Source organism: Alnus glutinosa, chromosome 4 (assembly GCF_958979055.1).
Source record: "Alnus glutinosa chromosome 4, dhAlnGlut1.1, whole genome shotgun sequence".
Lineage (NCBI taxonomy): Eukaryota > Viridiplantae > Streptophyta > Magnoliopsida > Fagales > Betulaceae > Alnus > Alnus glutinosa.
Window position 1 is genome coordinate 13,297,692 of NC_084889.1, and position 72,089 is coordinate 13,369,780.

A 72,089-nucleotide genomic window follows, 5' to 3' on the forward strand; every position below is an offset into this window, starting at 1 on the left:
AAAAAAAAAAAGAAAGAAAGAAAAAAAGAAAAAAGAAAAATAGGTCCTAACTTCACAAATATGTCACTCTCCACCTTCTGTCATCTATATATTAAATCATCATTTCTTTCAAAACTTTTAGCTAATAGAAATAGGTGAATTTAATATTTTAAGTAATATTCAAACACTCAAATTTATGTGTGAGCTTAAGCTTTTCCTTAATAAATAAGGCCCAACACATAAAATATTTAATTAAAATAAAAGATGAATGATAGAAATAAGGTTCTACCTAAGAACCTATAACATTCTAATTAACATGAACAACCAAAAGAAAAGGGGATAAAATTGTGATAGAATCAATCAACTAAGACTCACTTCCTTGAAACGCTCAGTTCTCTCTCATCTTTTGTCTCTGAAAACCCAACAACCCTAGCTCTCATGGGCGAAAGCAACTCTGCTTCCCTCCTCCTCTTCTCTTTTCTTTCCCTCTTTCCCCTTAGCAGTTCCTTCCGCCTCTTATGAGGTAAACTTTCCACCTAACCATCTACTGCATCAAAGGATATGGAAGGGAAGCCAACAACTCCTTTTCCACCCCTTTTTGGAATCTTCTGCCTCTTTTTAAGTGTCTATCCTGCTAGAGTTTTTTCTAGCAAAATTTATGTTTGTTCAATACCCTGTTTTCTCACAACAGATGATACCGGTTTGCTCCTTCTTCATCCACCATGTTTCTTTTTGGCTTGATTGTTAGTTTGGAATCTTTGGATATAGATCTTCGATCTTCAGTCATCTATTGCCAAACACACGCCTCTCCAGTGGGATCACTGGCGTTTTCTATATATATCGATGGCCACCGCGACCTCAGCTGCCCACCACGCAACGGCGCATGGCCTTCATGAGCCCGGGAGTTTGTCTTCATTTCCGGCATGTGATGGCCATGTGTTTTCCCTTCATCCCTTCCCCACCCTGGTTTTAGGTGGTTTACAGTGAGCCCTAGTGATTTACGCTAGAGAGAGGCTTCCCTGTAGTGGTGCGTGATCTTCACGCGCTGCCACTGGTGGCTCGTGATTTTCACGCACCAGTGGCTCCCAGTTCCTTCCATCATCCGGTTTTCTATTGTTTTATTATCTGCTGTTTTTTTTAGTTACTTAGGTTTTTGTTTTTCTATTTGGGAAATTACTGTGCTTGAATTTGTGTTGGTTATTCTCTTTACTGTAGTCTTATGTCTGGACTTTAATAGTGTTGTTACTGTTTTAGCCATCTTTTGATAGTTGTTGCAGGTCTCAAGTGGGAATGTAGTTGAGCTTGTCTTGAGTTGTTTTCCTTTCACTTTTTTAACCGCCTTGAGCGGGCATTTGAAAGGACCGTCTCATTTATTTGTCTCATTTCCTACTTATTGTTTATATCTCTGCACTGTTTTAGTTTGGTTTGGGTCTAATATTGGGGAGCCCACCATTTTTTCATTAATATGATTACTCACTTTCTCTTCCTTTCGAATCAGAAGTGGGAGGGATCTTTCATTGTAACTCCTTTCTTTATTCAATTAGAGAGAGAGAAAAAGAAAAAGAAAAAAAAAAAAAAATCCACCAAATTCAAAGTTATGTAACAAGTCATTACGTAATTTACGTGGAGACTAAAAGAAAGCTAATTAACCTAACTAGCAGAATTAATTAGCTTTAGCGTGCCGTGATGTACGTATCATTAGTAATTTAGTAATTAATGGAGTGGTTAATTTCCTAATGTCCTATCCAATTTGATTCGTTCTTGTTTGTTTCGATGGTGAATAAGTGTCAAATATGATTTAGAAAGGGTTTATTTTTATCTGTCTCGAAACTGATGAGTGTGTTTTCTGTAGAGATGCCAAACGCTGCCTATTTTTCTATTCTATCTTTTGTCATTTCACGCCACTCGATTCAAATTGTGGGACGACGCGCGTCTCTCCAGCACGATGGTTTAGATATTATTAATTTACACCCTCCCACAATAAATAAATAAATAAACGGTCTAGATAGCGACGTACCTCAATGAAACTTCACCATTAATATATAATCTTAAATAAATTAAACCCTTAATTAATCACGCCCAATTATTTGACTAGCTAGAACTCGAATCTCACATAATGAATCAATCAAACAACCCTTACATGCATAAATAAGCCTCATAAAATCTCAATATGGACATAGAAAATTTGAAAAAATTGTTTGTTGATCGCCAGATTTCTTCAATCTGATATCAATGTTAGATAATGCATTTAATAGGATCTTTATTTGATTTGATTAATTGTGCGAAATGGATGGCGCTATTTAAGGCTATAATTGATTTTGAGCTCATATATATATTCCACGTGTTGCAAATTTCTTATGGTTTTATGGTAAAATAATGATGGAAACCATGAGTAGCCAGTTTGAAATTAAGCGGATCATGCCTTCCATGCATGCCTTTTTTTAAGCGATAAATGTTTATGAAAGGTACCTAAATAATACACTCAACTCTAACGTCCGTACTTGTATCAAAAATATAAAAAACAGATGACACCATTTGAACTTGTAAGTCTGTTATTAATTGATACAAATGAACCTTAATTAGGTAGAACTCACTCTTGAAAGTCAGTTTTGCAAGGGAAATGCATCCAATATCTTATCTACACATGATTAAGACTAGACTTGACCCATATGGGACATAAGGAACATAACGACATACAATTACCCTCCACAGTCGATCAATGTCCAAAGCGTCTCACTCTATTGACATTGATCCGATCGTAGTCATTTTTCTTTGATAGCTCTACTCATTTCTCAGTATTCAATGACTTAATATTATGTTTATACATAGTACCAATGCATTTTAATCTGGCTTATAGGTCGCCTTGAACGTGACTCGACCAAAGAGTCACAACCCATTCAATCCCGTACTTGAGCTGCATGGATTCGATCCCATACTCGATGTGATGACTGACTAGCTTTAATTAATACCAAATTATACAAAACCAAGAGTGTCCAAGAACTTTTATATATTGGACACAAGAATCATAACGCTATATATTGTAACTTAACGGTATCTGTATTTCTAGCGTATTCATAGCATGCATGTCTAAATTAAGTTTGATTCACCCATGGTGTAAGACTTGTTTTATATATGGGCTAATTAAGGGGTTTGCCAAAAAGAAAATAAAACTGTGACCCTGAACTTTTTAGGGTTATTCCATTCCAGCGAGAAAAATTATTTTGTACATTTTTTAAATGAGTAACTATCAATAGAAATTCTATATAAATAGTTATTATCATTAATGATGGCACAACCAAATTATATGGAATAACTATTTTATTTTTGGGTATATTCCTACTTACCAAACAAGACCTAAAGAATACTCTAGACCACCCCGAACCACGAGGACTCGGCAAGGCAGTCACATGGGACGCATAAATGTTGATGCCAATGGGTGTTTTTAATTCTAAATGTCTTTGGTGGGTCAAATTTTCTTTCTAGAACATGTAACATGTACATTAAATTAAGCTCTTTGATCCGAGGGGCGTTAAACATTGACTGACGGTTGGATCGATCTGGTCATTGACAAACAAATCGATCGAACACTGTATAAAAGAATCAATCATGTCGAATTGCATATCATGCTCCCGGCCAATTAAGCGAAAGAAAGAGGGAGACAACAATTGTGTTTGTTTGTGTTTGTCTGAGTGCAAATGGGGAAAAGTCCTGGTTGTTCTAAAGATCAGGGACTCAACAGGGGGGCTTGGACTGTTTTTGAGGACCAGAAACTCAAAGATTACATCAAAACCCATGGGGAAGGAAAGTGGGGAAAAATTCCAAAGGAAGCTGGTAAGTGAGAGTTTTCTTTTATGAAACAAATTGGGCTTCTTTTGGTTTATCCAGTACATGAAGATCGATCATAGTTACTCATTTGTTCAGGTCTAAAAAGATGTGGAAAGAGTTGCAGACTAAGGTGGTTGAATTACCTCAGACCTGATATTAAAAGGGGTAATATTACCCTCGACGAAGAGGATCTCATCATTAGGCTTCACAAGCTGCTAGGCAACAGGTCTTAATTTTGCCTTTTGTTTTCCGCAGCCGTTATATATATCCTCTTTCTCCCTGTCCCTCTCATCCCTCAAGAATTTAGAAAAATATATACTATATAGGACCAAAACTTATTTTTAGCTGCCCGCGAGGTCACCTCAAATGTTGAACTCGTTTGGTTAATATCATGAGATCAAATGTTTGACTCCTCACTCAACCAATATACGGTTCTTGCCAACGGAATTGTATATCCGAGGTTTATCCAACCAGAATAAGTTACCTACCTTAAAGGGGTTTCACGTAAAAAATAATAGTAATAATAATAATGCTAGCTTGATTATTTGTGCATTCTGCAAAAGATAAATTTTTCTGTATTGGTGGTTTGTAGATGGTCTCTAATAGCTGGAAGACTTCCAGGGCGAACAGACAATGAAATCAAGAACTATTGGAACACAACTTTGGGAAAGAAGGTGAAAGTAGAAAAGTCAAAGCATTCCAACAATAACATCAAAAAGAACACCAAGACCAATCCTTCAAAGTGCAGTAAGGTTGTAGTTGCCCCAAAGCCGCTGGAAGTCGAAAATCCAGACACTAGTGATCCACCAGCAACGTCTGTAGACAGAAACTTGTTAAATAATGTGGCGGTCACTTCTGAGGAAGATGATTTCGGCAGCTTTGCAATGGACTTTGATATGGGGGAGCTATTGATGTCTGACATATCAGATTCGGAGTTTTGGAAGCTATGTCATCAGTTTGACAATGGCATTGAGGAAGGAGGTAACAGTGGTGGCGCCAAGAACCTTTCGTTCTCAGAGGAAACAACGCTGAAGGAATGGATGACAGATGGTTGTAATTACCACCACCATAGATCATAAGCTTCCATTCTCGAAACTCAAGCTCATTGAGTTCGTCATAATCTAACATATGCATTATTATTTTTTCTCAATTTCTTAGTTTTTGTTTTGTCCTCTAGTCACTGATTATAAGCCAACTGTTTCCATCTCTCATCTTGCTGCGAATAATCTGGTCGAACTTGACATCCTAGAGTTATTGGTTTCTTGTTATGTAATCAGCACTAAAGCCATTTAAAATAAAAGCATGTCGTAGTTGAAGATCTATGAATTTATTTTTTTCTTTACTTAAAATTTACTTTTCCTTTTCGTTTATTCTGTGAAGAGTTTTAAATTATATAAGTTGGGGTTAGTGGTTTCCAGTTGACATTAGATAAGACTATATATATGCATGCAATAAAATATTTCAAAACATACATGACCTACTCTTGGATGTTTCCAATTAGTCGTACTTTTTATGTCTTATATTTGTTAGCGGGGTGGGTCAGCCATGTACAATCCCAAAAGCAGATTTGAAAAGTGGTCGCTAACTTTATATACACTATTTCTTAAAAAAATAAAAATAAAATAAATAAAATAAAATTTATGTACACTATCATCAGAAATTTAGCTTTCAATCATGATCAAAAGTCACATCTAAAGTTCAAAAGTTATCGCAGTTATTTTATAGAAAAAACGACAACTTCAGCGTCGTCGTTGATATAATATGCCATTATTAGCAAATTCGGTTTTGAATTAAAAGTCTAAAAATTTTCACTAATAACATTTAGTGAGAACTTATCCTCACTGGCTAATAAGTCGTCGCCAATTGTTCTACTGAAAAATTTTGTACTATCTTTGATAACTTTGTACTATATTCTCAGTATAATAAAATATAGGGTAAATGTATCATAAATTCTTGAGTCAACGCGTTATTTGAAATCACTCTCTTATTTTTTTAAAATTATGTTAGGTTTTTAGTATTGACAAATTCCATGTCAAAACTTATTTGGTTGTAAGTTTTAGTCTACAGGTTAAGTCGGTGAGGAATTTTATCCAAGAGTGAATCTAACTCAAATTGAAAGACCTAAAAGATGTGGTTAAGTCTAATCAACCAAAGAAATGAACAAATTGAAATTTCATTAAGTGGAGTTAAAATCGGATTTATCAATTTCAGATTGAACATGTTTCCGTATTGTCATCATAACTTTCAGCTCAAGTATCAAATTGCAGTGAAATCAGCAATGTTAGAAAGCTAACACAAAAGGAAACAAATATCTTGGAAATAGATTTTCTCTAATTCAGATGTTTACTATACCAAAATCGTCCCACAATATAAGACTGAGAATCTAGGCTAATTTTTCTAGAATCCTATTCCAACTTGAACTGGATTTTCCTCACAGGTCTATTTAAAGAGACTTTTAGGCATGACTTTATTAAGGATCTTACACTATAATTTAGTGTGCTAAGAGAGGGTTTTAGACCTGTAGTCATTGTTTAACCATCAACCTTGAACAATTGAAGCCAACTGGAGTTTCCGTTAAGGAGATCAAGAAGAACTCTCCAAAGGTTTTGGGTGAGAAGCAAACAAGTAGGTCACTTGTTGTAATTCAAGAGTGTGACGACTGCAAAGGTTTTGTGAGTATTAACATCTTGTAATTTGCGTATTCTTCGTTATTGAATTGATTTCTTGGGTTGACTACCTCGAAATGGTTTTTCTCTTTGATTTCAAAGAGTTTCCACTTCATCACCAAATATCTGTGTCTATTGCTTTACTGCTTTTCATATTTTGGTGATTGTTTGGTTTGTAGTTGATTAAATTTTTAATTTCGCATTATATTATCATACACCTATTCAACCACCCTTCTACGTGTTATTTGGAGTTTGATTTATATTTTCAAATTCACTTTCACTACTTACGCTTTTCGTAGATTTGAAAAAGTTCCCTCTGTAAGGTTTTTGTCCAATTTTTTGACATCTGTTAGTGTCACGTTAGCCTGTTTGCCACATCGCCTTCTAATAATATATTTTTAATGTTTTATAAATTAAAATCTAATATATATATATATATATATATATATATATATATATATATATATATATATATATATATATATATATATATATATATATATATATATATATATATATATATATATATATATATATATATATATATATATATAATAACAACCACCCAAAAGGCATCCCCACCACTAGCCACTCCAACGGTGGTGGTGCCCCTTTGGGGATGGCCTGTAGGCCACCACCTTTGTATATCTAAAAAATAACAACCACCCAAAGGGCATCCCCACCATTGGTCACTTCAATAGTGGTGGTACCCCCTTGGGAGTGGCCCGTAGGCCACTCCAAAGGTGGTTGGCGGTGGCCAGTGGCCACCACATGGACAGCCGAGCCACCCCTTGCATTTCTCTCTTTCTCTCTCTCTCTCAGCCAACCACCCAAAGGGCATCCCCATCACTGGCCACTCCAACGGTGGTGGTGCCCTTTTGGGGGTGGCCCGTAGGCCACCACCTTTGTATATCTAAAAAATAACAACCACCCAAAGGGCATCCCCGCCACTGGTCACTCCAACGGTGGTGGTGCCTCCTTGGGGGTGGCCTACGGTTGGTGGTGGCCAGTGGCCACCACATGGACAGCCGAGCCACCCCTTGCATTTCTCTCTCTCTCTCTCTCTCTCTCTCTCTCGGCTTTTAGAGCAGCAGAGCTGGATTGGCTAGAGAATCTGTCTGATATTTACATTCAGTTGAAGCAAAAAAAAAAGACTGTGATATTACCCTTTATGTTGTTTGGGATTAAAAAATAGAATACGAGATAAAGGAACACTTAGGAGAAGTGATTTGAATGAAAAAAAAAAAATTGTACAAATTGGAGTTTTACCCCTGATATCCTGTATTAATCACAAAGTTTTGATGTATTGTTGATAGCTTTTATTTGTATGGTTTGTAGATGGTTGGATAGGTTGGTTGATTGTAAATTTTGATTGTATTGTAGTTAGTTTCAGTTGTATATGTTGATTTTATCAAATTTGGTTGTATTGTTGGTTCTTTGGAGTTCTAGCTTTAATGCTAAAGTGTTGTGTAACTTTGTTGTGTAAATGAAAGTTCATTCATAAAAAAAATAAATAAAAAAATAAAAAAAAATAATAATTTTCAAATGTCTTAATTAGTCATCCCTTCAACTAAATGATAAGATTAACACAAATGTTATATATCGCACTTTTAACTCATTTTACTGATGTGGCACTATCAATCAACAATCATTATGTCAAAAAACAAAAAAAGGGGATCCTTACTAGCTTCACTAAAGGGAGCATTCCTCGTGAGCTTTGTGGCAGCCCATTGCATCACATTCAAAAAGTACGGCATCACCTTTTCACCCGCCGAGACCTTGGCTGGTTGGCCCTACTTAAGAGATCTTCAACCTCAACTTTGGACCTCAATGACCTAGCTTCGGCTCAGCTAGATGGTTCCAAAGGTAAGTCTGTATTAATTTTTTTTAATAAGCTCATTCCATGTTCAAAAAATTATTTAATGTTTTGGGGATTTAGATAGTTGTGTACTTAGGTCTATGGTTTAAGATTTGAAGAATACTACAAAGGTCAAGTAAATCAGCTGATGTTCGAACATGGTCAGCTGATGATCAAGGCAAGGATGTCCAATATCCCTCGTACTCTATTTGGATAAAAAATGACCAATGTTTTTTGAGCTAAATCAAACGTGCCTCTCATTGAGTTAGTTCTTTCCACTGTCTAAGGCCTCCATACTTCCTAGCAAGTATAGACCACCTTGGCCAATCAACTTGTATCCCAATCTACATCTCGAATATCACATCTGAAGTGCCAACTCCGAAGTTTGCATCAAGGATCCAAGTTATGCACAAAATATATAATTGAAGACTCCTAATTCTTGGGCCAGCCATCTTGTTGTAATTGGAAAACCAACTGATGATGAAGACTTAGTCTCCTTCATCATTAACGGGCTTAATCAAACTTTCAACTCCGTTAGGTTCTAAAAATTGGCTACATTCTCTATGCAAAATCATATGTTATTTCCATTTCATTACCTTGTGTATGTGCAAAATCTTATGTTATTTCCATTATGTGCACTATCTTCTCCCGTGAATAGCCCATCACAACGGACAAGTGACAGGAAGCCATAGATATTTCTTGGCCTGGTCTCATGCATAGCCCATCATAATGTCGTCACAACACTACCTGTACGGAACTTGCCAAATGTCAAAGACTTAGCAAGGGAACCCTAGTCACGCATCACGATGTGAATGGTCCACGTCATGATGCAAAGGCAAAAATCTAAAGACTTTATATTTGATATCTGTTCTCATTTAGAGCATCTTTTTTCCCATTGCTATCAATTGACCTTTTGGACAATTTTCGGAGAGGGGGATGATGAGATCCTTCGTTGTAGGATCTTTCTACATGAAAGCTTCCATTCACATTTGTAAACCCCAATGAAGATTTGTAAAAGCTTGAAGCTTTTCTACCACTTGAGGTTTTGTTTTTGAGATTTTTTAATACACACCAAATACATTCTTTGTCCATCAAAGGGTTGATGAGTGCCAAATATTATATATTTATACCTCTTAATTTGCATATGTTAAACCTTTAGTTTTGTTATTTTCTGATTTTTTTTTTTTTTTTTTTTTTTTTGTTAGTTTTGGTATTTTAGTGTTTTGCAGGTCATTGAGAGATAACAGCTGAAGGTCAAGATCGAAATTGAGTGCATGGCAAACACATTTTCAATGGCTTGGATTAAAAACACGAGAGAAAGTCGTTCCAGTAGAGAAACATGTGACGTGCGCAAAACCAAAGACCCTAGGAGAGTTAGTGTTTATATTAGTTAGTTTTTTTTTTTTTTTTTTTTTTTTTGGTAAGAAGCAAGTCTAGCAGCGCCATAGAGAGAAAGAATCTTTTTGTCTTGAAGACTTGTTCATGCAGCACCCAGGGAGAATTTTTTTCTTGAACGAAATGAGGTCGTGCGGCACCAGTTCTTGAGTTTTTCTTTCACACGTTTTTTTTCTTACGTGTACACACGTTTTCTTTTTAGGAAAGTGCAGCATGACACACATCTTTCTCAAGACCTAGCAGTATATATATGTTTTTATTCTCTTGTAAACATAACACAAGGGAAGTCGCAATGAGAATATGTTTTATTTTCAGACCTAAAGTTGTAGCTGTTGAGGAAAATATCGGCCTTCTCGGTAGTCAGGCCCATTGGGTCCACCCGACCAGGTCCAAATATTAAAGAGAGCATAATCCACCCGAGCCCGTTAAGACCACTTGGGCCCAATCTGTTACAACTGCCCCGAATTGCCGACCCAAATACTAGTTGATATCCACGTCCTCGTACATCTCGACAGTACTCGGAATCTAAGGGACACGACGCACGACATGAAACTTGATTGTGCATCAGAGGTAAGCGGAACCCGAAATATCCGTTCATCCGGGGCCACGTCTCCTCCAACCGCCTCGTGCATGAATTGAGAGGTTAATTGAACTACTCTTCAACCTCTATAAATACTAGAACCCTCTCAGATATTAAGGTACATGCTAATCAATCTTTCTGGCATTATTCTGCACATTTATTCTCAGAACCATACACTCACTTAATCATCGGAGCGGGGTTGTCGGAACCCCCCGACGCAGCCTTCTTTTTCAGGTGGACCAGGAGCATACAAGACAAATATCTGATCGACACGTCACCTACCGAAAACTGTTTTAACAGTAGCTGTTCGTGATTTTCTTTGTGTACCTTCTTTCTTTTGTAAGTCATTCACAATTTTTATGTTTTTAATAAAAGTTAAAATGTTCAACTAAGGTTGAAGATGAAACCTTGCCATTGATTACACTCACATTCTTGTTATTTTATTTATACAATTCTAATGTTTATCAAAATATTGTTTAAGTCCAATTCAAGTAATTGATTTATATCTTTTGAATGTCTGATGATTATTTATTAAAAATTGAATATTTGATGTGTTTCAACCGATTGATATATCAAATCATTCGATTGAAAGAAGACATCCATTGTGATATGTTTATCAAAAGAATATAGAATTACCAACCCTTGAAAGGCAAATCAAAGATTGTTCAACTAAGCAAATTCTCTCCCCACCTTAGACTAGGGGTGTACAACAGGTTGCGGTCTCGGTTGCGGTTGTAGTTATTTTCTTATAACCACAACCGCAACTGGGGTACTTGGTAATATCCATTTAAATAATCGCAACAGGTCTACCAATTGCGGTTATTACGAACCGCGGGTTATCCGGTTATTAAAAACCAGTTATTAACTGGGTAGTCAGTTTTCATACATTGTTGCTAAAAGAATTAGGAGCAGGGCTCCACGACTGTGCCCCCTACGTGTGGAAAAATTATTTGGATGAGGTTTTAAGCGCCTTAGTTTCCCTTTCTTTCCTCTTGTGTGTTTTTTTTTTTTCCTTTAAATTTCTCTAGAGTATAACTGGAACTCTCTTTCAAGTCAAACTAGGCTCAAACCATTCAGATAAACTTACTAAAGCCACAACTCTATTACAGAAACTCAAATCTTACAAAGTCCTAATCAACTAAAACTCAATGCGTTTAACAACACCTAAAGATATCACATCTATCATGCTTATCTAGATGTAACAATCTTTATCAACAATGAGATAATTCTGGGCTTAATCATTGAGAGAGAATTAGGTCAAAAACTTAGAATTAGGTTATATATTTTTAATTATTTACATTTTAATTTTTTTTTAATATATATATAAACCGGTTACGCTGTTATTAACCAGTTTCCTAAAACCCTATAACTGGTAACTACAACCGGGGTACCCGGTTATCCGATTGCAATTATTTCCAATTTTTTGGTTTTTTGATTATCTGGTTAGCAGTTATTATCAGTTACCGGTTATTAGCGGTAATAACTGCACGTCTTGTGCACTCTACCCTAGATAACCAAAGGAATCAACCAGCTTTGGTCAGTTTGTTTCTCCACAATAGCAATCCTCTCATTCAAATGACTTTCCTTTTTAGCCACTAGCTCAGGCTCCTTGCCAAATGTGTTACACAATGAGCCACCAGGCTTTTGACTTGTAATGTCCCGAGAAATTAATAAATTGATAATTAATTTCATGGTTCGCCTCCCAATCCCATTTGACAATGAATAAAACTCATGGATCTCTACTCCTCAGTAGAAACATAAAATATTTTATCAACATTAATTACAACCAGAACATCTACCAAGAGTCATTATGTAACTAAAAATACAATGCAAATCATCGATATAAAATATCCAAACTTAAATCTTTAAATGTATAATGGAGCCTCAAATGCTAAGCCAACAACATCACCCAAGAGTAGTAATTTCCAAGAGTGATCTTCGACATCCTGCAATCAGTCCTCAAGTATAACCAAATTGATATCGCAGGGCCAAATAGCTGCATCAGCCTCAAGGTCCATCTCAAGTCCAACATCTAAAGGTGGTCCAACTATAAAACAATGCACATTTCATAGGTGGAAAAAATACAAGCGTAAGTCCACAACTTAGTGAGTAATAATACATATACTCATTTATTTATAAATCACATGCAGGAATGCAAGGTTACAGTTTATCATTTTACAACGTTATCATGAATACAATTAGATATAATATATGTTGTCATAAGAGAATCATGTTATATCTTAACACCATATGATTTATCCAAAATATTAACCTCTTCTCGGCAGGGTTGGCGCTATCTCGAAGGATTTTTGATATTCTATGGTACCTTCCATCATTAGCAACCCGACCAAGTCTGAGCTATCGTGGCCCATGCCACTAGTGACATCCGTCTATAATGACCACCACTCAAGCATGATTGCGTCGGTCATAAAACAACTATTGGATCACTACAAAAAAACAGTTAATTAGCGACGTTTAATTAGTGACATTTAATGGTCTTAAAAAGTCTCGAATTAACTAGCAACATTTGTTTTACGCCGTGATACTTTAGTCAAGAAAGTTAATTCGCGACGCTTCTGGGCGAAGCGTCGCGAATTAGCGGTGCTTAGGATGCAAACGACGCTAACATTTTAGAGTCGCTTCCATAACTTACAAGCATCGCTAATTAAGTGTCGCCAGTTTGCGACACTTACACAAATGACGCTAATCTGGTAAAAAAATGTCAACCAAAATTTGGTGTTTCCATTTAAAAGGTTTGATCACACTTGATACATCACATGCAATATTGTGGTTTTTTTTTTTTTTTTTTTTTTTTTTTTTTTTTTTTTTTCTCTTTTCATATAAATGATTACTTAGAGCATTTATCGGCCACAAACAAGTAGATAATTGTTAAAAAAGCAAAGCAATACATATATAGTGAAAAGTACCTTAATTAAGACAGTAACAGGAACACATGAAAAGTACCTTAATTAAGATATTTTAATTGTCATATAACTACAATTCAAATAGCAACATGTGAAAGAGTAAAAAGTAGTTGCAATGTTAAGAACAGCTGGTCAAGTATTTTTCACCTGGTATGTGTCATTAGGAAAATGTGCATCTGTTGGAAGCAACTCATTGATAAATTCAAGCAACAATGAGAAATGCGTGTTACTCCATCCACCCATACACTTCAAATTGTAAAGATGTACAATAGCCCTCAATTTGCTATGTTTTATATTCGTATGGAGTGGCTTATCGTCCTCTTTAAGCAAAGTGTAGAACTTGTGTTTTCATCATAGTCTGCAATATCTTCCTCTACAGCTTCGGCTTCGACACCCACGTCAAATCCACCATAATGTAGTTGATCATTGTGCATGGCAAAAACATCTCTAAGCATGGCTTGCATTCCACTGGACTTGTCATGTGTTGGCTTCCTATCGTTGGGACCTGTAGTGGACCCTTCGAATATTGGGTACCTATTGATGGAAGCAGGGGTGGAGGGAGGGGGGGAGGGGGTCGAGAGGGGTCAAATGCCCCCCCTCAACTCCCAAAAATTTCCTTTACTCCTGTAGAAAATCTTCTAAATGTGCTAGTTGCCTACCCTTAGCCACTCATCAGGGGCAATTGACATTACCCTCAGGCATTCTGCCACCTACTCATAGGCAAACAACTGAAGCGGCGAAGCCTTGATTATTTTCTACACAGTTTCAGCTTTCAAGCTTTTAGGTTAGACAAGGGAAAGACGACCTTTACTATTTCTTTAAAACACAACGTTTCAATAAGTTTTGTTGTTAGACAGTTAACCACACGATCGTTTAACTCCCATCATTTATCACACTTGTTTTTTATCGCGTTGTGGGCCTTTGTTTTTCAACGGGTCACTAGCATCAGACTTTCTTTTTTCTTCTTCTTTGTGGCTTGTGGCGTAAGATTTTTTTTTTCGAGGGAGTGAGACTTGATTTGGTTTGAAAGTCACCAAACCAACTTCAAATATATATATATATATATATATATATATATATATATATATATATATATATATATATATATATATATATATATATATATATATATATATATATATATATATGTTGATCTATTTAAGTAGCCGACGAATCCACTTGGCTCTTAACCTTAATAAAAATAAAAAATAAAAAAATAAAATAAAAACCGGCCACTTATTGTAATTATAATAGTTTTTGTTACATATTTTAATTATATAAAAATTTATAATTGTAGTTAACTAAGATTGTGAAGAATAATAATGATTTCATTGAGCTCTAATCAAATTTTAAATGAGCTTGTGTCGAGGTAAATTTAGCGCATATTTGTCGGTAGATCATTGCTTAAGAAAAAAAAATCTATTATCATTCTAATGATAGAGACCAAATTGAAAAGTTGCACAATAAATTGTATATTACATTATAATGTTTTAAATAATAATTAAATTTTGTTGAAGTATTTATTTATTTCGTTAATTATATATATTTTAATATTTTCATCAATTTTTTGTTCAATTTTAGTTTTATATATATATATAAAAATAAATAAAAAATCTTCACCCTCCTGAACTAAAATCCTGGCTCTGCCACTAGACGGAAGGATTAATTTGTTCCCCATGCATTACCCACTCGGTGTAACCCTCCAAAATCCCTACTCTCGATGTCAAATGGTCGAATACAACATCTTCTCGCAATGTCATGCCCAAACAACACTTCTTACATGGGCACATGATGAACCCTTTAGTTTTGGAGTCGACAGCTGAAAATATCATAAATTCTTTAACTCCATCCATTTACTCTATTGATCCTCTCCATTTTCTCATCCAACTCTTGTCCATGGCTTCACTACATTGTAAATATATACGCAATTGTAAAAGCAGCTTAACTTACTAACCCACAGAGTTCTAGGTATGCTTTATAATTTATTATAAATGCTCAACAGGAAACAATAAACTATTAATCATCCCAAAGGCATATTTCAATGAACAAGTATTAAAACACAACAATAGATACTCTATTAGTATTTGTTGTCAAAGACAGATACCAACTAAATCCAAATGGTTTCTTCATAAAGCGCCTAGTCCAATTGATGGTTATACATCCAGAAGTTATGGTTTCTGGACTCGTCCTTGTAAATGTCAACAATTGCCTAATCAAAAGCGAAAAGGCTGTTTACTTCTAAGCAGCAATTTATCAAACACTGTAAAGTCCTTTTGAGGCTCCACAACCTCGAAATCTGGGAAAAAACCTATCATTGGTCCTAACCCTAAGCTAAACATGCTCTAAATCCTATCTAAGCTCAAAATAGGCTATCTACCCGTCTGTCAAACATTCAGACAAAAGGGTTGAACATTTTTCTAGTGCAGGGTTAAGCGTTCGGTGTTGGGGCAGAATCCTACTTCCAAACCTAAAAGCCACAAAACCATTTCTAAGCAAAGTCCTAAGGTCTTAACATGATCCCTAACGGAGTCATAAGCCTCAATAACACCTTCATGCAGAACTTGATTCGTCAAACACTAATCTAGTATTAAAACCAAAAGCCAAGTAGAGACACAAAACCATAAGCTAGGGTAAGAAAACAAACTAAACAGCATAGCAACAACTTAAGAAACGAGTTGGGCTAAAAATGTTACCTCCTTAAAAGTACAAGAACCAAGATAGATCCTTTTCTCTCTCCAAAACTCTCTCTCAATCTCATCACTCTAGGATCACACTAAATGAAGGGGCGAAAATGAGGTAAAGGGGGGTGAGGGTGGGGGTTATTTGTAGGCCTAGGGCATTTGAAGATAAGGATGAGCTATTTGTACACATTTTTGCCAATCATCGAATGTTCGGTCACTTTTGTCGAACGTTTGGTGCACTATTTTACCCAACATTTTTAGGTCAGATTGAAAGTTTGGTGGTCCTTGGTTAAAAGTTCGATGTACGTTCAGACATAAAGATGATGCCTAAATAGTAACATACATCAAGTTGTCCAACATTTTTGTTGACTAAGGATTGGAACTGTTGGTGTACTATGATATCAAATGTTTGGTAACCTTGGCCGAATGTTTGACTAGGACAAAAAATAAAACATTACTTCTTTATCTAACCCTAACCCTTTATTAACACTGATTAAGGCTTATTTAACCCTAATTAGTGTTCAGGGTGTTACATGACTACTTCCACATAATGGACCACTCATATCATGGAAGGCATCCTAAAGCTTAGATGACTGCCATGGTGGCGCTGGTCAATAGCTCTCTCGAAGATCATCAATGGTTTGCTTATAGTGGAGCCAACTCTCTCATTACTAGTGAGCTGGAAAATCTGACCATCCAGAAGCTGGCTTTCTAGGGGCATGAGTCCATAGCAGTTGGCAATGGTGGAGAAATTGCAATTGAGAACATTGGTTCAGCTATCCTACACCCTTCCCATTTTGAATTTCACCTTTTAAATATTTTACATTTTCCACAAGCTACAACTAACTTACTTTCTATCCAAAAATTCTGTCAAGACAATGATTGTTAGTTTTTACTCACCTCGTCTCATTTCTTTGTGAAGTATCTTCTGACACATGCAATTCTTCTTGCATAATGGAGTGAAAATGGGTTGTATCTATAACGACTCACACCCAACGACACAATATTGTCTGCTTTTGGCTCTACCGAACCAGACTTCTCAGGAGGTCACCCATTCTGGTACTGCTCTTGCAAAAGCACGCTTAACTATGGAGTTTTGTTATGTTCATGGCCATCACGACTTTAAAACTCGTTATGTCAAGAATGATGCAATATACATATAAGCACATTCTCATTCCCATACCTAGGGGATGTGAGACGTCATGGTATCCTTTACGGTTTAAGAGAGCTTTATCAAAATTCAAACCACTTTTTACTATACTGTTAAGACTAAGAACTTCTTTGTCTGTGTGGTATTATAGGCTAGGTCACTCCTCTTTCAATAATGTTTCTCGTGTAATAAAGGCACATGGTTTGCCTACTTCCAATGAGAATTCCAATAAAAATGCCTTTTGTAATTCATGTCAATTAGGCGACTAGAAGACTTCATTTTTTTGCATCCACTCACATTGCATCAATTAGTGGCAACAAATATTACTTCATTTTTGTGGATGACTTCACTCATTACTTATGGGGGTAATTACCTTTTCCTCCCATGAACTACCAAAAAATGCGCGATGCCCCCATGAACTACCAACTCGACCAAAAAAGAGCATCCAACTATCAACTTTACACATTTTGCCCCATTTCGTCAGTCAGACCCTTTAACATGGACGGAATATGCCGATTTTGGACATTAATTTTGATTAAAAGACAACAATGCCCTCAATTGATAAAAAAAAAAAAAAAATTGGTTTATTAATTTGGTTTAAATTTATTAATAAAAAATATTAAAACTAATATATATATATTAAAAAAAAGAGCATAAAAAAGAAAAAAAAAAAAAAAAAAAAAAAAAAAAAAAAAAAAGAAAAAGAAAAAAAGAATAGGGGGTGGCTCGCAGGCCACCCCTCCTTTTTTTTTTTTTTTTTTTAAGTTGAGGGCATTTAGGTCATTTTTTAAATTGAATGAGGGTATTTAAGTATTTTCACGAGTTAGGCTAGCAGAAAGGTGCAAAACATGTAACTGTGGTAGTTAAATGCTCTTTTTTGATCGAGTTGGTAGTTCATGGGGGCATCGCGCATTTTTTGGTAGTTCATGGGGGGAAAAGGTAATTACCCCTTACTTATGGTTCTACCCTTTACAAAACAAATTTGAAACATATGAATCATTTGCTAAATTTAAAACCCTTGCTGAAACTCCATTCTACGGCAAAGTTAAAAAGTTTAAATCCAATGGTGGGGCTGAATTCACCTCCCTTTGGTTTCAACAACTTTTGTCGCAAAATTGTATTATACATAGAAAATATTTTTCCCATACCTCTCAGAAAATGGGATTGGATGAGAGGAAGCTTCGACATATCCTTGAAACAGGTTTTACCCTCCTTGCTATCTTAGGCTTATGTAATAGATATTGGATAGATGCCTTCCTCACAGCTGTGTACATCATCAATAGATTACAAATTCCCGTGCTCAATCATTCCTCCCATTATGAAAAATTGCTCAATAGGATGCCTAACTACTTTCTTCTCAAAGTATTCGGGTGTAACTGCTTTCCATTACTCAGGCCATACACCAACCATAAATTGGAGTATTGATCCAAAGCTTGTATCTTTTTGGGGTATGGTCAAGTTGCATATAGATGCCTTGATCCCTTCACTGATAGGGTATATCGCTCTAGCCATGTAGTTTTTTATGAGCACTCTTTCCCTTCGAAAGATCATGCCATATTGAAGTTGCCTTCAGAATTATACATCCTTTGATGCTCCATTCATGATCTCGCCGAGTCTTACTTTATCTACTTCTCTTCCAACTCCTATTTCTTCTACTACTCATGATGATATTTCTACCCCTTTTGCTATTTCTGAACCTTAGATTGCTAACCCCTTACCATCTCAGTTATCAAATGCTCCTCTCAATTTGACCGAGCTCGTGTTTGCACCTACACTACAAAAAAAAAAAAAGGACCAATTCTAGACGATTTTAAAAACCATCTAGAATTGAATTTTTCCTAGCGCTTTTAATTAAAAAATTTACAGACAGTTTTCTGAAAACAGTTTGTAAAAAAAGAAATCACGACGGTTTCTTTTAAAACTGTCGTGAAATTTGTTGACGGTTTGGACCAAACAGTTTGTAAATGTAAATTTCCAGACAGTTTGGTCCTAAACCACCTGTAAATTCACTCAAATTCCTTCTTAAAAAAAAAAAAAATCAAATTCAAATTCAGCGTGAATGAAATGCTTTAGCCATTTTCTTTCTTCCCCAAAAGCTTTTACCCCAAATCTTTCCCTCCTTCCTCTCTCCATCTCCACCCTCAACCCCACCGACCGCCACCCATGAGCCCGCCACTGTAGACCACCAGCTACCACTGCCACTAGTACGTCTAGCTACATTTCCGGATCTTCGACCAAAACGTACCATGCATTTTTCTTCTCCTGTTCGAGCCAAAGGTCTTGGGCAGATCTTTCAGACGAGATGAAAGTCTTGGAATGTTAGGCCGTTGGTTCGGCGACGGCACTTCGCGAAAGTGGAGGAGCGGTGGGGCAATCTACACCTATTCGGCAACAAAGACGAAGAAGAAGGCCCAGATTAAAGAGCTACCCGAGCTCTGTTAAAAGGGTAGTGAAAGGACTTGAAGTACGACCAGGCCTTGAGGTCTTCGAAGGTTTTGATTGGATAGGAGATCGGCACGGAAGGCTGCGTTTGATCAAAGGGTGGAGGAGGAGGTTCGGGTGCAGAGGATTGGAGCTCTGATTTCGAGGTGACCTTTGATATTATGAGGAAGAGAAATAGGTTTTGAAGCTTTCTCTGGATCTCTCTGAGGAGGTTTATCATTGTATGTGCAATAGGTATTACCTGACGAACAAAAGAATGTGTATGCGTGAGTGTGTGTGCAGTAGAGTCTGTAGTACAGTGTTCTTTTTTCGCTGAGATTTAGTACAGTGTTCAGTTAAAGGTAGAAGACGTTGATGCGAAGGAAGCTTGTGGGAGATAGACGTTATAGATATGAAGTATTGGGATTCCAAGAAGAAGGAAGCGTGAATGGGTGAGCACGGTAGATTAAGCTTGAGCGCAAAAGAATAATAAAAAAAAAAGTCTCAATTATTAATGATATTAATATAAAAAAAAAAGTAATTATTAATTTTGGACGATTTGGGCAAAATTGTCTAGAATTAATTCTAGACGGTTTTGCCCAAACGGTTAGGAATTAAATTTCCTGACGCTAGATTCCAAACGGTTTCAAACCGTCAGGAATTGATTCCTGACGGTTTTTCACTAGTTTTGGACGGTTCAAAACCGTCTAGAAATAGGGGAACTTTTGTGGTGCTAGTTCACCTACCTCTGGAGAATCCTCTCTTGTTTCGGGTACACGTCCCTCTGCTATTGCTCCCAGATCTGAGATCATTGCCCTTCCTAGCCATTCCATGGTGACCAGGTCTCGCACTGGTTCACTCAAATGAAAGACTTTTGCTAATTAAAAATTCTTTTATACAACTGAACACTCTCCTCCTACAGCATTCCTTACCATCCTTTGTGCCACTAAACCTACGTGTTTCTCTAAAGCAATCACTAATCCTCTATGGAAAGCACCTATGACTCAAGAGTATGAGGCCTTAATTACGAATGGCCCTTGGACTCTCTATCCCAGACCATTGGAGCAAAATTTAATCAGAAACAAGTGGGTCTATAAAATCAAACTAAAGGCTGATGGCACCATTGATAGGTTCAAGGCTTGGTTCAACGCTAGGTTGGTGACTACATGGACTCTTTTAGTCCTGTTATTAAGCCCTCCACTATATGAATAGTTTGGGCTATGGCAGTGCACTTTAATTGGCCCATATGGCAGTCGGATGTATCCAATTCCTTCTTATACAATTCTTTCTTGGAAGAGAATTATATGGAACAACTTCAAGGGTTTGTAAATAAGGAGCACCATGATTTCATTTGTAAACTTCATAAGTTCATTTATGGACTTCAACAAGCTTCTAGAGCTTGGTTCAATTGCCTCTCAACTATATTGTTGGAACTTGGTTTTATAGTCTCTCTGGTGGACTCTTCCTTGTTCAATTTTATTAAGGGTATATTAAGGTGTTTATGTTTGAATATGTCCATATATAACATTGTGGTTACCAGGACTCACTTATATGTTATTACTGCTCTCATTGCTTTGCTGCAAAAAAAGGTTTCCACAGAAAGACTTGGACAGCCTCGAGTTCTTCCTTGGTTTTTAGGTTACACAGGTTCCCTCCACTTGTGTCAAGCCAAGTACATTAAGGATTTATTGCATCGCACTCGCATGTTTGGTGCCAAGCTTGCTTCCTCCCCATGCCCCACAAGTTACAAATTGTCCAAATATGGTGGGGATTCATTACCAGATTTAACTGAAGATCGCCAACTTGTTGGGTCACTTTTGTACGATACTCTCACTAGGCCTAAGATTGCCGTCTTAGTGAATTAGTTGTGCAAAACAGATGCCCTCTCCATCTACTACTCACTAGTCAGCAGCCAAATGAGTTCTCATGTATCTGAAAAATACCATTGATCATTGTAACACCGTGGTTTCATATTGGGAAGATGAGTAGCCCATATAGAATGGGTGGTTTATAAAGATAGCCATGAATGCTAAGTCCCACATTGCCTAATTATTAAGTGAAACTTGACTTTATAAGGGATTCTAGGAAAGTTCTAAATTGACTAGACATTTAGGGGTGATAGCGCAGATGTGACTAGTGTTTTTCCTTGTGTCATTACAAATGGTATTAGAGCTGCCTAGTAATGCCAGGCCATGTGGTACATGAGCGCTTCATGACGTGGCCCTGACGATGACGTCAGGAGTTTAAGATGGGGAGTTTGTAACACCCCGATCTCATATTGGGAAGATGAGTAGCCCATATAGAGTGGGTGGTTTATAAAGATAGTTATGAGTGCTAAGTCTCACATTCCCTAGTTATTAGGTGAAACTTGACTTTATAAGGGATTTTAGAAAAGTTTCAAATTGACTAATCATTTTGGAGTGATAGCGCAAATGTGGCTAGCGTTTTTCCTTGGGTCATTACAAATGGTATCAAAGCCACATAGTAATGTTAGGCCATGTGGTACAGGAGCGTTTCATGACGTGGCCCTGACGAGGACGTCAGGAGTTTAAGAGGAGGAGTTTGTAACACCTCGATCCTATATTGGGAAGATGAGTAGCCTATATAGAGTGGGTGGTTTATAAAAATAGTCATGAGTGCTAAGTCCCACATTGCCTAGTTATTAAGTGAAATGGCTTTATTAGAGATTTTAGGAAAGTTTCAAATTGACTAGTCATTTTGGGGTGATAGTGCATATGTAACTTGCACTTTTCCTTAGATCGTTACAAATGGTATCGGAGCCACCTAGTAATGGCAGGCCATGTGGTATTGGAGCACGACATGACGTAACTCTGACGAGGACGTCTGGAGTTTAAGTGGGGGAGTTTGGAACACCCGAGCCCCATATTGGGAAAATGAGTAACCCACATAGAGTGGGTGGTTTATAAAGATACTCATGGGTGCTAAGTCCCACATTGCCTAGTTATTAGGTGAAACTTGACTTTATAAGAGATTCTAGGAAAGTTCCAAATTGACTAGTCATTTTGGGGTGATAGCCCAAATGTGGCTAGCGCTTTTCATTGGGTAATTACAAATGATATCAGAGCCACCTAGTAATGTTAGGCCATGTGGTACAGGAGTGCTTCATGCCGTGGCCCTGACGAGAACGTCAGGAGTTTAAGAGAGGGAGTTTGTAACACCCTGGTCCGATATTGGGAAGATGAGTAGCCCATATAGAGTGGGTGATTTATAAAGATAGTCATGAGTGCTAAGTCCCACAATTGCCTAGTTATTAGGTAAAACTTGACTTTACAAAGGATTATAAGAAAGCTCCAAATTGACTAATCATTTTGGGGTGATAGCACAGATGTGGCTAACGCTTTTCTTTGAGTCATTACAATTATGGTGTCCTATACACACCTGGTAATCTTCAATTGCACGCCTTTTGTGACTCCGATTGGGCTAACAACCCTGATGGTAGGCGTTCCACTTCAGGGTTTGGAGTCTACCTTATTCATTGTTTGGTGCCTTGGACTGCCAAGAAACATGCAGTTGTATCTCGATCAAATATCGAGGCTAAGAATCACGCAATGGCTCTCACAATAGCTGAGTTGTTTTGGCTACATATGTTTTCAAGGAGCTTGGCATTTCTCTCATGTTGGCTCCTAGCTATATTATGGTGTGACAACCTAATTGCATTAGCACTAGCTTCCAACCCATTATTCAACGCTTGCACTAAGCACATTGAAGTTGATTGCCGCTTCACCCATGAAAATGTAATTAGTGGGGATATCTTAATTAAGTTCATTTCCACTCTAGATTAGCTTCCTGATATATTTATCAAGGGTATGTACGTCATCGATCTTTTCTCTATTCTCAACTCCAAGCTAATGGTGACCAATTCCCCGTTAGCATGATGGAGGATGTTAGTGTACATGACTCGGCAGCCACCTTAGTCGCAAATATGGAATCCCCTCATCAAGGCTCAATCGCATCTCATCAAGATCAATACTCTAGCTCGACATATATGCTTAAGGATACTGCTGAAATCAGGGAATTGCAATCAATAGATCGAGAATGTTCAAGAAGCCTTGCTTAATACTCTGACTGTTTAACAAGACTTGCATTAGAGAACTATACGAGACTTTGTGCTTATGTTATCTGCAGATATTTTTCAATTTGTTTCCTAATGTGTAAATGATTTGTATCCCAATAGAATAGGTAGGGACATATTTCTTTTCATGATTTTATTTTGTCCTCAGTGTACATGATTATAAATAAAGATCTTTGGGTTTGTTTTGGTTAGGTACGGTCTGACCAAAACCATTTCCTCACAAACTTTTTTAATTATATATATATATATATATATATATATATATATATATATATGTACATGAGAAAATTACAATTTAGCCTTTCAAATTGTCAGTTGTTTTACAAGTAGCTTCACGAACTACCAATGCTTGGACTCTGGTCCCCAAACTACCAAAACATTTCAAAAAGGCCAATTTTGTCGAAATATGCCTATAATACCTCTGTCACGTGTTATTTTTCAATTAAAAAATCATAAAAATTAAATTTAAAAAACTAAAAATTAAAAATAATAATAATAATAATAATAATTTTTTTTAATTTTTTTTTTGAAAAAGAAAAAGAAAAAGAAAATGGGTCTTTGGGGGTGGCCATGGCTGCCAAAAAAAAATAAAAATAAAAATATAGTTTTTTTTAGCTTTTTAATTTTTAATTTTAGTTTTTTATTTTCAAAAAATTTATTTTTTTAATTGAAAAATGACACGTGACAGGGGTATTATAGGCATATTTCGACAAAATGGATATTTTTGAAACATTTTGGTAATTTGGGGGCAATCTAAGTGTTGGTAGTTTGTTGGGTTACTTGCAAAACGATTTGAAGGACTAAATTGTAATTTACATATATATATATATATATATATATATATATATATATATATATATATATATATATATATATATATATATATATATATATATATAAGCGAGCAAACAAGTTAGGCCGAGTTTCTACGAATATGTCTCGTTCGAAAATATTTGACCGTAATTTAGAGTTCATGAACAGCTCATATATTACATGAACCGAGCTTATATGAGTCACTCCTAATTGGGGTCGGGAAGGAATTAAGATAACGTTTGGTATGCGAAATGGCTATTCTAATAAGAAAATGAATGTCTTTCATTAAAAATAGAACAAAATAGAATGAAATAGCTTTAGAAAAATCATTCTCATTGCCCACGAAGAAATGCCTATACTATGTGGTAGAACCTTAACATAAAATATTTATATACTTTAACATTAAGATTATTTTATTCAACTTTTACCCGTTTCTAATAAATACTATTCCTTAAATTTTTCTAATGCACTAGTCATTTCATGTGGCATATACCAAACTTATTTGTAAGAGTACTAGCAGCAGATTCCCAACTATTTTCCCTATATTTAGGGAACAAAACTACTTTTTGCTTCCCTATAAAAAAATTACCCCACAATAGATTCCCTTACATTTCCCTATATCAATTAAATATTTTTTTTTTACTCTTATTTTATTCTTTTTCTCTCTTTCCTACTTTTTATCTCTTCCCTATATCAATTAATTATACTTCTTTTATATTAAAATAACACATAGGGAATAAATAGTAGACATGTATACATTGAGAATCACTATTCATTCCCAACCCCCTCATCTAAATATAAGGCATCTGCTGTGGGGTTTTTTTGATGTTTTTCATGAAATTTTTCTTAAATATAGGAAAGGGAACCAATATAAAGTAACTGCTACTAGTGTTCTAAGCTGATTTATAACCCTACTTCCAAAGGGGCCAACGGGCAGAAGAATTTGAAAACACGTGTACGAACAGATATTGACAGCATTTTGCTTGGTGCCCAAGAACATCATTGCAGGATGGACAAACGCTTTCAGGGGCAGCCGAATTTGACCTGTGCGGACAGATATTGACAGCAATTTGCTTGGTGCCCACGAACTCATCGCGTCATATGGACAAAGGCTTCCCGGCCAGGGCCGCAGAATTTGACCTGTAGGGACTGATAGTGACAGCAGTGTGCTTGGTAGTGCTTCACGATGGTCAAGCTACAGCCCGTGACATTGAAAGCCAAGGGTTCCTCGTGATGTAGCTTGGGAGCCAAGCCTTTCTTTTTGCCTCTGTTAAGTCCATCTTGGGGAGAAAGTCTCTAGATTACTTTAGCTTTAATTTGGTCTTATTATGAATTAGATTGTTGTTTTAGAATAATAAATTTACTCAAATCAAACGACTGCCTTGGATTATACTTTAACATACAATTATATATATATAAGAAAAAAAGAAAAAAGAAAAAAAGAAAAAAAGAAAGAGAATATTTACCTTTTTCTCCATAAATTGTTGGCCATCGTCAATATGTCATCAGGCGTGCGAGCTACCCCGAAACTTGGGGTGGTCTACGTGCCACCCCTCCTGTGGCCACCCTCCTCCCCCCGAAGGGTGGCCGTCACTCCCTTTCTTCTCCTATTTTTGTTTTGTTTTTTTTTTTTTTGTTTTTAATATATATATAATATGTTTTTTATTAAATTATTGTTTGACGGCATTTTTTTCTTTAAACAAAATTTAACGTCTAAAAATAACATATTCCATTGGATTTAACGAGATTCACTAAAGGAATGGGATCTTAAACTTAAAATTTACATAAAATACCCTCAAAATTAAACAAATAATAATAATAATAATAAAGCAAAGAAATGGATGGTTGAGGGGAGGGGAGGGGAGGGGAGGGGGGGGGGGGGGGGGGGTGATGTGCGAGCCACCCCGAAACTTGGGGTGGCCTATGCGCCACCCCTCCCGCGGCCACCCTCCTCCCCCTAAAGGGTGGTAGTCACTCTCTTTCTTTTCCTATTTTTATTTTGTTTTGTTTATATATATGTTAGGCTTAATATTTTTTTATTAAATTACTGTTAGAGGGCATTTTTGTCTTTAAACAAAATTTAATGTCTAAAAATAACATATTTCATTTGATTTAACGAGATTCACTAAAGGAATGAGATCTTAAAATCAAAATTTACATAAAATACCATCAAAATTAAACAAATAATAATAATAATAATAATAAAAACAAAGAAATGGATGGTTGAGGGGAGGGGCGGGGGGGTGATGTGCGAGCCACCCCAGAACTTGGGGTGGCCCATGCGCCACCCCTCTTGTGGCTACCCTCCTCCCCCTAAAGGGTGGTAGTCACTCCATTTCTTTTCCTATTTTTGTTTTGTTTTTTAATATATATATATATATATATGTTTGGTTTAACATTTTTTTTATTAAATTACTTCTTGAGGGTATTTTTGTCTTTAAACAAAATTTAACATCTAAAAATAACGTATTCCATTCGATTTAACGAGATTTTCTGAAGCAATGAAATTTTTGTATATGTTAATAGTAGTTCGATGCTCTCATTTGGTGAGAGTATCAATTCGTGGTAGCATATTAATAATGACAAGTAATTCATAGGAAAAAAATAATTACCCTTAAAAAGAAAATTGTATTTTCATTTATTTATTTTTATTTTTAAATAACACTAATGATACATGTAAGATAGGAGATAGTGGCTGCTAGATTTGATGTTCCAGATCATTAAGTTTTTGGATATATATAGATCGTGAATCATTAATAAACTATTCACATATAGCAATTATGATACTTTTAAAAACCGAAATGACCAGTTGATATTGACGTAAAATACATATACTAAAAAAAGTCCTTTAAACCAACTTATAAAGAGCATGCCACTTTTGAAAGCTCAAAGTACTTATTTGTGTAAAAGCAAAAGTAGAGCTCTTTTATATATATATATATATATATATATATATTAGCAAGTCGTTCGAAGACGTACGCCACTATAATATAATAGCGAGTCATTTAAACATACATGTTATTATGTTGGGCCTTGATTGATCTACAATCATACCTCAAGTTTAGCACAACTTCAAGGTAAATTAGGGTGGGTCTACACAATGAATTTCACCCCAATATATCTTGGAGTTATGTAATAGTTGGATGGGAGTAATAATTTTAACATTTTCCTATTATATTTATTGGTGTGTCACCAAATCTTAAATACTGAAGTATTGATCAAATGATCGTGTAAAAAGGTCACTAAAGACACGTCATTAATTAGTATTTAGTGACATTTTAGAAATCTTAATAGGTCGCTAAAAGTCAATCACAATAATTATGTATTTTTGTATTTCATATATTTAAACACACAAGAAGTCCTATCCATTAGAATAAGATAAATTTTTAATTCATTGAAAAAAGAAAGTGAAAAAAAATGATATCAGCTCCAAAATTTTAATGATCATAAAAGTTTGAGGGTAGATGAAGGGTTCCAATCAATCAGCGAAAAAAAAGAAATAAAAAAAGAAAATAATGAGAGCTAGGCTAGGTTCCGAGCGTGGCAAAGTCATGACATTAACCCTTATAAGTATCCACGGACACAGCTTTAGTAAACGCACAAGCGTTCGTTTCTAACTTCTGAGCTAAGAAGATGGAAGATTACGTTTTGAAAATGAATCTAGCAATCCCGTCTGCTTTGCTAATTCTCTGCGCTGTTATCAGAGTTGTTTATATCATTTGGTGGAGACCCAAAAGCCTCGAGAAGGAATTGAGGCAGCAGGGAATCAGAGGCACTTCTTACAAGCTTTTGCATGGTGACATGAAAGAGATGAAGAAGTCCACCATTGAAGCATTGTCCAAACCGATGACGACCCTAAACCACAAGATCGCACCACGTGTCCTACCATTCTTTCATGAAGTGTTTCAAAAATATGGTAAGCAAAGCAAGCAAGTTTCCTCTCTCTCTCTCTCTCTCTCTCTTGGAGCAAATTCATGCATGCAAATCATTTTTTTTTGTTTTGTCTTTCAAAAGAGAAGAAACTGATTCATCAGTGAATTGAATGTCGTTTTAGGAAAAGTTTCTCTGGGTTGGATGGAAACAAGGCCAAGACTAGTAATCGCGGACCCAGAGTTAATCAGGCTGATATTAACAGATAAGAATGGTGACTTCGTAAGCCCGCCACTGAACCCTCTAGTGAATATCCTACAACAGGGAGTGTCGACCTTGGAAGGAGAACACTGGGCAAAGCGCAGAAGGCTCATCACGCCTGCTTTCCACCTTGAGAAGCTGAAGGTAATTATTACTGTTAAATATGCTATAGAACTCCTGCAGGTGAAAATCCGGCCCAAATATTGGTTCTTTTGATGATTATTTATAATAAGTGATAAATTTAATCGGTATTTTAACTCTCTTTTATGTGTGGGTTCAAACTTATTCTTAATAGGTGACGCTGAACACATGAACTATTTAATTAAAATATAAGGATAAATTATAGAGTTAAAATTCGTATATATTCAGAATCTTTGCCTCTAATTTTACCATGTTAAATGACCGTTTATTCTAAAAACTTAAGTTTATACAAAAATTTAAATTTAATTATTTAATTAATACTTTAACAAATATATTTTTTAAAGCAATGCTTTTCAAGAGTTCTTAAAACTTTTAACAATGATTTTTAATAAATTATTTTATATTTGGTATTTAGCATACAATTTTGTGACATATTATGAATTCAGGAAAATTATATTAGGATCATTTAAAAGTACCGGGGAATGTTGAAATGACAAATTTTATTCATTTAATTAAAAACAATCATTAAGATTTTAAAATTAGCTTAGCAAATCTGTAAGATCCAACATAAGATCCAACATATATACTCACTCACTTGAATTTGTACTAATAATTGCCCTAAACAGAGAATGGTGCCAGCATTTTCAACAAGCTGTTCTGGCCTGATTGACCGATGGAAGAAAACGATTGGTCCTGTAGGATCGAGTGAAATAGAAGTAGCATCGGAATTCCAAAATCTTGCCGGCGATGTTATTGCTCGAACAGCCTTTGGAAGCAGCTACGAAGAGGGAAAAATGATATTTGAACTTCAAAAAGAGCAAGGTGCATTGGTGCTTGAAGCCTATACCAACATTTACATCCCAGGTTTCAGGTACGTACGCATTTAATCTCAATTATTGAACTCATCATTCGCATAGTTGGGACCATTTTAAAGGTCTACATCTTGATGTGTCACAAATAGTTTCTTATAACTTAATTTGGGGCATTTGCTGTTGACACAAATATTTGTTTATCAATTTTTGAAATTGATTTGTGTTGAATGCCCAATACCAACTGGGCCGTATTAGTGGTCCAACAGTGAACAGCTCAGGGAATACATAAGCACCAAAAAGGACCTGTTTTTGTTTTAAAAAAAAAATTATTTACTTTGTTGTTTGGATAAGTACAATCAGGACTAATAATTTTTTATACAAATCACATATTCAATGCGAAATTAATGAATTATGGTTTGTATAATCAGATTTGGGTTGACTTGAATTGAAATGTTTAATGAATGTGTGTGTATATATATATATATTTGCACTTTAAGAAAAAACCCTACAATGCTAAAATTCATATAAATTAATTTCTATCAAAATTAAATTTTAAAATTCATAAGTTCATATAAAGTAAATTTTTCATTTAAATCATATATATAAGTCAAAATGGGTAGTGTCGGGTCAACCCAATATGACCTATTTATTCAACAAATTAGCAGGTCGTGTTTTATTATCCGCTAATTTAATTGAGAGGTGTTAAGGTTAAGGGATTTGACCCGTTTAACTAAATGAGTTGAGTTCAAATTAACTCATATTGAGTTGCTTCATGAATCGACCCGACACACCAACCCTAAGTACAAGGCAAGATTTGATTTAATCACGGAAGACGACGTCAAACAACTTTTTTTTTTAAAAATCTTTCTTTGCACTGGTATTCGTTCGTGTAATTCTAAAATAAAAATGGAGTAGCTATTAGCTATAGTTCAAATGCTTATTTGTGCAGATTCCTACCCACTAAGAAGAACAAAAGGAGATATAGTATAGATAACGAGATCAAATCAATATTACGGAATATGATCGGCACGAAAGAGCAGGCCATGCGAAACGGAGAGTTTGGCGACAACGATTTACTGGGCCTACTATTGCAATGCAAGGAACAATCTGATAGTGGTATGACAATGGATGATGTAATAGAGGAGTGCAAGCTGTTCTACTTCGCCGGCCAAGAGACCACCGCCAGCTTGCTCACATGGACGATGATTGTTTTGTCTATGCATCCCGATTGGCAACAAAAGGCAAGAGACGAAGTGCTTCACATCTCTGCCAAGAGACCACTTGATTTCGAAGCTATTAATCAACTCAAGATTGTAAGCTCCTTTGTCTATCTCGCGTAATTTAGGGTCCGTTTTGGTTTCCGATTTTAAAAGGTTGATATTTGCTTTTTGTATGCTGGCTGACGCAGTTTAGTTGCAGGTATCAATGATATTGTATGAAGTGTTGCGTTTATACCCACCTCTGACATGTCTGTACCGACATACTCGGCGAAGAACCAATGTAGGAGGCCTATCCATTCCGACCGGGGTTGACTTGGCGTTGCCGATATTGTTCCTACATGATGATCCAGATTATTGGGGCGAAGATGTTGAGACATTCAATCCTGAGAGATTTTCTGAAGGAGTTCGGAAAGCTTTAAAGGATCAAAATGCGTTCTATCCCTTTGGTTGGGGGCCTAGAATATGTCTTGGCCAAACTTTCACCATGATTGAAGCAAAGATGGCTCTCGCAATGATTCTTCGGGATTTTTCCTTTCAACTCTCGCCGTCTTATACTCATGCTCCTCGTACTCTCATTAGTGTTCAGCCACAATATGGAGCCCCAATCATGGTGCACCGAATCTAAGATGCCTGCCTGCCATTAAGGAGTCAGAAGGATGGAGAATTATCTTTTATTTTAGTGTTTCTACTGTTTACGTTTGTGTTTTGTTTCATGTTTACGTTCTGTTTTAATATTCAGTCGCGTCTGTTGGTTGTGTTCTATTAGGATTCAATAAGTTGGTAAATCATATATATAAGGTGATGTAATGTGAAGCTTATTATGATTTTCTTTCGTTTTTTTTTTTTTTAATTTCATTCAACAACTAAAGGAGCAAGATTACAACTGAAGCATGAACGCAAACCAGAGCAGCAAAGGCCCTGTTACAAAGACTCAGGCAAAACAACACTTAGAAAAGGCCGGGGCAAAACTGGTATCAAACCGGCATGCATGTTTACATTGAGTTTCCAGTTTTGACTAAGGCTAAGATTTTTCCTAGTTTTCTTGAAACTTCCTTTTCCTGATATCTTGGATCGAACTTCACCGAAAATCAACTTTAAAATCTGCTCCTCTGTATTTGGTTGGCCATGATGCTTTATTTCATTCCTAGCTCTCCAAATCCCATAAACTGTGGAGCTCAACACTAATCTACAAAGAACATCCTTCTTGGATTTCGATTTCCAATTTCTCGTATGACAACGCTTTTTAGAGAGGCCAGGACATTGCAATTTGGGTGTAAATTTGCTGATCCAAGGAAAATCCCTAAACTAATTTTGAACTTTGTCACCTATAGACAACTTTAATCCATTCCAAAGAAAAGATATATCCTTTTATTAAAAAAAAAAAAAAAAAAAAACAGAAACTTGGACTATATGTCGTTTTATCAAAGAAAAGATAATGAAAACTCACTTATCATATAAAAACTCAAACCAACTTTCGTCCATTTCAAGGAATTTGCCCATCCACTCCAGATCTAGAGGTCCCTCAATGGAGCTATAACAGAAGTCACCCTCGTTGAAGCTGGCCTTTGAGTTCTCTTCTACCTTGGAGTTGGAGGTACCTTCTTCACTTTTATTGACTATATTGTCCATCTCCATTGCCTTTGCTTCTTCAGGCTGAGACTGTACTATGCAACCTCTATTTTGTCTCCCCTTCTCCTTCTTCTTCTTGCTCAAATGAGAATTCCAATAATTTTTTATCTCATTATCAGTTCGACCTGGTAGTCTTCCAGCAATCAAAGACCACCTAAATAATCATCAAAATAATTGAGCTGTAAAACCCTGTAGCCACATATATCTCCAACATATACACATATATTTTGGGTCCGTTTACTAACTCTTTCCTCTATCATTTTTCATTTCTACCAAAAATAAATAAATAAATAAAACATTAACAAACAACCTTCCTCAAAAAAATTTAAAACTTCGTTTGTCTTTATGTCACATCAAAAACTTTTCCAATCAAATTAAACACAAAAACCGCTTCTAATTTCTTAAAGATGGTTATCAAACACCATACAGATGAAGAACAAGCTTACCTGTTTCCTAGGAGTTTATGAAGCCTAAGTATTAAGTCCTCTTCTTGGTCAGATATATTTCCCCTCTTAATATTGGGTCTAAGATAATTCATCCATCTCAACCTGCAACTCTTCCCACATCGATTTAGACCTACAACAATGTGGAACTCATCCTCCAATAAAACAATAACTGGAAGAATAATAAAAAAAAAGAGTAAACGAAAATGGAGGAGATCAAAAGAAACATAATAATCTAGGAGTTGGGATATTAATTGGAGTTTTTTTTATTTCAAAATTTTGGAATATTTTATATGTTTACCTGCTTTAACTGCAACTTTCTTCCATCTCTTTGGTCCATGGATTTCAATGACTTGTGCCAGTTTTTTGTCCTCTTCAGCTGTCCATGCTCCTCTGTTAGCATCTTTGTTGGTGAAACGACTGCTCAAAGGATCCATTGTCGTTTCTTCTATGTTCAAACAAGACAAGCTACCAAATTTATACTTTGAGAGATATATACAGAGGGAGGCCCTCTTAGGGCTTGCAACGTCTACCTATCATTCAGAAGAATGTAGCTACCTTTCTTCGAGAAGAATTTGAACCCCAACTAACCATTTATAAACGAGAGTGAGATTTGGAGCCTTGAGTAATTTCATACAAGATATCTGTGTTCTTTGATGATTGAAGGATGAGGATATCTAGTATGTGAAATGTCTGTAAGTTGAATAAAAAATGAAAAAGTACACAGATCAATGGCTATCGTTGATTCGTTATCCGTTTAAGCTCCTTTATATGCTGTAAACAAGCTTATTTACATGTGGGAACTAGTATGGAATGATGACAATAAAGATGAAGAACTTGATGACAACAAGAGAGTCAAAAAATATAGATCAAAATAGCAGTCAAATTCATCATAACATAATATGACATGTAGAGCATCATATCGGGAATCACAAAGTACACACGAAAGTAGGAAGTGCAAAAATAATTGCAGTTATTGGTTAGATTCCTCGGTCAGAGGAAGATGGATGATGTCTCTTCCCTTTGCAGTTATTGGTTGAATAATTGCAGTTATTGCTTCCTTGTCACTGAGAATTCTGAGCCTCATTATGGTTTTTTTCTTTCTTTCTTCTTGTATAGGGCATAACTTGTTAATAATGAAGCTTTGAAGCAGACTGCCCAGCCCCACACCTTTTGAATTTAATTTGTCAGGCTTCGAAGACCCACTTCGAACCTGTCATGGACTAAAAGCCTGGGGCCCAAATGAGCACATGGAGTTCAACTGCTGGACACATGAATATTGTACAAAACTCTGACCCAATGATTAAAAAATCCATATAACATACATGGTTCTCATAATGTTGTTTTTGGTTTTCGACACCTCTTTTACGAATTTCTATTCCTGCCACATCAAAAAGTTGCAGCTCTCTACCTTACTTCCTTAAACCTCAGAATTAATCACTTTTAACCCAAAAATAAAAGATTCCATGGTTCTCTGAAAAATACTAAAATTGTAGCGCTATAATTAAAGTGTTGCGTTGTTTTTAACCCCAAGGGCCGCGTTGGCTCAAGTAAGTACAGGATTTGGTCTTGGCAGCATCTCTATTAGGTCTAAGATTCGAATCTCCTTTGCTGTAAACTATTCCTTAGAGTTACACCCACCAATAAAGCCAGAGTTTTATCCGATCCATATAGAAGGGGGATCGCTTTACTGGGCTCAGGATTTGCCCAACAGCTAAGTGTGGATATACGAAGCGGCTCTAACTTGAAAGGGTTCATTGTAAAAAAAAAATAAAAAAATTAGTGTTGTATTTGAGATTTGACCGTTCCCCTCCCCATGTTTTTAACACGACTGGCTTGTAGTTTTAAAATGATAGGCATAATGTTAGTTGCGTCTGACAAGCTAGCATTATGCCTCACAAATTCAGAATTTGAGGAATGGCTTGTAGCTTTGAAATTGATAGGCATAATGCATGTTAGTTACGTCTAGCAAGCATTATGCTGACATATTTAGAATTTAAGGAATAACCCCTGGGACATTCCTTTGGTTGTTCCTCTTTCCTATCAATGGGTGTGAGGCTATATATAGCTCCCCCCATTGGATGGTTCAAGGCATCAGCATCAAAACTTATGGAACTACTATCTCTGCAAGTTGATTTGTTGCATCTTTTGAGAACGCCAGTGTTAATCAGTCTATATTGGACAAAGAAGCTCTAGTCCCAGAAAATGGATAGGATAAGGTTGCCCAATAATTAACTAAGCACCAACTTATGTACCCCATAATATTAAATAGGATTAAGCAAGTCTTAATTGGAAATTAAGACTTTTTACTTTTACTTTCTGCATTGACCGAACGTTCACCGCGAGCACCGAACGATCGAGCTCGAACAATCATTTTTCCCCCACGAACGATCAATTTTCCCATAGCAAACGATTGATTTTCCATTCACGAATGATCTTTTTCCCATTACGAATGTTCGGGACATGGTGTACAATGTATCAAAAGGTACATCTCATGCCTTCAGCGTGTACGATATATCGTAAATCGAATGATTGTTTCATACGACAAATGTTCATAATAGTACACAAACGTTCGAGCTCAACTACCGAACGTTCAACAGGTGGCAAATAAGCTCATTCTTATCTCCTATGATTTCATCCCTATAAGTACCCCACCATCCCTTCGATCGGTTTATTTTGTGTAATCCAATCCTTTGAGCCGTTTTCCTATAGTGAGAGTGTGAGAGAGTGTTTGACTTATGGTATTTTTCTCAAATTTCGAGATTGTGGAGCCTCAATAAGACTTTACGGAAAAGCCGTACAATACAAGTGACTAAAAACTCAAATGGATATTTGTTATTACTTTTCCTGCTTAGCATGATTATTTTGTGTACCAAACATGCATGTTTACAAACTCACATGAAATATACTTTTGATTATTGTGAACTCTATTTTGTAAAAATTAGTGATTAATTACAATATAATGAAAACAATGAGTTTATGAAAAGCATGCAATTAAAGATGGTGAATATTAAATTGTATCGTATGACATGGTACACCGTCTCATGCGGGATAACGACCATGGGCTTACTATTATATGGATTATTCTTTATGGTCAAAAGTTTATGTTATGTATAATGAGCCTTAGATCTAATGATTATTTTGTGACAGACGCAGCATGCTTGAATGAGAGTCAAGGTTACGGACGTTATTAGCAGTGTGTGCCACCCAAGGTCGGACTCAGTCAGCCTTTTAATGATGGACGATAGCATACATATCCGGGGCACTAGTGTTGTATCACAGGTCCCTTGAGACAACACCAACCCTGTCAGGAATGGGTTTATATCCTGGGCAGACCATATAAAGTTGAAATATGACACGATTCTCTTATTATAGTATATATTATATCTATATTGCATCCATGATGACATTGTCAAATGATAAACTATAACATTGCATTTTTGTATGTGATTTATAAATAACTGAGTTCCCTACATGATAACTTGTCACCATGAGCATTATTACTCACTAAGTCATAGACTTACGCTTGTATCTTTTCCACCTATGAAATATGTGTTATTTTATAGTTAGACTACATTTAGATGTTGGATTCTAGATGGACCTTGAGGCTGATGCAACCGTTTGGCGTGTTGACATCGATCCGGTTATAGGCTTGATGACTGATTGCAAGATTTTAAAGGCCTCTCATGCTAGTTAATACTTTTGGGTGATGTTGTAGGCTTATTATTTGAGGTCATATTGTATATAAAATGTTTATTTTTGATTTTTTTGATATCAATGATATGTATAGAATGATTTCAGTTAATGTAATGACTCTTGGTAGATGTTCTAGTTGTAATTAATGTTGAGAGAATATCTTATATTTTCGTTGTGTAGTATTTTCCTTTTTAGGAGTAGAGATCCCTGAGTCTTATTCTTAGTAGAATGGCACTAAGAGACGAACCGTGAAATTAATTACTAGTTAATTAATTTTCAGGGCATTATAGATGGTATCAGAGTCTTATACTCTCATAACTATAGGAACTGATATGTAGGTGTTAAGAGATGATCTAACAGAACATAAGATGGAATAATTGTACAATGAATACAGAGTCTTGACAAGAAGGATTTTGAGGATTTTGGGATAGGAAATGGTATTACAGTAAGGATTGAGATCATTAAGTTATTATTGCCATAAGAATTAGGAATGATCTGAACTAAGATAGTTAGATACAAGTGCTAGGCATAGATCTACGCTGAGATATAGGATTAATTGGTATTAGGATATAAGCTTAGTAAGGACCGGTTTTTAATAGGGTTTAAAGTCTTAAGCAAAACTCGACATGTGTTCTAGAGCAAGGATTGACAATCTTTGTGACTGCAGTTATGGCAACGTGACCAAAACAAGATGGCATAGACAAGGGACCCTCCCAGCTCGATGAAAGGACGAGAACTGTCTTGGACGGCACCCAGGCATTGGAGAAAGTGGCAAGCCTTCTTGTGAAGGCTTTTGTCAACGCTTGAGGAGAAAGGAATTCGAGTGGAAGGAAAGGTTGCATATTTAAGGAATTTGATGAGCATCCATTCCCTGTCTTTAACGAGAACTTGAACCCTGAGTGCGCTTATGAACTTGGAGGAGCTACTACGATCTATGCACTGTACTGAAGAACAAAGAGTCAAGTACGAGGCCTACAAATTTTATGGGAAAGCGAGACAATGGTGGTACGAAAAAAGGGATTCGCTAATAATGGAATTAGGAAGCGAGGAGGCTATTACTTGGACCCAAATAAAGGAAGAATTCTACTGGAATTACTCCCCTAGCCTGAGGAAGATCATTTGTCAAGAGTTGTGATTTGGAATGGAGCAGATGTGTTGGTATAGGAAACACGACAAACTACGTTTTGGGAAATGCAGATTACGAACGAATTGGTGCTAACGATGTGGCAAGGTGGGACATTTCGTGCAAAACTGCAACCAGGCAAACAGGGACGGTACTGGTTTACCTAGATGGAAATAATGGAAGAGCACAAGAAAAGTGTGACCATTATATTTGAATTTCTTAGGGCATGTGGATTTCACTTTGGTTTGGAGTTAAAGGTTGGACTACTTTATGTATGCTTAGTCAACAGCAAGTTTCATTTTGTTATGCACTACCACATAATTTGGGGTTTCGGACTTGAAAGTGTAATGTTAGCCAAGGACTTTATTAATGCATGATTAAAATTACATTAAGTTGGATGTGCTAAGATTCAAGATTTTGTTAATTGACCATTTTAAGAATGTCAAGGCATGAGAGTCCTAATGACATAGTATAGCGAAGTGACTTAATGAATAAATGGATTGTGTGCATGGCTTGAGGAATAAGAAGGACAATTTGATATTGGATTCTAGAATATGATCGAGGTCAAGGGCAATTGGTGAATCGTTTAGCTTTGGATTATATGATTATGCATTATGAGGTAAAGAACGTTTAGATAATTAATGTTTCAATACATTTAAATTAATGGACTGAAGAGCTCTTGGATGAAGGAATTGTTCATTGAGGACATTGACTCATAAGATAATGATTTTTTCTAGATATTGGGAGAATGGATTATGATGGCAGAAAAGATTAAGTGAATAAACATAGTGGTGACGAGTGTCATTGCAAGAACATGCAGCATCAAAGATGTAAGCGCCTTGACCGCTACTAAAAAGAACGAGATCACTATGGATTTTGTAATGGGATTATTCGGTAATGGGATTATTCGGTAATGTGATTATTCGGGTATCATCTAGAGATGACACTATTTGGATAGTAGTGATCGATTGAGAAGGAATGCGCACTTCATTTCAATGAAGGATAAACTGGTAGGATTGTATGTCTAAGATCTGGTACAACTTTCAAAGCATCGAATGTCGTTGTGGCAGAACGTGATTTGTTATTAAAGATTTTGACAGAGCTTACAGTAAGAGGGAAATTTGGATAATTGGAAGACATACTGCGAGCTTATATGTTGGACTTAGGGGAAGTTGGATTCAGTGTTTGCCGCAAAGTGGGATTGCTTACCATTAGCCATAGGTTTCTTTTTCTTTTCTTTTTTTTTTTTTATTTTAGAAAAAAATAATAATAATTAGAGTGAACTTGAGCTTATAAATTTATTTAGTTTTTAGAAAAAAATAATTTCTTTTATAAAAATCTTGAAAAAAATTAATGTGGGGATTAGATTAGAAATTGTTCACTTGGACCTTCCCTTAACATGAAATTGTTCACTTGGACCTTCCCTTAACATGTTTACCACCTACGGCCCATAACTTCCTTAATAGGCCTAAACGTGCATGTTATATAATTAACGAACTCAAGCCTAATGACATACTTAAAACATTACTTAGGCTTATTACTTAGTAAAAATTGGATCAAATACTTTTTCCAAACACTTTCTGGACGGAAAGTTTCAGAACCAAATTAATTAATGTCCATTCTTAGAACATTTTCCTAGAAATTGATTTGCCTTTGAACAATTATTCTAACTCTAGTTGTTAGGTTATGATTTAATGTCGTTATGTTACACAAAAGCATCATTATCAAAGCTTTCTTTTTTCTTTTTTCTTTTTTGGTATTTTTCTGAATTAGCTTTCTCTTCTTAAAGCCACGTGAGTCACTTAGTTACTGTTATGGGCTTTTCTGTCCTTTTCTTAAAGTCTCTTGGGAGTGACTTGAAGTCACAAATCTTTTATTTTAAAATTTGCCATTTTTCAAAGCAATTACAAACTTTCTGCTGCCAAACTCAAAAGGCAACATATTTTTAAGCCTCTTTTAATAAAATTGTCAAAGCAATTAGAGGCTTTAGAGCCATTTGTCTCTTTTAGGTGCTTAAAAGTTAAAACCCCGGCTTATGATCAACCACCCAATTTTTTAATTAGAAAAAATATAATAATAAAAAAAACCAAACATACTTTTCTTGAACTATTTTTTAATAAATTGAGAGTTTTATTGTGGAAAGACAGTGTACGTCTAAAATAGATTTAGAGACTCCGCGACAAGAGCTTCTCTTTCTTAAAATTCTTCAAGCATGTAGTTAAAATTTTATATTGATTACTTTTTAAATAAATAAAATCACTATAAAGTTAGAAAATCTGAACCCTATGAAGATTTGAACCCATGCCCATAGTGTCACTCGATTTAATTAAAGAAACAATTGAACTATGAATTTCATTTGAAATAATAAAAAGGAAATTAATCTTTTACTAACTCATCTATGGGCTTTAGATCCATTTTACTAAGCTTCCTTAGGCCCAACTAATATGGCCGGTACATTTAACCCAATCACTATGCATGGCTAACCTACAGGCTAAGCTAGAATCAAGGTAGAGGATGTTATAGAGATCCTATATGCCAACATTAGTTTTTATTTTCCAAAATGGTGTTGTTTCACAATAAGGGTAAATTTGTAACTTCAAAATAACTAACAAGCACTTGCCACTCACATGCTTGGTTTTTTTATCTAAAAGAACGACTAAATCTGACACAAGGTTAACTCGTAACATTTTGGTAGTTTATAGGTCTGAGTTGCAATGTGTCATAACGTAGAGGTCAAAGTGCAAATCGCATGTAAGTTTTGGGGGCGGGGCAGGGGTAAAGTGTAACCCTTTAGTTTGTATCGCTAAAATATTTATTGGCACCAATATTATGCTTATTAGCAATGAATATATTTTCATTGTTAATAATATTTATTTCTTTTATTTATTGGAGACAAAAATGCTACTTCATCGCTAATAATTTTCAAACTAAAAGGTACTTCATAAGCTATTAGTTTAAGGGGCTTTTTTATATTTTTTCCTATAAACTAAATAATGTTTATAGTTAATCTAATTATAGGTACTTCATTGTGGGCCGTTACGGATTTTGTCTATGACTCCATGATATTTTTTATTTCTTGGTATATCCCTGACTTATAGATCTGATATGTATCATTTGATGACTTAGAGATGATATATTGTCTAGCTATGACAGGATAATGGGTGTTTGACATATTTATGAAGTAATTTTATAATGTTTAAGTTATATTGTGGTTTAGTAGGTACTCTAGTTATTATTTATAGAAATTAAGTTTTGTCTAATGTGGTTGTCAAAGAGAGGGGGAAAAAAAATTGGAAAATTACATTTAAGCCTCTTAAACTACCAACCATTTTAGAAGTAGTCCACAAACTACCAAGCCCTTGCACTCTGGCCCCCCAAACTACTAAAAGGTGACCCATTTTGTCGAAATATTTCTATAATACCCTTGCCACGTGTCATTTTTACAATTAAAAAATAATTAAATTTAATTAAATTTAAAAACTAAAAAAAACTAAAAAGAAAATAAAATAAATATCCGGTGGCCAAGGGTGTGGCTATGAGCAAAATGAGGTTAGCCGAAACAACCCATAAGAGCCTTAAGGGTAGCTCGGTCACCCCCGTTTGGCCTAGGGATTGGCCGAGGCCAAAGGGTTAGGGTTTGGCCTTAGGGTGGCCGAACCCATCCCTAGGCCAAATGGGGGTGGCTGACCACCCACAAGGCTCTTGGGGGTGGTTTCGGCCATCACCATTTTGCTCTTTGGAGGTAGCCGAACTAGCGTCAAGGACCATGGAGGTGGGTCAGCCACCCCTAAACTACCCTTCAACCACCCCCATTGGCCAAAATGGGGGTGGCCCATATTTTTTTTTAATTGTTTTTAGTCTTTTTTTAGTTTTTTTTTTTTTAATATTTTTTATTTTTAAATTTCATTTTATTATTTTTTAATTGAAAAAATGACATGTAACAAAGGTATTATAGGAATATTTCGACAAAATTGGTCATTTTAAAACATATTGGTAGTTTGCGGGGCCGGATTGCGAGGGTTGATAGTTTAGGGGCCTACTTCCAAAACTGCTGGTAGTTTGGGGAGCTTAAATGTAATTTTTTCAAAAAAATATATACCTCTTCTCTGCATAGTTACTTGATGTTTGAGGAGTTGTGGTAGCCATTTAGATCATTTACCTATTGAATGAGTCTGTAGATGTTGTCAATGACACTTCAAGGCTATTTACTAGTTAAATGCTTTAGGAACGTCATAAGATGTGGGGTCAAAAGATGAAAAAGATGAGAGCCGGACAATGGCAGGATATGGCAGTTAGAGATGATGGCTAGACAAAGGCCAAAATGGCCCAAAATACATGGTTGATAATAGCCCAAAAAAATCCAACTATGGTCTATTGTATTGGGCCAATTATGGGCCAAAGATAGGGCATCTTGGGCCACAAGACAAGGTTGAATTGGCTGAAAAATACTTTTAGATTGGACCAAAAGACTAGGTTATTAAGTTCGGGTCGGGTCAGTATTCGAAATCTGATGGATGTCGCATGCACTGCATGTGAGTGCATGAGACATGAACGTTGGAGAGGGCATGTGGCTGATAGGTGGGCACTTGGAGAGAATGTGGACACGCATGGGCAGTGCATGATGGCGTGTGGAGACTACTAGTGGCGCATGGAGGCGTGTGTACACCAATTGTAAACCCATTGTACACCCAACATGTTTTGTGTTTTTTTTTTCTTTCAAAAAGAGGCCATGTACAATGGGTGTAAAAAGATCATAAGCCTTATGTAAATATGCCTTTGAACTTTGGATTTATGTACTCACACACTTGATAGAATGCTCTGAAGGTAGCAATCCAAAACAAATAGTAGTCGAGCGGCTTTGAGGAATGTTGGGAGGGGATGCATTTCTATGAAGAATGCCGAAAAAGGAAGTAGAATGTTAGAGCCCATAGGAAAGCAGCTTTGAGACCATGGTAAATATTTTAATATGGAAAAATCTCTAGATATAATAACGATCAAACACAAATGGTAAATATTTTAATGTGGAAAAATCTATTAACCTAATGTGACATCATATATTTTAACAAAAGAGAGGCATTGAGAGCTTGTGAATGGTAGCTCTGTCCGATGCATGGAAGCTAGGTGACAAAGAATGTTGAGATCGTGTTGTGACGCCAAACGGTAGATCGTTGTGCTTTATAAGTCCTAGCTCACTTTTGTTCTTTTGTTCCCAATCAAGCGTCGAAATTTCTTGGATTCCTATTCTCAAGTTTGATCGCCTTGTCTCGCTTTAAACTCCATTTTCATAGTGGGTTTCGCACTGCAATTTTGAAGATTAAGAGCGTGATTTCAAATTAAATTGTATTAATGTTTGGAAGTGAATTTTTAAAAAATTGCGATTTAAAAACGTAAGAAAATATGTGCTTTTGAATGATACGAAAAATGGTGCATTTCTGAAAACGCACGATTTTAAACTGCAAAACTACAAGTTTAGCAAATGTTTAACTAGTCCTTGCACTCTTCCAAGCTCTACGGTCTCGTTTGGTTTGCAGAATGAGTATTTCATTGGAATGGGGAATAGTTATTATTGGGAATAAAAGAGAGTGGAATAGAATAGCTATTCCTAGTCCTTAGTTTGGTGACAACACATATACTTTAATTGGAATCGAATCAAAATTATTAAAAAAAATAAAACCTACCAAACAATGTAATAACTATTTCATTTCAAAAGTCTATTCCACGAACAAAGCGAGGCTTACATTTTAATTTTAAGGATGTCGGTTGGTGGTAGACGACGACTGAAAGAATAGCGGCAAAATGCGATGGTGGCAAGCGATGGTTAGGCGAATTCAAATGGCATTAGGAGTTTGTTTTTAGTATTTTTAATTATTGATTAGGTTTTCAGTGGGATTGATGAATTGACAATTTTTTGTGCATAATGATTGACTGATGACATGTCAGATTTTTGGCCGTCTATAAGCAGATAATGGTCAAGATTGGTCAAATTATAGCCCCTTTAATACGTATAGGATATATGGGGTATCTCAATCCGTTGAAAAAAGAGTGAGAATTCCTAGAAGAATCCTTGGCAAATCTAGCACAGGATTTAACCAAAACCTATGGAGAACAGAAGCAGACCAGTTACGAATCTAGGAGACTACGATAGAAAATTAGGCGTCAAGATTTCAATTGAATTTAATAATTGGAAATAAAGAAAGATGACGTCTTTGTATTCTAATGTCCCTCATTCAAGCACTCGATCAGCCAAGGAATTCAAATATTTAAATTTCAAATATATTATCAAGATAAACATCAAAACAAATTTAGGATCAAATCTCACCTAGACATTCAAGAGATGCTTAATAAAAAAGATAATGAAAGTCACAAATGAGCTAATTAGTAATTATTGAAAATGAAATGCTTGTCTATTGAAATTGATGTTCATCAATAAGTATGATTTAGAAAAGAACAAAAACCACCCTATTAATGGATGTGATTCAAGAAAAATAACTGGTCTATGTTGTTGCAATTAGTTTTCTTGATAATGTGAGATTCTTAGACCGTAGAAAATGTGTGATTTGCTCTAATAGAAAACACCACCACTAGTTAAGAAGACATGCAACATGGAGGTAGGCGTGAAAAAAATGTAAAACAACTTCTTAATTAAAGAACTTAGAGGTATGTTTCACCGTCCAGACGGAACTTAAGTGACGTCCGGACGTAGTGCCACGTAGAGATGGCAAAAACACGCTAGCCCAGACAAGAAGAATGAACGTCCGGACGAATTAACCGTATCGTCGGACAACCAGAATAACTGTCCAGACATACAGGAGCACCGTCCGGACGTCCCGAAACACCGTCCGGGCACTTCACACAAAAGAATCTGAAAAAGAGCAGAAAAATATTTCCCAAATAATTTCCAAAGCATGCATGTATATAACACTGATATCTTAGTTCAATTAGCATTTAAAAAAAAATCCCAAGATATAATTGAGAGTTATGTTTTAATCACCACAAGAATTTCCCTGCAAAAGGACATTTTTCAATAGAAAACTTAACTCATGCAATGCATGTGTGTGTGAAGGCTTTCTCAATAAGATATGAAGTATACTGATCTGACTTAACTCACCCGAATTTTTCAAAGAAGAGAGAAAATCAATGATAGATCAGTCAAAAGTCAAACCTTATAATGCTAGGGCCTAGTTACCTTCATCTGATACACTCCCCCTAAGCTGCACCACTTTTCTTTTACTCTGTCCTTTAGTGACCGTCTATTTCAGCAATGATGTGGTCACTGACTGTTTCTTTAGGGACAAGATCTAGAACAGATTTAGCATACGCAGTGGATCTTTTTATTTATCCATTTTATTTAGTTTTGAATGCATTTTATCACTTGGTGCTGCAACCTAGAGAGAATGCCAGAATTTATGGGTTCTAGGTTCAATTAGCAGTTAGTCAATCTGACCATCTTGGAAAAAAAAAATGTCTCTCATATAAAAAAATCCAGAAGCTAAAAGTCAGAGGAGAGACAAACATACCTTAAAGGAGCCTTGGATAGTGCACATTTTTCATCGTAAGAGAAAAACAACTATCTAGTATGGATGCCACTGGGAAACTTTGCAGATATCAAGGAAAAACTCTCAGTTATATAAAGGCAAATGAATAAATGCTTCAAAAACTGAGACATCAGTTAAACATACATAAGATATCTGGAAGTTATAAAAAAAAAAAAAAACAATAAACCTCTGCATCCTTTTAACCCTTTTTTTTTATTATTTTATTAAAAAAACATAAACAACAAACATGCTTTCAAAATAAAGAGAGTAGTGTTGACCAAGCATGTAAAGTAGAAACAAACCTAACCTCGGGGAGACAGGTTTGATAGTACCGAGATAGAAAAGCAGCCGCTTGACTTGCTTTTATCATCCCTAGAATGTACCAGTAGAAAATTCTCAAAGCAACCAAGAGAAAATCTAGGGATAGAAAATGTGGTTCCTCAAACAGAATGCAGGGAAAAAGTAGGATATAGAAGATATGACAATCAATGCAATGCAAACATACTTGGTATGCACTAGGATTTAGGAACCAAAATCCTAGGCATGGTAAGACTGAACCTATAATAGGTGAGTTCACTCCCCCTCAAGGGGTGAATGGTCTCATCCAGTTTGACCCAACCCTGGTGTACGCGTGGTAGATGTGATCGAGTATTGCTCATACTGTCCATTCCCCTCAGCATCCCTTGTAACAATCTCAGTAACCTTCCATAGGCATGGTTGCTATCGGACTTTTGCAGCTTTTTCTTGTAGTGCCTTGATGTGTTCTTCGGAACAGACCGCTGTTGTTGCCGCTGATGCCATGGAACCTGATGTCCCGCCGAAGGTAGAGTACCTGATGTGGTCTTAGTAGACAACTTCCTTTGTGCCTTCTTCTTCTGAACTTGGAGCTGTGGAGATTTGGGTTGGATGTGACCGGTGATGCCGCAGTGATGACTGGTAGGCAGGCTTCTTTTGTTGGAATGCTGCTTGACTTTCTCTGCAGGAATATGGTTAGCATTCTTACAAACAATATTGCCCTTACCTTTTATATGTCTCCTATGCGGTAGGACATATTTTGATGAGGAAGAATCTTCAATTTCACTTTTCCTCATAGCATCTTGCTTAATCCAAGACCCGTGGGATTTCAACAAACAACAATTTGGCTTAATATGACCAATCTTCCCACAATTATGACACTTAGGAATAAACTTACCATGTATTCCTGATTCCTTGGAATTAGGCATCACATGATTAGTTAAGCAAGAATTATCTAAACAAGCTGTATCTTCTATCGCATGCTTAATATTAAAAAAATCTAATTCAAAATCAGAAGCATGTGAAGTAGAAGTACTTAAATCATTAACATTTAAATCAGGCTTGTTAGAAATATCTGTATGAATACAAAGCATGCTTTTCAACTTATTACTAGAGAATTTTTTCAAGAGATCCTCTGATTCTTTTAATTTATTCTCTAGTGCATCAACAATATCAAAAATCATGGTATTCTCAGATTTCAAAAAGTCAATCAAAACATGTGATTCAGATAATTGTAAAAACAAAGACTATTTTTCTTGCTTAATCTTCTTGAGTTCTCTATTAGATTTCTTAAAGAGTTTACCTATCAAAATGATATCTTTAGAGAAATCATAAAAATCGTCTTCAGAGAACTCAGGAAGATTTATGTTAGAAGAAGTCATGGATCACACTCAAGAAATAAATCTAAAACACAAGTGTAACCTGCTCTGATACCAATTGAAAATAATTATTGACTTCTAATTTAACCAAGTGTGTGTGTTTGTGAGCAAACAAATATCTTAAATGCGGAATTTAAATAAGACAAGATATTTGTTACGAAGTGGAAACTCTGTGAAGAGAAAAGCCACTCCGAGGCAGCCAAACCCAAGAAATCCACTATCCAAAAACAAAGCTAGTTACAAGACACTCGTACTCACATACCCTTATGCAGTAGTCATATCTCTAACTCTGACGTGTAACCCAACACGAATGCTTCCCAACCAGATCTTCCACCTGAAAGCGTTTTTGATGGATTTCTTTACCTTAGGGCTAACCCCTAAGATAGACTTCACACGAACAACTGAGCACACACCAGCAACGGCTTGAGAGCTAGCGGATCTTCAATTCTCCCTAAACACCATCTCAAAGCACTATGAAATTCACTGTCGAATTTTGTACAAAACACTAGCCTAGAGCCCCCTATTTATAGGCTTAAAGAGACCTCAAAAACTACTGAGATTCAGACTCTGGCTGGCGAGCGTCCGGACGGAAGTTAGCCACGTCCGGACGGTTTTCTGGGATATCCTTTCAGAAACAGTGTAATTCTATCTTTATCAGGTTTACGTCCGGACGGCTTGACCGAGCGTCCAGAGGGTCTTCCCTAAAATCCTTTCCGTGTTCGAACGGAACTCTAGAATATTCTGAAATACTAGACATCGTCCGGACGTGTTGCCACGTCGTCCGGACGGCTTGCAAAGACTTTCCAAACAGTGTCAATTTCTGAAATCCAACTCCTTGTTGAATACTGATTGACCTGGCGTCCAGACGGTGTTGGTCTGACGTCCGGACGGCTTCATCGTTATCTGCTGGACACTGAGGAGCGTCCGAACACCTTCAAAGGCCTGTCCGGATGGTTGCACAGGAATCGATTGTTTTTGTCTTTGATTTGATCATTGTCTGAATACATGAAGATTTTGAATTGAAAACCGACCATCCTGTTAAAACGCAACCATTACATAAAGTGTTTTTGTTTTATCTTGAATGTAGCCAATATAAAATACTAACATGGCCTTTGTGGTATTGTAGGCCAATTTCAGCCCATTGTTGGCTATCATTTTGGCCTATAGTTGGCCTAGTTTTTAGCATTTGTGGTATTGTTAAACCTCATGCCCTGTTTTTAGCCCATAGTTGGCTTTGATTTTGGCCCATAGTGGCCTATTGATATTTAAGGTGCTTCTCCACCATTGCTGACTTCCTCCAATCATCGCCGTCGACTATCATCGATTGTTGTCATCTCCAAACAAAGAAGAAGAATTTATTGCAAACTCAAACTTCCAGAATCCTTACACCTTGAGTTTTAGGGGGGGGGGGGGGGGATGTTAAAGAATATATTTCCTATATATAGGAAATATATTATATTGATATTTGATATTTGATATTTTATATTACGGTACTTTCCTTTATAGGATTTGATTGTAATCAGATTTGATGGTAATCAAATCAAATTGATTTTATTACCATACTTGTCTACCCAAATTCTCTTATAAATAGGAGTCTAATGTATTGTAAAAATATCAAGGAATAAAAGCATAATGTAGCCCTTTGGGCTTTATCCAGTGAACGTAGGTCATAGACCGAGCCACGTAAAAATTGCTTGTGTTCTTATTTTATTATTTCCGTTATTGTCTTTATTTTCTATTTGTTTATGTTTTCTTTCAAACTGAGGGTGTTTGACCCTTCTTGACCCTTTCCTTCCACCCCCAATTGCTTGAGTGGCTTGTTTATGCAAAAAAAAAGGGCATGGTTTCACGAAAGAAAAATGGGGGTTTAGTTAGTGTTAGAAAGATTAGTTAGTTAATAGGGTTTTTAGTTAGGATGGTTTGTTTGTTATTGGGTTTAGGTGAGAATTTGAGTGATGGGAGAGAAGTTTAATGGATAAGAGTGTCTTTTGCTCTCATGCGTATAAACCATCTCCCCTTTCCCTTGTTTCACTCACACACAACAGAAAAAGAAAGTGTAACACACAATATAGATAAATGTTAAAAGAAAATGGAAATAAGGATTTAATAACTGAAACAATAAAGTAAATATACACTTTCGAACGCGATTTGTCATGTTCGAACGAGACAAAATCTTCACGTGTAGTTAGGGCTTACGCGCATGGAAGGATTGGATAATCTGGATTGAATGGAGTGACCTCATTCTAACGGGATTGGTGCTATGTTTTAATGGGCTGGAATCTTCACATTTCATCACGCATAAGAAGAATGGTAGGTGAAGATCAACGTCCAGGGTCTCTCCACATATGCGATTAAGTGAGATTTTATGCACATTTAATGCTACTGTTGTGTCACGCTCAAACAAGAGAATTAAGCTTCGACCGTGATTGCTTAATCAGCGTAAATTCTAGTTTTAAAATGTTTACTCCTTCCTTCATCCAGGACACACAGAGAGAGAGAGAGAGAGAGAGAGAGAGAGAGAGAGAGAGAGAGAGAGATAGGAGCTTAAGGAGAGGCTTGAAGATGTAACTTCCAAACTGTTTAAGATGGTTGAATGATGTTGGTGGAGTTTTGATATGAGTAGTGTTGTTGTTTGAAATTTAGTATAAAGCTTGAAGTGAATTGTATAGTTTGGTTGTTGTTGGTATAGGCACTGTTGTGGTATTAGGGTTTGTTTTGTTATTGTGGCTTATGATTGTGATTTGGGGTTTATTATTTGAGTTTTCTCGTGTGTATTTGGGTATGTGAAGTTTTAGTTGATTTTGTTGTCATTGTTTTATAATGTGAAGCAAAGAAAATGGGTAAAGTGGAAAATTAAGGTTTTGGGGAAAAGGTTGGATATATGTGGTTGAAATGGTCTTTTGTTGTTGTATGATAATTTTTGTGGTGTTGTAAAAGAGAAAAAGCGTATTGGTGTGGCTGTGGTATGGATTTGGGTAAGTTTTTACGTAGAACTTGTAGTTCTTGTGTGTTTCTCTTCGAACAGTTGGGCTAGCGATGGAACAAGGTAGTTTTCGAGTGCCTCAATCACAACTATGATCGAATCCCGTTTGAACGGGGTTTGCACTCAAAATGCCTTGATTGAAACCTCGGTTGTAAGTCACATAATGCCTTGATCGAAACCTTGGTTGCAAGTCGTTTTAACAAGTGAGCCTCTGAATGTCTTGTTCAAACAACTATTGCAAGGTGTCGAACAAGATTACTCTGTGTTTGAAAATTAGGGTTTTTTGAAGAGGGGGGGGGGGGGGGGAGAGAGAGTTTAGGGTTTTAAGTACATTTTTAGGGTTCTAATATGTCAAAACTTAACTAATCAATATAAAATTTTAAGGCAAACATGTGAACGAGTTAGAAGTGTTAACGCAGGATATTTTAAGTGAAAGTAGCAGAAGGAGTTTTTGATATAACTTTTTTAAAAGGATTTGAAGATAAATGTTTTAAGTAGTTTGCAAGAAAAAATTTTAAAGGCAAATTTTAGAAATGAGAAAAAGAAAAGAGAACATGCGTTAATTTCAATAAATATGTTTAACAGAGGTTTAGGGGGAGTGAATATTTTTGACAAACACTAAGGGTGAGGGGGTGAATACTTTTCACAAACCCGAGAGTCGAGCATGTGATTACTCTCAATAACCCACAGTCGATTTTGGTCATTGGATCAGCACCAGGGTTAAAGACCAAGAAGAGGCACACCTCAAAAAGTAATTCATTTTTCCACTTTAATATTTTTAGTATGAATTATGTATGCAAGTTTAATGAATATAGTTATACATGAAATGTTTACTTCCACCTTTAGTAGCTAATAGAGATTTAAATGCTATATAGTATGCATTTCAGACAATATTATAAGTTTCGATGTTCCACCAAGCAAAGAAATATTCTCTCTATGTTGATTTAGAAAGAAAAAAAAGAAAAAAAGGTTTTGCATTGTTTTGGTAAAGATAAAACCCTAAGATGAATTTTAAAGCAAATATTTGGGTTTCAAGGATTTTAAATTAAAAAAAGATAGAGAAGTTCTAACTAAAGAAAGAGGGCTCACGTCACATACTAGTTTGGTTGGCTTTTTACTTACTGAGTCATGGACTCAATGTTCCTCCCGTAAAATGTTTTAGAAATTTTGAGATAGTTGCAGCTGCATCAAAGGAGAGACAAAGGTAGGAGAAGCAAGGGCATAGAAGCTATGGTAGGAAATAGCTAAGAAATAACTACATGCAACTTAAAAATGTTTATGATGTGTAAATTTTATGCTAATACAATTGTTATGATATCTTTTAGTATTTTTGTGCAAAGATAATTTAGTGCTCTAGTGAATTATCATTTATGCAAAATGGGAGTTAATTTTTTTTTAAAAAAAAAAATTATATATAGAATTTTTATTGTTTTGTTTATCTAGAAGTTGTAGTAGAGCCACATGGATATTGCAAAATATTGCAATTATGAGGTGAGGCGTTATAGAAAGAGAGTGTAGAGAAAGGAAGAAAGAATGAAGAATGGGGAAGAAGAATAAAGAGAAGAATTCACCATTTGAGAGATAAAGAGATAGAGAGTTAGTCAAAGAAAGAGAAAAGCTTTAAGAAGTGAAGGGAGGAAATCTTCAAAGGTAAATTTCACTCTCTAAGTTTTGGTTTTGGGTTTTTATGGTGTTGAAAAGTTTGTATTGTTGTTATTGTAAATGTTGTTGCATTTGTTGTTGGTTATATTATGATATGGAGGTTGAAAAAACCAGAAGGAGAGGGGTAGGTGATGAGAAGTTAGAGTTTGAGAAATGGAGGATTTCGACGTTGTAAAATTTGTTATTTGGTGGTTATTTGGTATTTCAAGATATGGGTTTTGGATGGATAGTATATTCTTTAAGAAACTAGAGAAGAAATTGGAAAAAAAAAATGGTGGTTTGGTAGGTAAAATATAATGAACAGTGTTAATCAAGGCAATACACTCGAATGATGTTGGGGCTGCTCGAGTAGTTCGAGAGCTGAGTGGGGTTCTTGACCCTTTGCTCGAGTGCCTTGTTGAGCATAGTCAAGTAGAACAATCCACTCGGCCACCGCTCGAGTAGTCTATCAAGAGAACCACTTTGTTTTCCGAAAAAAAAAATAAATAAATAAGAAGAAAATAGGATAAGAAGAAAATAAGAAGAGAGAGAGAGAGAGTAAGTGAGAGAGAAGAATATAGGACTTTTAAGGTTTCAATCTACCACCCAAATTAGTTCTAAAGCGCAAAAAATAAATACGTAATTGCTCGATATTGTTATGGGGAGTCTAACCCTAATTTTAGAGTAAGTAAGAAATGTTGCATGCTGCTTGAAGATAAAATGACGGGGATAATAGATTTGGTTCTAACATTAGGATGATGTTGGGTAGAGTTGTCAACAAAATAAATTTAACTGAATAGAGTAAAGGTAGCTGGGGTCTTTATGGAACTTGTTTTTATCAAGGATGTCACCTAGTGTGATTGTAGGTTTGAATAATAGCTTCAAGAAAGTTCCTAATGGAGCAAATCACAAATGGTAGAGTGGATGCTATAGTAGAAGTATAAAAAGGGAATTTGTAAATGCAAGAGGTAAGCATGTTATGTTTGTGCTAGCATTTTATAAATACTAGCTTAGGGCATTTTATGCACAAACTTAAGCAACATTTTTCAAAGAAAAGCTAAAGTCACTTTTAGCATTATGTGTTATGAAATGTATGAAATTGTTATATGCATGAATTGTGTGGCGTGAATAGATTATACAGATGCTATTTCGAAATAATTCATGTTTTATTGCAAAGTTTTCAAAATAGGCAATTTTATGCATAACTATAAAGAAAGAGTTTTAACTGAAAAGAAATGGATATACAATATAATGTAAAACATTACGTATGTATAGACATCAGAACCATATGGATAGTATTTATGAGTAATGATTAGGAGGATATGTAACTCACTGTAAAAGGTGTGGCCACATGTGGACAAGTCCACCGACTGTAGCAAGGCTAGGCCAATACGGTTCTGAAATAGAGGAGATGTATGGAGCCAGTCATTGCCAAAAAGAGAAGTGCAAGACACACAACCTTGACTTCAAAGGTTAATCAAACTGATGATAGAGAAAGAAAGAAAGATAGTAAAAATAGTAAAGAAAGTATACCACATAGTTACATAATCTTATAGTAATATGAAATTTTTACAATATAGTAAAAGGCTTTCCATGAAATGATAAAGTGTTTACAATATAATTTCGTAGTAATAAAAAATATTTTCCATGAAATGATAAGGTTATAAAAGTAATGTACACAGTATAGTAGTAAATAATGATGATGGTTATGAAAGTTTGTATATGAAAGTTTTTTTCACAAAAGATGTTTTAGGAAAGATGTGTGTTTTGTAAGGTGATTTTTCTTTTTTCAGTGAAGTGTTAATTGTTTACAAAAGAAATTGTTTAAACAAAGTGCATATTTTGTATTTACGACGTTTGATTATAATCGTATGATGATACATTATTGATGAAATGTTCACAGAGTCTCATACTAGCACCCGTCTTACTTGCTTACTTAGCAATGGACTAATTCTTCTACCTATAAATGTTATTTACAGAGAAAAGACGAGCGGTGCCAAATAGCAGAATAGAGAAGGCAAAGGATTAAAATACAAGTTAACACAAAAGCCTAATATGAGGTATATGTAATGTTTATTGATTACACAAGTTATGTAATGTTTATTGTTTTATGGAAGTTTAATTAGATCTTTATTGTAGTGTATTAATGTAATGAAAATGTTTTAAATTTTTCCGCTACTCAAGCTTTCTCAAGAAGTTATTAAAGGTTAGCATAGTTAGTAGTACTCTAAGTGATCATATGAGAGTAGTTGTTGGGGAAATACAAGTTGGCATCAAAACCAATTGGCTCTATAGACCATTGTAATCGAGTAGTGGAGTAGGATCTAAGGGATTGATTCACATCAGAGCATAGGTCAAAGCAATAGTAAGAGGAGATATTTACTGTAACACTCTGCTCCAAAAATAGAATAATTAAATTTAAAACTTAGATTTTAGTGGATACTCATGCGAGGATTAGAAGAAATGAGTAAAATAGGTTAATAATTCACATGGGAGTTTAGGCAAGGGGTTATTTCACACTAAGGAGTCATGTTCAAACAAATTTTACCCTGATGATCGAGATATGGATAAGGGTACGCATTCAAGATTTTAAAATCTCGTTCGAACGAGAATAGTCTCATTTAAATGAGGTTGTTTGTGCATGCGAGTTGTACATGTCTGAAACATGAAAATGAGGGAGCTATGGTTTTGAAGGCATTCAGCCATCCATCTCCCCTCATTATCACTCAACCAACCGCCGAGAGAGAGAGAGAGAGAGAGAGAGAGAGAGAGAGAGAGAGAGAGAGAGAGAGAATGTGAGATGAGAAAAAGATTAAAAAAAAAAAAGGAGCGTTTGTTTTTCTTGGAGCAAAGAAACATAGATCAAGCTTTAGGTTAAGAATCTAAGCATTCTCTATATCCTTCTATGAAGTTTGAAATGATTTTTGTGTGCATGAGTTGTATTTTGAGATTATGGTGCATGCGTGAGTGTGTGCGTGCGTGTGCGTGTGTGAAATATGTGATGTATTGGGTTGAAATAGTGGAAGAGAGAGTCTCCTCCATGAAAGCTCAAAGCTTTCTCGAAAAAGTTTGAGTTTTTTGAGAAGATCCGATATAAAACAGGCTATGGGGAGTTGGAGAATGAGATAAGTGGGCTTTTGTGCTGTGTGTGTTGTTATGTTTGTGTGTATAAGTTGTTTGAAGGTTGGTTTGTTGGGAGAGATGGAGAATATAAAAGTAAAGGATGATCTTTAGTTTAGAATGTAAAAGTTGTAATTTCAGGAGTTGAAATTGTGTTAGGGAGGTAAAGGAGTGAGGATTTAGCGCTATGTAATGTTGGAGAAGTGAAAAGTGGAGGAAACCCGAAGCTTGGGGGAAGAGAACTTAGAAGAAGATGATGAACAATAATCTCGTTTGAATGAGATTAGCTCCTGTTTCAACGAAATGGAGTCCGAGAATGTAACGACTCAACCCTAATGACAGAATATTGTCGACTTTTGCCTCCCTCGATCTAGACTTCCTAGAATATCACCCATTTGGTACTACTCTCGCATAAGCACGCTTAAATGCTGAGTTCTAATAGGTTCATGGTCATTATGACTTTAAAACGTGTTGTGTCAAGAAGGGTGCGAATAATACATATAAGCACAACCTCATTCCCATAACCAAGTGATGTGGGATGTCACAATCACCCCCTCTTGGGACCGAACGTCCTTATTGGCGAACCTCATGAGCTTGTGTACGCTCGCCCCATCTCAGGATGGGCAATGGCTTTGATACCGTTTGGCCATTATGACTTTAAAATGTGTTGTGTCAAGAAGGGTGCGAATAATACATATAAGCACAACCTCATTCTCATAACCAAGTGATGTGGGATGTCACAATCACCCCCTCTTGGGACCGAGCGTCCTCATTGGCGAACCTCATGAGCTTGTGTACGCTCGCCCCATCTCAGGATGGGCAATGGCTTTGATACCGTTTGTAACAACCCACCCCTAACGACACAATATTGTCTGCTTTTGGCTCTCACCAACAAGACTTCCAAGATGTCACTTATCCTGGTACTATTCTCGCATAAGTACACTTAACTGGGGAGTTCTGATAGATTCATGGTCATTACGACTTTAAAATGTGTTGTGTTAAAAAATGTGCAAATATATATATAAGCACATCCTTATTCTCATATTCAAGTGATGTGAGACGTCATAGAGAGTCTGTTCAAAGGCTGATCAAAAGCCAGTCAAATAGAGTTACTCAAGTGTACTCAAAAACACCATTTGAAGTCCTGTTAGACCTCGACATTCAAACGAGATTAAAATAAAAAATAAAAAATAAAAAGGACTTTTAGGACCTATGCGCTACAAAAATGAATTTTAGTGAAATTTTAGGTGGAGGATAGATACTACATGGGTAAGTTAGGATTTTTCACTTAAAAGCCAGACTAACGATAAGATAAATTTGTAGATGAATGAATTTTTTTAGTGGAGAAGTATTTGCCGAGGAATTCAATGCTTAAGATAAGTAAACACGTGAAAATATGTTTCCAAATTGCTTTATTGAAATTACATGTTTATAAAAGACTTTACCATGTTATATTATGAAGGGAAATGACATGCTCACTAGGTGGTAAAATTATTACTATAGAAATGAAATGAGTATATTATGAATACGTTGTAAGTGAACATGAGCTTGACCCTACAACATAATAAATGTATACTGGATCCATGTGGTAGTATTATATGCATATCTGTTGCCGGTACAACCATATACGATGTATATACTAGGTTCAGTGAGGCAACCAAGGTAAGCCTTGGTTGATCATCTAGGGTATGCGGTAGCGTGCATGCCCTACGGCCATAAAGGTGCACCAGAGGTCCTACAGGGCACACAACCTCAACTGTACAAGAGTTAATTCTACGGGTGGGCCAAGGGAAAAATTTAAGACTATCTTGTATATGTATAATCATGTTTTGTTAAGCTCATGAATTTGCTGCACGAAAGTGAAATGTTATAAAGCATGTCTTATTTATATAATTTATGTTACCTTGTATTTACAAAGAATCAACATGAGTCATTTTGTAAACTTACTATCCTTTTTAAGGACATTGATGCATAAAATGTTCTATCTAAGTGTTTATAACAAGGGTTCATCTCATGAGTTACTTCCATATGGCATGCACTTGCTAATTTATGGTCTTACCCCTTCCAACCCTTTCCACAAGTAAAATATTGTTTTACTCTGAGCATCGAGTTTGAGGTCAAACAAGAAGATCAAGAGGTAGATGCAGCTACCTAATTTATTGCAGCCATTGTGTTTAATCTTTGCTTGGAGGATTTAGTATGTTACCAACAATGAATGGCACTTAGTGCCTTTTTCTGATGTTGTAAATTTAATTACTATTTGATGAGGACATGTACCAAGTTATGACACCAACTTATTATGTAATTGGTCTTAACGACTTATGAACCACATGTAACTTTTTTGGTATTATGTGATGGTTATTGTTGGGGAATTATCATTCCCAAGCCCAAGTGGGCTACGAATAAATTTAATCAGATTAGATCCGCTTTGACCATAGCGGAGCAATCGGATAGATAAAATCCCGGACACAAGACTCGTTATCCGGGAAGGTTTACCAATCATCTTACCAGGCATGCATTCTTGGCAAGCAAGACCTGGCGGTTGGACAGGGGAATGCTGCCTACCCCGATGCAAGATGAGATTTAAAGGATAGAATCTCTATCATTTATCAGAATCTCCAGCATTTATTTACCTAAGTACTCAACAGGGTCAGATTTGGTCAGATGGTAGCCTGCGCGACAGGCTTAGTCACTGCTTGTGTTGTAACGAGCCACTATACATCATATCGAGTGGTTAGTAATCCCAGAAAATAAGGGATCCTTCATACATCAGCTAATTCAAAGAGAAGTATAAATAGATGAAGAAAGAGCATGTAAAAAGGAGGAGGAGGTGGAGCAAATTTCCCTCTTATTCACTCTTGATAAGAACAATCACTGACTTAACCATTGGAGGAGTCTCCGCCAGCCGACCCCCGGCGCGCCTTTTCTGTTTTCAAGGTCCTTGCTCGATAGGTCAATCAAGAGGAGAGGGTCCCTGTATCGACCCCCTAGAAGACCAACCAGGAGCTGACATGTCGACATACCGAAAACTGTACCAATAGGGAGATCGCGGAGGAGTTGGAGAAGGAATGAAGATAAAGAAGGGGGCTCGAAAATCCTTGACCTCCGGAAAGAAAAGAAGCGAAAAGAGATGATCGCAAGACTAGAGCAATGATGTGATCTCCTGGCTGACGCAGTTCAACAGTGACATAAAGGGCAGGTTTCCCTAGTGGATAGCTTGTTCCAGAAAATGGCCTCGCCGTTTACAGACGAGTTAGCCATCTACCGCCTTTTAGAGAAATTCAAACTTCCTATAGTCCCTTTGTACACCAGACTCAGAGATCTGATTGAGCACTTGGATGGCTTTAGAGCTCACCTCGACCTGCTCGGGGTGCTAGATGAGGTCACTTGCCGGGCCTTCCCCCTCACATTGTTAGGGAGCTCCCGAGACTGGTTCAGGAATCTTCGGCCAAAGTCTATCAGTAACTTCGATGACTTCGGAAAGATGTTCCTGACTCAATTTATGGCTGGGATAGTGCGAGAAAAGCTAGTATGGTCCTTGACGTCTTTACGACAAGGCCCCGAGGAGTTGCTAAAGAGCTTTCTCATGCGTTTCAACCAAGAGAGGCTAGCTACAAAAGACGCTGCAAAGAAGTTTGTTATTGTGCCCTATTCCAAGGAATCAAAAAGGACGGGCCCTTGATGGCGGATTTGGTTTGGAAACCACCCTACCATCTTTATGAGTTCATAGAGAGAGCCGAGGAGTTCATAAATCAAGATAAGACGCCCCGAGCATTCTTGGGTTCTGACTCAACTCAGGCATCGAGTTCCGAGGCAAAGAAGAAGAATAATTTGCGAGAAGAGCTGGGTGGTACAGAGTACCCGTTGAAAAACGAAGTTCGAGATCTTGGTTGGATCACCTGCAGGGCTCCAATCGAAGAGGTCCTTTCAATTACCAAGATAAGTCTGCCATGCGAGGAGCCTCGAGGAATACCTAGGGTTCCACTTGCTAGGAACCAATTTCATGCCAATCCCTTTGGAGGGCAAGAGCAAACTTGGAATTACCGAGACAAAGAAGAGCACGGATGAATGCCAAGGTGCCGGAAGGCTCATAAGGATCGTAGGTCCTCCCAAGACAGGAGAAAAAGGAGCTGAAGTCAGACATGGCATGCAAGTCGAGAAGACCTCCCGGGATCTATACGATAGTCGGAGGACCCAAGAAAGACCAGTGGAGATTCCACGAATCTAGAAACGACAAGGTGTTGGCCTGACTAGGATTCAGAGTGGTCCAGGCAATCAGCGCCGAGAGCACGAAGGAACACTTAAGGAAGCATAATGTGTAATCCTTATGTACTTTTAACTTGGGTAGGCTTTTTGAATAAAAGTGCAGGCTCACTTTTTCGTTGATTGATTGTTGCAATGCATGTCCTGCTGGATGATAACTTTTGAAGATATTCTCAAAAACGCCACCTTCTGCGGCTCAAAAGGAGGCCTGGATAAAGCGGCTACTTTCCGTGGACCAACTTCTCTAAGTTGGATGGGGGTAGTCGTAAAATTCCCCCCTCACTCACCAACAGGGGGGTCCTCCTCAAATAGGAGGTGGATATAGCAATTGCTTCCCGCGGACCAACTTCTCTAAGTTGGATGGGAGTTAGTCTTAAAATCCCTCCCTCACTCACTAACAGGGGGTCCTCCTCGGATAGGAGGTGGATATAGCAACTGCTTCCCGCGGACCACCTTCTCTAAATTGGATGGTGGTAGTTATAAAATTCCTCCCTCACTCAACAGAGGAGTCCTCCTCGGATAGGAGGTGGATGAGGCAGCTACTCCGAGGACCAACTTCCCAAAGTCGAAAAAGGGACAGCTCGAGGATCGGAAGCGGTTACCCTTCCTCGGATAGGGAGGCAGCCTTGACAAGACACTCTCCAGGTATAACTCTGACGAATTTTATTTTGTTTTGGGACTATTGTTGTGAGGAGTTGGTTGGTCGACTACCCTCCCTCAAATAAGGAGAGTAGCTCGGAAGACCAAACAAGGACTATCCCAATTTCAGTAAACAGGCAAACTCTTGTTTCCTAAATTACTAAAGGGCAGCTTGGTATTATCGACATCCTTCATCAATAAATTTGCAAACACCAAATTCATGGGACTTGTTAAGTCTGCATGGACAGTCATATTTAGCTACCTTCCCTCAAAGCAGTGATGTAGCCCGAAAGCCAAATTTGGCTGTTGAAGGGTAGGTCGGTATCATCATATCCACCAAAATATACAAAAGGCAACTTTTCATTCATGAGAAAAAAAATTTATTATGAGAAATTATAACTTTCATTACAAGGAATTTGGAACAGCAAAGTTTGCAAAACAGAATTCTACAAAGCAAACAAAGACAAAAGCCTAAGATGTCGTAACTTCGGTAGACGCACCCGAAATCAACAACCTTAACTCCACTAACGTCGTTGGTTGCAGTATTAAGGTCTCATTTGGAAGATAAGAGCAGAGTTCACCCAGCATTACTGCAAGGGCGCAAGACACTTTCACTCTGGCCGGAGACGTTCAGAAGAACAGACAACCAGTTGCTATGAACATGGCACCTAGAGTTCGGAATACCCTTCTCCACGAATATTCCTGAAAAGGCAAGGATCAGTGGGATTAAAATTACAATGCTTTACAAGGAAGGCAAATACCTTTGATGATTCCTGTTGCAAGAAGTTCAGGCCTACAAAGGTGCGAAAATAGTCTAATGCACAACTTTTGCCTTCCTAGGCCTTTGTCCGTATAATATGGTTTGCCCCCTCACCAGACAATAGATAGCGTGGAATCCATCGGTGGAAAGGCAAGCCATATCAATGAACACCCAGACTTGGAAAGGAAACAATCGCGTAGGAGACTTCTTCTACAGGATATTCCAAGGGGAGGCTGGCTCGAAGAAAGCTTGAGAAAATCAAGAATGAGGCTTTGCTTGTCTCAGCAATTGACTCAGGTTTGCGGTTACACGCAAGAGCCTTCTGCACTAACTTTTCCTACCCAAGCCTCCATGCATGGGATATCCAGCATTAGGAAGCTTGTGCAAGAGAAAGTTGTGTAGAAGACTCCACTTGCGATATACTTATAAAAAAAAAAAAAAAAAAAAAAAAAAAAAAAAAAAAAAAAAAAAAAAAAAAAAAAAAAAAAAAAAAAAAAAAAAAATACTTGCTAGAAAGGAGTTTAACGAAACTGAAGGAAGAGTATGGTATATATAGGGGAAGAGCCATTAATGCGTTTGTGGATTATGGACCAATTAATTCGCCAAGTGGTTATGCAAGCACAAGAATCAAACGGGTGCCCATCGGAATCTCGACTGTCGTACTTCACTTTGCCAAAGACAGTGCCCGAAATCAATGAAGGCCATCAAGCCTAGCGACTCGAAAATCGAATCGTCATCAGCTTTAAATGCTTCATAAATGGTCACAGCCAAGAGATTAATCCTCGAAAAGATCTGGTGTTTAATTCTCTTCATCTCCAACTTAAGATAAAAGAATTGGGGGTAACTGTTGGGGAATTATCATTCCCAAGCCCAAGTGGGTTACAGACAAATTGAATTAGATTAGATCCGCTTTGACCATAGCAGAGCAGTCGGATAGAAAACAGCCCGGATACAAGACTCGTTATCCAGGAAGGTTTACCAATCATCTTACCAAGCATGCATTCTCGGCAACCAAGACCTGGCGGTCGTTCCGGGGAATCCTGCCTGCCCTGACTTATGAGGAGATTTAAAGGATATAATCTCTAGCATTTATTAGAATCTCCAGCATTTATTTACCTAAGTACTCAACAAGGTCAGATCTGGTCAAAAAGTAGCCTGCGCGATAGGCCTAGTCATTGTTTGTGCTGTACCGAGCCACTTTACATCTCGTATCGAGTGGTTAGCGATCCTGAAAAATAGGGGATCCTTCATTCGTCAGCTAATTCAAAGAGAAGTATAAATAGCTAAAGAAAGAGCAGGTAAAGAGGAGGAGGAGCAAATTTCACTCTTATTCACTCTTGCTAAGAACGATCACTGACTTAACCGTCAGAGAAGTCTCCACCGGCCGACCCACGGTGCGCTTTTGCTGTTTTGTAGGTCCTTGCTCAATCGGTCAATCAAGAGGAGCGGGTCCCTACATCGACCCCCTAAAAGACCAACCAGGAGCTGACATGTCGCCATACCGAAAACTGTACCAACAGTTATTATTTTAGATACTTTCGTTGATATTCATTTGATGATGCTAGTTGACAAATATATATATATATATATATAGCAAAATTCTACTGCAATTATGTTAGTAAGGCATAGTAGTAGCATTCTGAATTTTGTACTAGGGCTAATATAATTTGGGGGCGTTACGGTTACGATGGAAGAGATTTCATCGAAGGACTTACAATATAGAACTTGAAATAGTATTGTAAGTTAAGGCTGGTGATCATTGTGTTACAAACATTATTGACACAACCAAGGCGAGACAACGGGAGGGACAAGTGTTTTTACCGTGCATAACAATGATGAATAATATGGAATCGAAAAGAAAGAGAGCAAGAGAAAAATAAGACACAAATTTACGTGGTTTGACAATATGCCTACGTCCACAAGAGTGCGGCCATATTCAATAATAATTTAGGGTTACAACATAACATATTTATAACAAAACCTTTGCTCCGCCAACTGGCCATTTTACTAGTACTCTCGTATTACTCTTTATACCCAAGAGAATGTGAGCCACTTGTTCCAACAACGAGAATGGTGATGAGCTCTCCCAACCTGATGAGAAGATGAGTAATTTCTTGAACGCCACCTAAGCATTGGAGGTGGTGACAAACCAATTGGTGGAAGCAATGGCGAATGTCCAGGGAGGAGGGACTTAGAGTGAGAAAAGGTGTTGCTCCTTTAGGAAATTTAACAAGTATATTTTCCTTAAACTTGGGGGGAGCTAGAGCCCAACGGGAGCAAATAGTTGGCTTATAAATATAGAAGAGCTGCTTAGGGTTACAGGCAACACCATGGAGCAAAAGGTCAAGTACACCACGTACAAATTTCTTGGAAAAGCAAGATGATGGTAGTGCACCAAGAGGGTTATTGGCATTAGAATGATGAGCGTAACCTGTGAGGTCAAACTACCATTTAACAGGTATATATATATATATATATATTGGATGAATTAAATCTTTATAAACCAAACTCAAAACGATTACAAGCCCTCCAGTGAAAACTGGAACAAATTCTCAAAGAGAGAATACAAACAAAACAACCCAACAGACTGCTACATCCAGCAGTAGCCCAACAGAACACAAGACAAGCAAGAAAGTGAAAGGTACCGCTACCCTCTCAGCTTCTTCTATTGCTTGCTTCAACCTGCTGTCTTTACAATCAAACAACTACAAGAGCATCAAAACTCCAACCCCATCTATTAACAAGAAACTCTGTACTCAACTCTAACCCGCACCTCCAATTTGACCTAGCCACTCGATCTTCCTCTGGCCGTGGGCTGTTACCATGAAGAAAACTTAACAATGGATAAAGCTGCAACTGATTTCCTGCAACGGATAAAGCAGAAATAGCAGAAGACGATCCCGCCCACCGGAATACCACCATACAGAGCATCCCGCACCAGACAAAACTGCATCCTCAAACCAGACTAAAAGAGGAATGCAAATTCCAGCAGAAGACTAAGGTATGATTGAGATCCTTGAACTGCCCATTGGCCACTAGCCTTGAGCGAACTTCCCATCTAATACAATCCATAAGAGATTCTTCGGTTTTGGGTGAGGAATTATGCAGAATAGCATTCCTCCGCTTCCAAATATTATACACAGTAGATCCCAAACACAGCCTCCCCAAATTAGCTCTAACACCTTTTCCCCTTAAAACCTTCAAACCCCAAGCTTCAATAGCATCCCAATCCAAAGGTGCATTTGGGATGGAATACTCGGACATGATATTTGTCCAGATTCAGCTACTGAAGCTACACCTAAAGAAAAGGTGTTCTCGGTTCTCTTGGGCGGCACGACAGAACAAACACAAAGTGCATCCATTGTAACCCCATCCACACATTCTCTCCTTAGTGACCAATGCATTATGGAAAACAAGCCACAGAAAGAAAAAAAAAAAAAAAAAAAAAAAAAAAAAAAAAAAAATGAATGTTTAGGGATAGAGGATGGAAACTAGACCAATTTCCACCATCCAACTGCCGGGTGCACCTCTCTAAGCTTGTCACAAGCATCAGCACATGTATATTGTCCATTTTTAGCATTCCAAACAGCTAAATCAGTATCTCCAATTCCCACATCAAAGAGTTTGCTTTGAATTACAACCAAAGCATCAGAACGAGCTGGAGGCCAATTCCACTCTCCATTTTTTATAGCAACTTCAAGTTTAGACCGTAAAGGAAAGCCTGAATCATGAACAATACGGTGGCCAAAGGTTTCCAAAAGATACCCTGCAAGGTGCCAGTGATCAAACCATAAAAATACTATAGAACCATTGCCAACTTTAAAGCTAATAAATCGCTTGACTATAATAACGGGTATATTTTCCTTAAACTTGGGGGGAGCTAGAGCCCAACGGGAGCAAATAGTTGGCTTATAAATATAGAAGAGCTGCTTAGGGTTACAGGCAACACCATGGAGCAAAAGGTCAAGTACACCACGTACAAATTTTTTGGAAAAGCAAGATGGTAGTGCACCAAGAGGGTTATTGGCATTAGAATGATGAGCGTAACCTGTGAGGTCAAACTACCTCAAATTTCTTTTATATATATATATATATATTTAATATTTTAATAAACCTTAACTTTTTCATTTCTAAATTATGAATTATGATGCGTGTCAGTAAAATTACTCAATAAAATCTATGTCTAGTGACTGAACAACAAATAGGCCAAGGGGGGCATGGTCTCCACTCGGTTTTTAATTTTTAGTTATATATATATATATATATATATATATATATATATATATATATATATGCTCAATTAGGCTTGACTTTTCATTCATACTTTGAGTTTGACCCCTGCAATGAGAAATCCTGATTTTATCCCCTATCAAAATGTGGCTATCTAAGATATTAAAAATTGAATCTGATTTACAAAAAATCTAATTTTTTTTTTTATTTTTTTTTTAAAAAAAAGATATCTAGAAAATAGAAGAAAACTTTATCCCATTCCATAATTTATAGATGCAAGGGAGAGGAAAATCTGCAAATTATTTTTTATTTTTATTTTATTTTATTTTTTATGATAGAAACTATTTTACCACCAAATTAGGGCAGCTTGTGTCAGTTGTGTGTAATGGTAAGTTAGAATCCTTAGAGTTATCAAAAACACAAAAAGTTAGAATCCTTACAAGGTGAATATTGTTAGTTAATTTCTGTCACAAATTCTAGACATAATGCGCGCTTAATTAATCAAGTTCATGTTCAAATAATATCATCGCACTTAAAAGGACAATTTTAGAAAATTATATGTTCTTTTTTCTCTTGGCAAATTCAAACATTTCTAAACATTTGATTCCATAACATTCTTTGGTGATCGATAATGATTATATAAAGGCTTTTTTAAGCTTTGATAGAATCATATCAATTAGTACGTAGAGGCACATCTAGTCATCTAGTCATCTGGCCATTTAATTTTCGAAGAAAATATGAGCAATCTAATAAGCACAATGGGGTCAATTGTATAACCGACTTTCTCATTAAAATATTTAGAGGAAACGTTTGACTTTGACCATCCATGAATAAATAAACAAAAGCAGAGAACAACCCCCAAGCTAAATAAATAAATAAATAAAATATTTGTATGAGAATTATTCATCAAAAAAATATTTGACCTTTCATGCTTAACACGCCTGAATCTTTTATCCGGAATTGCTTGAGTATTTTTTCTATTTTTCAAGAAATCCTTTTTTTTTCCCCTTAAGTCTACTGTTTCTTTATTTCATGAGTAACGTTATATCATAAGTTATTCATTTTTCTTTTTTATTTTCTATTTTTAAATTCACTTGAAGGTCCTTGTTTCCTTCTTTTGACGTTTAATGGCTCAATTCATCGTAGACTTTATTCTGAAAGGTGCAATGAATCGCCAGAAGCAGAATTACAAAAGAACAAGAGACCTTAAAACTGAAGTATTTTATTTCTATGACCAAACATGTTTGGGCGGAACATGGACACTCTCTGGTTTAAATGAATTAGAGATGAGTCGAATCCTTAAAATGGGAGGGCAAAACTATTTCAAAAAATATGAAATGACAATTTTTTATATGCTCTCATTTTAGGAACCGGCTGAACTTGAGAGGATCTGGTTCCTTTGGGCGGAGCGTGAGCCATCTCTGGGGTGGTTCGGCCATCTCTAAACGATGTTTGTCACTTTTAAACATTTGGGGTCGAAAAGCTAAATTTTTTTTTAAAAAAAAATATTTTTTATTTGAGAATATTTTCATCCTTTGACATCTAAAAGTTCAAGTGTTTTGTTATTTGAGGGTATTTTTTTATTTGAACGAAAGTCTTTCAAATGGTACCTTGCCGGCTACAATAAATGGACAATTAATGAATTTGTTTCCACCGACCATAATACTTCTCATCTCATCCTTGGAGTCAACGAGGGAAGGAAGACTAAAGAAATTTAATTGAAAATCTAAATAATTCTTTCTTAAATTTAGGTGGATTAGTTCTACTTTCCTTTTTTCTCATTTTTCTCCTATTAATATTTGTGGCCGGACAAAACCCATCATAGTGTACCTTATAAGTTGACTATTTGATAATTAAGAAGGTAAACGGCTAATTAATTAAATAATTATGGAATAATTGCGAATTTTAAAATATACTTGGAGAGAAGTACTTGTTCTAATGAAAATTTGTCATTAATGGACTAGGATCCTCTCCGGTTGCTTTCAACCGGAGAGGAGTCAATTTCTTATAATATAAAGATTTAGAAATGTAATTTCTCTTGCTAATAAAAAGTGAAATCACAGTTCTACCATGTGTAACGCCGGCTCCTCTTCGGTTGCTTTCAATTGGAGAGGATCCTAATTTGGACCTTTAATTTACATTTGCAATTAATATCGCGCTTACAAAACTGTCTCGACACGCTTTCACAAATTAGAGAGGCCACATTAATCAACTTTTGGAACATTCATGCTTGAATTCTATATATATATATATATATATAGACTCTAGATGAAAACAAATGGCCAAAAATAAACACACACAAATATATATATATATATATATATATATATATATATATATATATATATATATATATATATATATATATATATATATATATATATATATATCTGAAAAATTTATGTAACTCCGCAATTTTTTGCACTCGGTTATTTTTGTGGGAATACTTTACCTTAATTGTTAATTTTTTATTCAATATAATGACTTATTATCAAGAAATTTGTTAACTTTTTTGTCAAATACCTAACAGAAATTAAAGAGTGAAGAAACAATTACACCGTCCAATAAAAAAATTAAAAGAAAAAAGAAAAATTCACTCCCAGTGGATACCATGGGTCTTTGGCCATGGAGTTTTGTCCTCCATCACCATGCTAAAGGTGTGAATTTTTATTATTATTTATTTTAATTTTTTCATCTAAGACGCATGATTGCATTTTCATGTTCTTTGATGTTGTACATTTAACGAAAAGGCTAACGGAAGTCTTGACTTTTGAACTTTCAAAACACAGATCTTAAAATCTTCAAATTAGACACTAGGGTCTCAAAGTGAAAAATCGCAAAAGCACGAGGGGGTTCATGAAAAAAAGTACATACAAAATTATTTATGCTCCATTTGTTTCGACGTAAAATGGTTTCCATCGTAAAATGGTTTCGACGAAATTATTTTCAAAAAAATAATTTTCTCGAAAATATTTTTCGGCGTTTGGTTCTCACGAAAAAATTACAGAAGGTGAAAATGCAACTGTCGCTGGAATCCGGTAACGTTCGGTCGCCGTTGCCGGATTCCGGCGATCATGTTTGGCTGGATCCGGCCAAAATTGCCGGATTCCGGTCAGATCCGACCGGATCCGTGGCCGGATCCATCCAGATCCAGTCGGATCCATCCAAATCTGGCCGGATCTCGGCCATTTTGGCCAAATTCGGCCGGATTAATGGCTTGATCCGGTCGGCTTCTGACCATGGCCGGATTCCAACCAGTTTTCAGCCGGAATCTGGTCCGCCGGCATCTGGCGACGATAGCCGGATGTAGGGCTGAGCATGGGGCAGGGGGGCGGGGATGGGGATTTTTTGACCCCGCACCCGTGAAAAACCCCATGCACCCGCACGGGGCGGGTGGGAATTGGGCGGGGATGAACGGGGCGAGGATCCGCGGGTATGCGGGGATCCCCGCGGGTTTAGTTCCCCTAATAACCAAAAAAAAAGACCCACAATTCAAAATTCCAATTCTTTCCCTTTTCCCACACTTTCCCAGCATCCAAACATAGAACACAACTAAAAATCAACCACAACCCAAAAACCCAGATCAATAATCATAAGTAGAATTATGTATATATAATGAGCAAACCATTACATTCAGAGTAATACAAACTTCTCTTTTACTAAATATGGAGTTTCATCAAAACAAAAATAAATTGGTTATAGTATATATATACAGGATAGGCATCGTCGAACAGGGGAGAAAAAAAAAAACAAAAGAGGAAAAAAACTAAAATTTAAAAGAGTAGTTCCTAGAGAAGAAGAGAAAGCAGTACCTGAAGAAGGCTTTGAAGAAGAAGGAGAAGAAGAAGAGGGACTAAAATCACGCCCCCTTCTGATTTGCTTAGGAGACCCATATGGGGAAACACTTCTTGACAAACTCCTCCCTCAGTCAGGAGGTGACCTAGCTCTTCGTGATTCAGTGAAGAAGAAGAGAAGAAGAAGGGTTACGGCGCTAGGAAGAAGAATCTGGAAGAAAAGAAAAAGGAAATATGAGGGGCGGGGGGGGGGGGGGGGGGCGGCACTGGAAGAGAATAACAAGGGTTAACAAATTAGGGTTTTTTGTTTTTTTGTTTTAATTTAGGCGGGGAGGGGCGGGAATCCGTGGGAAAAAAAAACCCGTTCCCCGTCCTGCACGGGTTTGTTAAAATCCAACCCGTACCCGCGAAAAAAAAACACTAAAACCCACGTTTTTAGGGTCGGGGCGGGGAGAGGGGTGTGGGTTGGGGCGGTTTGCAGGTTTTTGCTCTCCCCTAGCCGGATGTCACCGGATTCCGGCGCCTTCAATATTTCGATGGCCAGATGTTGCCAAATTTCAATGCCGCCTGGATTCCGACGACTGACCGTTGCCGGATTCTGAGAATCGGATATCAAACGTGCGTGCAAGGACGAAGAGTTCAATTTCGGAAAACGATTTACGGTTTTTAAAACCGTAAATCGTTTTCCAAAAATTAAAAAAGGTTTTACGGTCAAATCAAAAATGATTTTTGTTGACCATTATTTTTGCCCCTACCAAACACCGTAAAATGCCGAAATCATTTTACACCGAAACAAACGGAACATTAGTGACAATATTTTGTGCACGTAAAATTTTAATTGAAGGAAAGTTTATCTAAAGATTTATAGTAAGTCTTTTGTCTCTAATACTGTACGTATTGAGACAAATAGAAGATCAGATGATGCCAGAGAAATTGTCAGGGATAATGGCCTAAAATCTAATTTATATAACATCTTCTTGTTTAATAAAAGTATTTTTTTTGTATTTAGAGTGAGATCTCAGATAGTCAATACCTCAATACTTTGAGTGATCAAATGTTAAATTATGAGAACACTACTCCTCAAAATGTACATCATATATAGTCTCTTTAAGAAATATGAAATATTCCCTTGAGAAAGATGTAAAGGGAAATTCTAAAGTATCAGACCTAGTCATTTTAGTATAGAGTTACTAAAATAATTATACTCTATAGAACTAGATTATAAGAATATAAAAATAATCAAGAGATTAAATCAGATACTAACCTATTAAGATGTAGTTTAAATAAAGTGATAGTAAATTATTTTGACTTTATTTCACTATGGATATTTTACGAATGCAATTTAAGTAGTCGGGGAAATCTTATGTAGTTAAATAAATCCTAGAGTAGAATTACATTTTTATAGTAGAATAAAATGCCATTAAGGTAACTTTGGGCTAGTTATGAGAAAACGATAGTCTAAGGCCCGTTGGAGCTAGGTTTTATTGTTTTCCTAAAGTTCTTCTATAATACCCCACATAATTAAGCTTAGTATTCAAATTTTAATAATAATAATAGAATAATTAAATATTGGTTGCCCTAATGCGAAGAATTCTTGCACCTTTTTATTAATGTAAATTCCCTTACAAACAAAATATTTTGAAGATTTATAAAAGGATATTTAAAAAATGACCACTTTAATATTATTTTAAATTTTGTGACAATCGAACGTTCGAGATTGAAGTTTCCTTCGAGGTTTCGAACGAACATTCCATTCTGTTTATAAAACCTTTTTTTTTTTTTTAAATGGAACCATTTTTAACCTTACCTATATGTTTTTCCAGACGCCCTAGACCTATTGAGAGAAGAAAGAAAAGGCTATTCTTAGAGGTTTTTGTCTCTCTAACTTGGAGGACTCCTATCCAAGGGTAATCTAACCTCTAACTTCTAACCTCTTTGTTTTTATATGTGTTTTACTATTTAGTTTGTACACAAGCATGCTTGGCTGTTTGTCCAAGAAAAACATATGATTTATTAAAAGGTTGTTATATAAAAATGGATCTTGTATGAGAATATAAGGATTAAATTATAAATTTTATATTCCAGACTAAACAATAGCATAATGACTATATTACAGTGCTTTCAACCACTTTTGTATTATGTCTACCTTGCTTTCAAACCAAACCATTTTTTTTAAGGGCATAATAATGGTGGCAACGTTGATTTATTTTGTAAAACCCATAACAGTGATGGTTATTAAAGGGGGTAATTACACTTTTCCCCCATAAACTACCAACTTTTGCGTTAATCCCCCACGAACTACTAACTCGACAAAAATAGAGCATACAACTACCAAAGTTACAGGTTTTCCCCCCATCCGTCAGTTAGAAGGCTTAAATCCGACGGTCAATGCCTCACGTGACCGTCACATGCCGTTTGACAATTTTTTATTCCTATTTTACCCTCATCTTCGTTGTCAGTTCATGGGGGCATGTTGGAAGAGGGTGATAGTTCATGGGGAAAAAATATAATTACCCCAAAGAATTAGAATTTACGCCAACAAATTTTTTATTTTTAAGTAGACGCCAACAATTCTTTCTACAATTCAAATCAATTTCTTCCTATTTTTATCTTAAAAGGTTTAAGTTTACGTAATTAAATTTTTATATTTAAATTATTCTTTTCAATATATATGTGAGCGATGCACACTTCACCAAAACCAATTCAATAAAATTCCAAAACACCTTTCCATTTATGGTACAGACAAAAAAGCCTCATGTGTCTAAAAATCTGTGTTCTGCCTTAAATAACAATGCTGGTGTTGTTTGAGAAACAATAGTATTATCCACCTGAAATGGTGTTGGATGATAAAAGAAGTGGTACTAGTTGTAAAGAGACTACATGCATTACGTATTGGTTGACAATTACATGGAGATTTCCATTCCAGAATCAGACACTCAAAGGAAAGTTACAAGCAACAGTTACATGATAGGAATAAAAGGATCTAAAAGAACATTTCCAGATAAAAAAATTGAACTCAACTCAACTTGACTCAATTAATCTCAATTGTCTGAAATACATTTTGTTCACAAGAACCAAAAATAAAATAAAATAGTTCTCTCAACTCCAAATTGTAATCTGCAGCAACTAACTCCCCAAAATGATAAACAACTTCTTGAACTGTCTGTAGTGCAAAACTTTCAGGTGGCCCAAGTTGTACTATGGCCCTTTTGAACACTTCTTGAGAATAATAAACAACAGATGGCATAAATATATATTGACAAAGAAACCAAATTACGAAAGTAGAGTAGCACTAGTAGCAGAACAATAACAACAAAGATGAAAAACTAGTTATGATTGTTAATTTTGGGACCTTAGTGTTCCGCATTGGATAATAAGTAGAATCTAAAAGATCAATTCTAGAGCTATAAGTAGCAAAAATTTAAACATTTCATAATTGAAATAGACATATAAAGCAATAGATATCCTACATATTTGAGAATTTAGCTATTGGGACAACACAAAATGATAATTCAGCTACAAAGATATAATATTTTTAGCAAATTCATTCGAGTCAAGAATTATGTAGATTAATTTAGATAAAATTCTATCAAACCATTTTAATCATTTCAATTTTGGATCCAACAATGACATCCCCATGTCCCCAACAATGACTATCATTAAACCCATAATCCTTCATCTAACAAATATAGATCCAAACTATGCAATCAACCCTTAACTACGTTAAATACTTCATAGAAATATGACTAATTTTGCAGACGAAAATGGAGACAAAAAGCAGCAAAAATTACTATATCAAGCTCACAATTAATGCCATACACTTTCAAAGCGGGTTTCACAAAGCCCAGAAAAGATCAAGCCCTATATTTCG

The 72,089-nt window shown here is 36.3% G+C and overlaps 3 protein-coding genes across 3 annotated transcripts; 2 read left to right on the plus strand and 1 right to left on the minus strand.

Moving 5' to 3' along the window:
• Positions 1-3,579: 3,579 nt before the first annotated feature.
• On the plus strand, positions 3,580-5,115 carry LOC133866672 (transcription factor WER-like). Its single transcript, XM_062303278.1, has 3 exons — positions 3,580-3,810; positions 3,901-4,030; positions 4,397-5,115. The coding sequence occupies exons 1-3, from the start codon at positions 3,675-3,677 to the stop codon at positions 4,881-4,883; spliced, it is 753 nt and encodes a 250-aa protein (XP_062159262.1). The 5' UTR covers positions 3,580-3,674; the 3' UTR covers positions 4,884-5,115.
• A 22,858-nt stretch (positions 5,116-27,973) lies between these two features.
• Positions 27,974-31,521, plus strand: LOC133866981 (cytochrome P450 CYP72A616-like). The gene is made up of 5 exons (XM_062303651.1): positions 27,974-28,301; positions 28,440-28,660; positions 29,284-29,528; positions 30,419-30,782; positions 30,889-31,521. The coding sequence occupies exons 1-5, from the start codon at positions 28,019-28,021 to the stop codon at positions 31,312-31,314; spliced, it is 1,539 nt and encodes a 512-aa protein (XP_062159635.1). The 5' UTR covers positions 27,974-28,018; the 3' UTR covers positions 31,315-31,521.
• LOC133866982 (transcription factor WER-like) lies at positions 31,489-33,831 on the minus strand. The gene is made up of 3 exons (XM_062303652.1): positions 33,063-33,831; positions 32,765-32,894; positions 31,489-32,472 (listed from the first exon to the last, which is right to left on the minus strand). Exons 1-3 carry the CDS (start codon positions 33,196-33,198, stop codon positions 32,133-32,135), a joined length of 606 nt encoding a protein of 201 aa, XP_062159636.1. The 5' UTR covers positions 33,199-33,831; the 3' UTR covers positions 31,489-32,132.
• Positions 33,832-72,089: the final 38,258 nt, after the last annotated feature.

What these genes read in the sequence shown, in the direction of transcription:
- LOC133866672 (XM_062303278.1), top strand. Translation starts at nt 3,675, where the DNA reads ATGGGGAAAAGTCCTGGTTGTTCTAAAGATCAGGGACTCAACAGGGGG. An exon ending in AAAAATTCCAAAGGAAGCTG is followed by an intron (nt 3,811 to 3,900) that starts GTAAGTGAGAGT and finishes TCATTTGTTCAG; the next exon opens with GTCTAAAAAGATGTGGAAAG. An exon ending in CACAAGCTGCTAGGCAACAG is followed by an intron (nt 4,031 to 4,396) that starts GTCTTAATTTTG and finishes GGTGGTTTGTAG; the next exon opens with ATGGTCTCTAATAGCTGGAA.
- LOC133866982 (XM_062303652.1), bottom strand. Translation starts at nt 33,198, where the DNA reads ATGGATCCTTTGAGCAGTCGTTTCACCAACAAAGATGCTAACAGAGGA. An exon ending in GAAAGTTGCAGTTAAAGCAG is followed by an intron (nt 32,895 to 33,062) that starts GTAAACATATAA and finishes ACATTGTTGTAG; the next exon opens with GTCTAAATCGATGTGGGAAG. An exon ending in CATAAACTCCTAGGAAACAG is followed by an intron (nt 32,473 to 32,764) that starts GTAAGCTTGTTC and finishes ATGATTATTTAG; the next exon opens with GTGGTCTTTGATTGCTGGAA.
- LOC133866981 (XM_062303651.1), top strand. Translation starts at nt 28,019, where the DNA reads ATGGAAGATTACGTTTTGAAAATGAATCTAGCAATCCCGTCTGCTTTG. An exon ending in TCCACCTTGAGAAGCTGAAG is followed by an intron (nt 28,661 to 29,283) that starts GTAATTATTACT and finishes TGCCCTAAACAG; the next exon opens with AGAATGGTGCCAGCATTTTC. An exon ending in ATTTACATCCCAGGTTTCAG is followed by an intron (nt 29,529 to 30,418) that starts GTACGTACGCAT and finishes TTATTTGTGCAG; the next exon opens with ATTCCTACCCACTAAGAAGA.